Source organism: Meriones unguiculatus, chromosome 10 (genome assembly GCF_030254825.1).
Source record: "Meriones unguiculatus strain TT.TT164.6M chromosome 10, Bangor_MerUng_6.1, whole genome shotgun sequence".
In the NCBI taxonomy this organism is placed as follows: Eukaryota; Metazoa; Chordata; class Mammalia; order Rodentia; family Muridae; genus Meriones; species Meriones unguiculatus.
The window spans coordinates 36,123,625-36,194,845 of record NC_083358.1 but is presented as its reverse complement, the minus strand read 5'-3'; the positions used below and the strand labels follow the sequence as shown (position 1 = coordinate 36,194,845).

Below are 71,221 nucleotides of genomic sequence, written 5' to 3'. Positions count from 1 at the left end.
TTTGGCACTGATCCTCTCAGGTATTTCTAAGTGACAGAAACAGATTACTGCAGCCTCGGAAGCCAACCCTGATGACCCCTTGATCTTGGGCCTGCAGCCTGCAGATTCATGAGAAAATAATTCCCTGCTGTTTGAGGCGCTTGTCCATGACATTTACCGTGGAGGCTGGAGCAATCTCCCACAGAAGGGCAAACGCCAAGTATAGTTAAGCACCATCCTGCTGAGGGAGAGCTTGTAAGCACAGAGCACCAGGAAAGAGAGGAGGGGGAGCAGGCCTGAGCAGGGGGTTGGGGGGGACTCTCACCATCTCCTGCCATTTTTTCTCTCTCAATCCCTTGTGCCTCCGGTGCCCGTTCTCATCAAGAGATGCTGACGAGGAGGCTTGGTCTGAAGAACGTGGGACAGAGCCTGGGAAGCATATTTTGCTTCCTGGATGGTAACAACAGAGACACTTGATTCTACACCACAGTGTATCCCCCACCAGACGTTTTGTTTTGAGGCAGGGTCTCTCTGTGTAGTGCAGGCTGGCTGGGGACTCCTGATCCTCATACTTCTGCTTCCTGGGTACTAGGGTCATAGAGCTGGTTGGAACTTTTGACCCTCTCAACAACATCATCTGTTAAATGTTCTCAGCTATTTCCAGCTTCCATGCTTGGCCTCAGCCCCATACAGACTGGTATTGATTCCAGTTGAGGGAAAATGATGGACAGGAGATATGAGGACCCCTGGATACCTGTTTCAAAAAAAAAAATGAACAAAATTCAAGAAAACACCTTGGGGCCTGATGATCATGATGGGAGGAGTGTTTGGTTGAGGCCGGGAAGGAAGGCTCTAAAAAGCACTAAAAATGACCATTAAAAAAAAAAAAGAATGAAAGAAAAAAGAAAAAAAAATAAGAAGAAAATCCTCTTGGATGTCTGCATCAAATAAATCTAATAAGACAGAGTGAAAAATATTGGATTTATTTTTACAAGTTAGCTGTGACCTTCTCAACCTTCTGATGGATTCACTTCGCACGGTTCCTCTTAAGGGCCTTAGGGTTATGACTAACTCATAAAAATAAATCCAATATTTCCCCCTTAGCCATGTCATAGCCAATGTAGGAATTCAGATGATGGGGCAGAGGGGGAGGGCTTTCATTTTGTTTGACCTCCGTTATGAGAGGCACGGGCCCTCAGCCCTGCCAGGGCCTCCAGCTTCCCAACCCTCCCAAACCTATGTACAAATCAAGAAAAACAATAGACCCATGTTGAGGCCAAGCCCAGGGCATGACATGGAGGAACAGGGTGGCCAGACAAGGTCCCTGGCATGCCGGGAGAGACACCTGGGCTTCCCGGCCTTGTAGGAGCCCAGCAATGGGATGCTCACTCTGTCAATGAAGAAAGAGTCTTCCCAGCTGAGGGAATCAGTCCCCATGGGCTCTTTTGGGTGTGCTTTCATTAGCTAAGACCGCCAGATACTTGGGTCAGAGACTCCATTCTTGTCACTCTCAGGGACACAGGTGTCATTAAACCCAATGTCCTTTGACCATCAGTGGTGTCCCAGGCACAAGAGGGCACTGATCTAACAGGGATATACAAACCAGAAACCATCTCTGTCCCCAGGTGCCTGTGGGCCAGCGTAAGAATCAGATACTGAGCAAATTGGCAGAGTCCCCATGCTAGTCACAGCAAGCTAGGACCCACAGAGAACACCCCAGGTCCTGAGAGAGAGTCCCATGGGACTTCCTGGAAGACGTAATGATGGGGCTGTCAGCAGTTGGAGACCACCTCAAAAGGGACCTCCTCCATTTCTTTCTCTTCGCTGCCTGAGTGTCTGAAAGTCATTTTCCCTTATTCCTCAAGCATGCTCACCAGCCAGGCATTTCTCAGAATGTCTTCACTGGACCCATGGAGACCTCACACCTTCAGGACCAGTAACCACAGAGGCCTCATGCTGAGGCTCCTGACACCCTCCTCTGCTCTTCTCATGGTCTCTTCTTAACAGGATGACAGATCCTGGATCTCAGCTGAGAGCTTCTGGGATGGGAGCTCTGGTTGGATGGGCCTGACATGACCTGCCGTCTCCTGTTTCTTTTTGTCTCTAAGCATGCTGAGAACATGGGCCTACCGCACAGGTCTCCTCTGTTCCTTGTGTCAGCTGAGGGCCCTTTGCACCTACCTTTGCTCTGGGCAGACTTTCTTTCTCACCTTGCCTCTTGGATAATGTTCCTGCCTTCTTCAAGCTTTCCTTCCCATGGTGCGTTGCTGTCCACTCTGAGGCTGACTTAAGTACTCTCATGATGTAGGAGGCTTACCCTCCTCACCATGCTACAGCCTCCATCTTCTCCAAGCCCCTCTGACCCCACTTCTGTTCTTTCTTATGTTCAGAGCACATGCCATCCCCTGCCTTTAGGTTCCATGGGGGCAGGAGTCAGCATCTGCCGATGTGTCCAGAAGCCCAGAACACCCCTTTGCATACAGCAGGTACTCAACAGATGTTTATTGTGAGTAGCCTCTAAGCTCCCCAGAGCCTCTGCCTGTAGGTTTTTGATGCCTTAGAATCATTCCTTTAGGGCCTCTAGGGAATCTTTAAAAAGTTGAAAACAAAATAAGTGTAAGACAAAATTGACCTCTTTTAGCCATTTTTGAGACTGTGTACCAGAACTCTTCATCTAATGGAGGGGTAGAATATGGTAACAGGCAGGATGGCACTTCTGACGTTAGGTCACAGCTTCCTCTGGTTGCTGCTCTTTCCTTGTTTTGAGGGCTTCTACTTACTCATGCCAGCTGCCCCCGTTAGAGGCCCAGAGCTCAGGAACAGCAACTGCCGATGGAGATGGCCTCCCATAGCTACCTGGGAGACTTTGGTAATGGTTCCAATGGGGAGGCTGAACCATAGGACCGACCTGGTTCAACCCAGGACATCAGACAGCAACCAGGGTGGCCTATGGCTTTGTGTCAATTTCAGGGGGACCTGCTGTGATGCTGAGCTGTGGAATAATTTACACCACAGCACATGAGACCAAGGCTGTGTGCCTAAGCATCTGCATCTTCCACTTCAGAGAATCAGAAGGCACAAAGTCTGTGACTCAAGTGCTTAGCACCCCACACAGGGTGGACAAAGCAGAGTGCCACATGATGCTGGCTCTGTCCCTTAAGATCATGCCACCTCCTTCTGGTGCACCTTCATTCATTCTACTGATGGCAACCTAGACTTGGGGGTCAGTGGCAGTTTATTTGCTGCCTTCTAGAAAGGTTCTACCCCCTTGACTAATTCTTTCTCATTACCAAGTCTCTCCTGACCTGAGAGACTTGTGTGCACAGTCGGTCCTGATGTGTCTCTTTAGTAAGCTCCTGTTTTTTTTTTCCTCTCCTTTCTCCTGATGCTGTTGTGATGGTGCGTATGTCACAGTCACTTTCCACACCCGGAAGAGAGACATCAGCCATGCTCACTCAAAATTAATGCATATTCAATGGGTTACTGCACCCATGGGAAGCCTGGGTCCCCTTGGTACAGAGGGGCACCACCTGCCTACCCAGCAGGGAAGCAAGACCCCAGGAAACTCTGGCTCCTTCCCATCCCTAATGCTGTCTTCAAGCCACTTCTGCTCACTTCAGCACAGACACGCTCCTGCACCTTCCCCAGGGGTGGTGTGGCTAAAGACCCCAGCACTATTCTCAGCATTGTTGTTTACTTTCATTTGTCCCCAGTCCATCTCCCTTCAGCTTCTGGGGGGTGAGAATGAGAATGTAGTGAGCTGAGTCACCTATCAACCACCTGCCATGAGTTTTGGGGTGTGATATCATTTTATCTTGTCTGCTCCCCACCCCCACCCTTGACTAGTCCACAGTTGGTTGAGTCTCTTATTCCACCGAAGTCCCAGCCCCAGGTCATCCCATTTGGCTGATTATTTTACTGTTGCCTGCCTGCCTTCCTCCTTGTCTCCCTTCCATCCACCCTTCCTTCCTCCCTCCTTCCCTCCTTCCTCTTCTTTCTTTTCTTCCTTTCTTCCTTTTAGCATCTACTCTTTCTCTAATTATAAAAATGAACACTTGTTTTAGTAGATCTTTAAATAATTCATAATTGTACAAACAACAGAGATGAAAGCTGCAGTGCCCCTTAAGGCAAATGGTGATGGTCATAGGCAGTGCCCACCTGGTGTGGAGACAAGGAATGGGTTCTTGAGGGCCACAGGCAAATGGGGGTGGCACAGGTCTCCTGTCTGTGCTCAAATCCTAGATGGACCATATGCCCATTTGCAAGACCGAGGGAAGTAACTGATCTCCATGAATGCTATTCCACAAATGTGAGGACAAATGAGGCAATGAAGGTGACCTTAGAGTTTCAGACAAGGTGAACAGTCCATAAATATCAACATGCCCCAAACCTAGCTAGCTCATGTCAGCTCACAAAGAGACCCATGTTGAGACTATCCATGGCAGTGAATGGCACCATTCATTCTCCAGAAGCCCAGGGACCATCTCTGATGCCTCTCTGTCTGTTGCTGTCCATTATCTGTGTCATGTTGTTCACATTACTCAACTGCCTTCTGTATATTTTTTCTATTTGCCTCTTAACATTGCTATATAAGATCTGCAAACCTTCAAGGGTTTGGTACCTTTTGTAAGAAGATCAAATGATATGACCCCTGAGGAGAACAACTTGGTAAGTCCTTGAGGAACTACACATGGAATTACCATGAGAACCATCAGTTCCACTCCTGGGTATATGCTCAGAGATATTGAACACAGGCTTCCAAGGAAAACTGTGAGCACTCATTTCAGCCCAGCTCAATTCACAGAGGTCAGCGCCCACCATCAGTAGATAAATGGATAAGTAAAATTTAGTATACAGAGGTGATAGAATACTATCCAGTCATGACAGTAGCATATTTAAACGGATGTCACATTTTTCATCAAGCACACCTGTCCCCAGCCCATCAGGGGTTACAAGGCTGTTTGTTGGGGCTCTGATGTCATCTGACAGCCGTACAGGTAGTGTCCCTGTCTTCTGGAGAGGCCCTGCCTCATGCCCACCACAGGAAAGGCTTTCTTTTCTTTCCTTCTACCCTCAAGTTGCAGACAGGCTGGACAGCAGGGATGGGGACTGCCTAATGTTCTGCTCAGCACCTCACTTGGTCCATTGCCATTTGGTTAGCATTGAGCTTGTGCCCAGTGTCCTGGGCTTTGCCTGTGAGGAGAATGCATAGTTGCCGACAGCCTTGTGCAAGTCTTGTGGACTATTTAAGCAATTCATCTTGTCAGTGGGGTTGAGGAAATGCCGCAGCCCCTCCCCCCATCTTTTTCCAGATGCTCAATCTCAGGCTAGCGTTCCTGGAACTCTGCTGCGGGGCAGCCATCTCTGGCAGTGCTCCTGTAAGTTAGGCTGCTATTTCTTCATCCTAATCTTCAATATAAGCAATATCCTCCCACTGGGGCTCCAATGACAGCAGTTTGCTTCAAGAGCACAAATTAAAGTGATGACACCAAGGGCATTAATGGTGTTAGCAGAGTCAACATGGAAAGCATCGCAGGCTCCCTACTTAATATGAAGAGTGACTAGGCAAGGCGCTGGCCTCGCAGCCAAGCCTTCATACCAGAGAGACTGGTGGGGAGAAAGGAGGAGGGGAAGAGCCTTGACCTGCCATTCAACTGCCACTGCCCAGCTCATCTGGTATCCCTGTGGGGCTGTGGGAGGGAAGGTAAAGGTTAGGGACTCTCAGCAAATATTTGGCAGGCAGTTCCCAGTGCTGATGGCTTTGGACACAAGGTAATTCTGTACTGAAGGGCTCGTGATCCCTGAGCAAATGCCTGGCCTAACTGCTAACTCTACCATCTCCCCTGGGACAGGCAGGAAGGGAGAAGACAGGTCCAGCACAGAGGTGGAGGTTTGGGTGAAAGAGCCCATCTGCTCAGGGGTGCTTTCATGTGTGTGCGTGTGTGTGTGTGTGTGTGTGTGTGTGTGTGTGTGTAACTTGCAACACTGGGGAGCAGAGAGATTGATTATTATTGGATCTTGTGATTGGATGGACGGCTCAGTGAATGAGTGAGCAAATGACCCAATGGGTCCCCTGAGTCCATCCCATGGGACTTGGCATGGCTTCCTGGAGAAAAACTGAAATAGAAGTCAGAGAGCCAAGAGGGAAGGGAAGGGTAGATCCAGTCGGAAGAAACAGCATATGTGAAGACGTAAAGGTAACGAGGTCGAGACACAGCTCAGAAGTGGCAGCACTTCCTGGTGTAGAGGGCTCAGCACCTGACAACTGCCGATAGAGCCAGCAGCTGGACCCAGAGCTGGACAAGACCTTGGATCCTCCCGGAAGCTTCTGAAGGGTCTTTTAAACAGCAAAGCAACAAGACTATGTATTTCAGTCCATCTCAGTGGAAGTGACTTGGTTTATTTTCATTGTTAATGTATTGTAAACACATTAGTGTCTACCCTAACATAGGTCTCGATGGGCACAGTTCCTAACACACATAATGCAGCCACACATAGGTAACTAAACAATTTCATTGTGGCAACATGTTGTTGCGGTGATAAGCTTGATCAAAAACAAAAACCTCAAACAGGCGCAGGTGAGGTTTTCTTGGCTCACAGTTTCAGGTCACAGTCCATCACTTCAGGGAAGTCAAGGCAGGAGTTCAAGCAGCCCGCCTTGAAGATTTCTTCCTCAGTGAGAGATCTTCACTTTTAAACACTTCAGGGCTCAGCCTAGGAAATGGTGCTGCCCATAGCGGGTGTCAACTAACAGTAAGGAGAAGACAGTCTCCATCCACATCAAGCCAGGTATGGCAGCACAGGTCTATAATCCCAATGTTCCTGTGTCAAAGACAGAAGGCAGAGAGAGGGCTATCCTTGGAAGAACAGCCAAACTGGCATACGCAGAGACCTTGTCCATCCCCACTCCACCCTCAGGCTGTCCTCTGACCTCCTCCACATAGCAGTCTTCCCTTCCAAAGCATTTGAAGATAATTTTGATTTTCCTTTTCCATTTAGAGGATTTTTCTAAATAGAACTTCGGTAGCAGAACACGCTTCCAACGTATTTGGGGCATCTGTGGGAGATGCATGCTGTGATTTATGTTTGGCGAGTCTCTGGCTCTCGTGGCTATGAAAGCCAGAGATATTTGTTTGCTCACCGCCCAGTCATTCATCATCAACACCCCCAAGATAGCAGCCACAGCCAAGCAAACTGCCCATCCCAGCTTCCCATGAGTGATGCTCAGAGAAACAGAATGTTGAAGAAGACAATGTCCCATTCTTTGTCTCTTGAGGAAGAAGTTCCCCTGAGATGCCTGCAGATGAAGTCCATTCTTGTCTGACAGATCAAGTTAACCTGGAGTTTCCAAACAGGGATGCAACTATCCTTGGACAAACTAACCTGCTTAGGTTTTGCTTATCTGAACAAAATGGCTCAGAATTTGCATAATTAAAATGTGAATGTCTTTTCAGATCATAACAATGGGTAATTAACATTGTTATTTGTCAGCTGGGAAATATGTAAGGAAGAGGCTATCAGAGCCAGCCGTTTCATTTTGGGCTGCAGCTCTCGTGGACAATCAGGGCTAATTGAATCAACCCCAACTCAGTGGAAATGAATGAAAAGGACTGTCACTGTCGGCAGTACCAGCCAGCTCCCAGGCAAACCAGGAAAGGCTGCTTGCTCCAGCACCCCTGCTCAGGATCAGAACCCCACCCCAGCCTTGAGGACAGCAGCCTGACAGTCTAATTTAGAAGTGTTGCTTAAAATCTTAATCAGCGCGTTGAAATTAACAGAGGCGAGTTTTGACACCATGTTTCTCGTTTATGGTTATCATTTTTAATAAACGTTGAAATGTTTTTTTTCTCAGGTGTGGAAAAGGCACCGTCCCTGAGACAGGCTCTCTTAGCTCTTTCAGGAAAAGAAAAATGTCATTGTGGGGAATGAAGATGTAACGCATTCATCAGAGCCCGCCTTCCTTTTATTTTGTGCTTCCCTGAAAGCTATCTGCTCTCCTAAGTCCATCTTCTCTGCACAAGTGATATCTTGATTGACACGTCTCCAAATAAGCTTGTGAATAGCTTTCCGTATTAACCTCAGAATAATTCAGATGTCAAATTACAGCTCGCAGACTCTCTGACTCCTCGTGAGTCCCAGAATGAATTTTTTAAATATTTGGGAGAAAAAATATTAAATTTTGTTCAGGTTGGGTCAAAGTTCATATCATTTGGTAATAAAGAGCCACAGAGGGTGTTTGCCCAGAGTGGGTTGCACTGATTTTATTTTGTGCAACAGCTGCAGATCTGGGTGACCCCCGGTGGGCTGTTTGGAGGTTGCTTGTGCTTCAGGCAGCTTTCGGCATTTTTGCAGTTTGCTGTGGGTTTCCTTTGGGTAGAAAAGGAAACAAAGAGAGAGAGAGAGAGAGAGAGGCAAGTTTTGTCGCTGCCCAAGTGCAGGACTCTTGGCTGATTTCATCTCCAAATCTCTAAATATGCAGCTTTAATTGCGGCTCTCTGCAGAAGAAGAGCGCTTCCATACTTGTTTTCATTACCATTGCAAGGCAGCACGGGTGCGTCAGCCTGGATTCCTGCCTTGCAGACTCTGCAGAAGCATCCTCGCAGGCAAGAAGGCAAAGCAGAGCTTGCTGGAGTGATAATGACCACTTGGTGGGATATTTGTTGGATGCTCCATAATGCGTGGCTGAGAAAACTCATTATTACTGGCTGTTTGTGTAGCTGTAAATATTTAACCAGGAGTGCTACCTGCTTTGTGGAAGGGCTTGCTAATTATACCTGCTTCTCTCTATAATTACATATTGTTGTAAAATTCTATGATAATGACACAACTGTGTCTTTCTCGTGAGGGGTAAATTTATACCAGCTATGGCCCCTGAATTTCCATAAGCAATTAGCCTGCACGTTTTATATCCCCGTGTTTTCCTGTGATTTTATTGAAAGGAAAGATAATGAATTAAATCCAATTATAGCAAGAAGACATCTAGGATGTTGATGCATGTTTTCGTAAACAAAGCAAGGAGGAAAAGTGGGCTACTGCTCACTACAGTGGAAGTGGCTGGATGAATCAGAGACATCAGTCTGGTGACAGGGACCCTGGAAAGCAGCCCCTGATGGAGACTAGGGTTCTCAGGACAGGGCAGGATGGATCTACGAGGTACATATTTCTAGTGATATCAACGTGAAGAGTTGCCTCTGGCTTGCAGCCTGATGACAGGTAGAACATCTCTATAAGAAAATAACTCTTCACAGAGACCACAGCAAACCCATGGCAACCACTCATTATTCCCAAGATATTTTGAGAAGGTTTGAGGTAGAACCCGGAGCTGTGAGAAGAGGAGACAAACATCCTGGATTTACCGGTATGGAGTACAAGTATTCCTCCTCCTTGGGAATGTGGGTTCTCTAGGGAGTGTAGAATCTGCAGCATTCCTCTAAACTGCATCTGTGTCACTCCATCTGGTTTAATCAGGAGACTGTTTATTCAAAAGACACAGAGCCAAAATGCTTGGGAAACCAAACAAAACAAGCAACCAACAGCACCTTTATTGTCTGCTCCTTTTTGCCTCCTCAAAAATCTTTTCTATCCAGTCCCCTCCCCCTCTGTATAAATGCAAACATCTTGAAATGTCAAGTTCAGGGAGGTGACCCTTCCTTTAGAAGCACAAGGGAAGATCAGGCCCCCATTTCTTGTCATTTCAGACGCACAAGAAACTCCCAGGTTACAGGCTTTTCCGGAACATTTGAACCTGGTGATGTATCTGCTTATGGGTTCCATGATCTCGGCTCTTCCTGCTAACCCTTCAGCAAGCAAAAGGATGGCGACATTACTGCATCAAAGGATAAGATCACTGGCTTGGGCCGGGCTGGCCAGTGAACGCCAAGCTGGTTGAGGACCCCAGACTGATAGGCTGTCCTGCCTGGCCCTGCCAAGGGACTGCATTCACTTCGATTTCCTCTCAAGGGCCAGGCTGGAGTGTGGCTGTCTAACAGTCTGCTGTCGATACAGTAAAAATGCTAACCCTCTCCATCTAATCCATTCCGAGCGAGAGCTCTTTACATAAACACCCTGCTCCATTTCTTCATTTTCAGAAAAGGCAATCAAATAAGATTGAACCGTATGGGCTGCTGTACAGTGCATTTGTGTGTGTTTTAAAAAGCACAGTGATTAATTTTGAGACACAGCATTTTGTGTTGTCTTTGACTATTTTCTTCCTTGCCATTTTTTAAGAGCTCTGAAAATCAATGATATGCTTCACCGCCATCCATCTTTATATAGTAATAAATTAAGTGGGAGGTATTGATATTTTTGACTGAGCTTTTAAAATTTACATACTAATGACAGCTATACTCCTGTGACTCCTGGTTCTTGCTGTGATGTACTGTTCCTGGCGTGGGGAAGAGTCTCTGAGGTTCCCAGGTAGCGCAGACCCTAGGTCAGTGGAAACAGAATCTCAGCCTCATGCCTGAGCCACTAAGCTTTCCACTTGTTAATCTTCCAGAGCTGGAAGACAGGAAAAGGTGTTCTGGGGGAGGGGCCAGAGCACTTCATGGCAGAAGGCTTCGGGTGAAGGCCGTGTTTACTTACCACACAGTATGAAGGTTTAACCTTGGTGTAGACAAGGTTCAAGCACTTTCCCTTGGTCTCCTCTTATACAACTTTTGGGATTTGGGGGAAGTCACAAAAATATCCTGTGCCCTTTCTATTCCTTAAAGGAAAATGAACCAGAATTTTGACTTTGAAAGCCTTGCTGAAGCTGAGCTTCCAGTGTTTCTGAGTTTGGGCAGTTACGACAACCTCTGCCTGCTCTCTTAGATGCCCTAACATTGGGAGTCTTAAGCAAGAGTACAGATGAGGTCAAGGCCACTGGGGGACTGGACTCACTGTGCCTTATCCCTTTAGGCAGTGAGTGCTGCTGTTACCACTGAACCAGGAAAAAAAAAAGGCCACAAAATTGGTACAAAGACCTCAACTTCCTTGACACAATTATTCTGGGGACTTGGAGCAGTCTTGACATGCACAACAGTTTATTTGCAGAGATTAATTTGTCAGTAATATTGATTGTTGGGGGCCTGTTTCATTCTATTTAAGATTCCACAAGGCACGGATTCCACAGCAGCTCATGCGTGCTGTCCCTCTAGAATTTCCAGGATTGTGGCAGAGGCAGTCAGAAGAATCGCAGCTAGAAACTTCTGTCAAACCAGACACAGCCAGGCCAGTCCCAGGGGGAAAGGGGGTGGGGGTGGGGATTTTGTTTACAATTTGCCAAAACAACAATATATTCTTCACATGGGAGTCTCTCTTCTGCCTTGCAGGACCTTTCCAAAGCGGAAAGGTCCCAGTGAGCCGGTACCCAATGACTGCTGAAATGAGTCGAGTATTCTTCGACTCATCCGGTAAGTCATTACTGGGATCATCGCTAAATATTAAGGCTGCTGAAGGCTTGCGCCGAGGGCTGCCTGCTGCTCGGAGCCTGCTCAGTTCCGCTCCACCGTCCAGGAAGTGCCTCAGCAAGAGTGTCTGGAAAGAAAGGAGAGAGCACAGGAGAGGTGTGGCGGAGAGCCACTTTCATCAGCCCGGCTTTCAGGACGGTTGGGAGCCCCGGGAGGGAGCACGATCATGTTACACACCCCTCAAACGCGCCTTGTTCGCCTCTTCCCCCCTCCCCCCTCTTTCTTTTCTTTGAGTGTTTTTGAAATAAAGAGGGTTTTTTCCCCCTCCAAATTGCGCTGCGAGGCAAATTCTTGAACGGTGTAATAGAAAATGTTAGACACTATTCCTTACTGGAGCTATTGACATTTTGGATAGTTCTGACACTTTGATTTTTCTCAAAACATCTGGATCAAGCCTGGTTGCCTTATTGGACAGGAAGTCCTGATGAAAGCTCCTCCCTTATCTTCCTTTGTGTTTCCCCCGCTCTGTTTGCTCATGGCTTTCTCTCTGAATATAATCGTGCTTTTCTTAAGCTGTCCAGGGAGTCGTTATTGCCTTACTAAATATTTCATGGAACAGAGCACACGGTACCTGCCAGCCATCTCGTATTTGTTGTCAAAAATAAAGGGTTCATCCTTGGGAGGGGCAGGGGAAGAAAGGGAAGGTTTATTCTGTTGTTTTTATTTTAAAGTTTCTCACACGCTGCAAATGCACAAAGCCCCTGGAAGCCTAGGAGGGTGCCTTTCATTTGTCGGGGACAAGGATGGCCACTTATTTATTTATTTACTTATTTATTTACAGCTTATTCAGCCTCCGAGTGCTCTTTTCTTAGGTTTTCAGCACTTGCTTCCTTGCGGTTTCCTTTCCTATTTGTTCAGAAGGGAAAAGTTCAAAGCGTCTCTGTCAGCCGAGGGAAAAGCTTGCTGCATACTAACCCTCCAGCGCCAGCCTGCGATGACCTTGAGAGAGAAGCACTAAACGGCCCCCCTTGCAAACCTGCATGTGTGTTTTGTTAGGCCAGGTCGGCAGGGGTCAGGGCTCACCTGAGGCCAGCAGCCGGCCTGCCTGCCTGAGCAGCGGGGTAATGCATTTTTAAAAGGGACATTCTCGCCTTTGAATGGGCTTAATATGGTCTCTGTTTAAAAACCTGTCAGAATCCCAAGCACACACTCCATAAAATATAAATAAGTACTTACTGTTTGCAGATGTTGCTTGTTTTTCATAATGTTTGTGTTTGAAGTCTCGAATCCTCACTTCCTGTCAGACTCCCTCTTGCCATTCTCCTCTTGGTTTCTGAAGGAACAAGGGAACTTCAGATGGCAATTTACCAATGAAGACACTTTCTGTTACATCTGTCAGTGTCCCTGGCTCAATTAGCATTTCCTTTTTCTCCTCTCTCTCTCTCTCTTACATTAACTAGAAGGAATTAAGGAAGAGACTGAGGGGACCCTCTGCCATCTTTGCCCTCTTTCCTGGTATTCCCTTGCTGCCCTCCTTGGCAGCACAGGTGTCTGGTTGATTTCTCCCTGCCTGTGGCTGAAAAGCCTGACTCTGACCCATGATCGCCGCTATATGCTCTTCCTCATGTCTCCCGAGCAGAGCAGGCAGCTCCCACCTGCTCCAAAGACAGGGGATGTGGGCCCAGGAGTTTCTCTCTGTGTCTGGGTTAATGTCCTCTCCAACTCATTGTCCAATATGCCTGCTTACTGCTAAGCACCCTGATGAGGGTAATGGATGGATGGTGCTTTTTCTTTTTTCTTTTTTTTAACCTAACCGGGTCCTTGGGTGATATAGTCCAGAGTCTTCGAGGGGTGGGCATGAAGACAGTTACACAAGTTACTATAGCTTCCACAGGCTTTCCTTTGATTTGCCTGAACATTTTACTCTCTTACTCTCTTGAGCAACCACCTGAGTCCTTAGAGCAATTCATGAACTCTTCCTCGCACCCCGTCGTGTCCCCGCTAAAGCCCCGTGAGTGTGTGTCAACTTAATATGCTTCTTTTTACTGTTGTTGCTTGGGTGTAGAAGGTCAACACCACCCGTTTCCCAGCCCTTTCCATACTCTGCTTAGCAGGTGTCTGTTCTACAGAATGCAAGGTCATGGCACTTTGGAGGCCTAGGCAGGACTGTGATCTCAAGAGCAGCCTGGGAAGTATGGTGAGAACAGGTCTCAAACAGTAAGCAAAGTAAAACACAGAAGCGTTTGTCCAGAAGTGCCCAAGTGAAGCGTGCATACCTGGTTTCCGTGTTCTCCAGGCCTGAGGTCACCAATACACTCAAGAGCTTAGAGCCTGCTGACCTGATCCCCTAAGTGGGGACATACCCACTTTAGAAGAAGTATTACTTGCTTTTGATTTGCTTTATTATCCATCATTTAGAGGGAAGGAGAAAAAAAAAATGAAAGACCCACCCAAGCCCTGCCTCATTCCTAGGCAGTTCAGGGGTGGGGGTGGGGATGAGGGTGGGAGTGGGATCTGATCTAGACGCATGCTCAGGACAGCATATCCTGATCCTTGAATCAGATCGGGGGAGTCTGCTTTATCTTTAAAGCCTAGAAACCAGAAATCAAGATGAAAATCCCTCAGCCCGAAAGCCTTACCAATTGATACAATTTGAAAATGGGCAGCTGAAGAGGCTGAGGAGAAAGCTGACATGATGGCTTCTATAATAGCAGAACATTTAAGGTTATAGAAATAAAGGGAAGAGGGTGAAATCAGGCCCGTTGATCTCTGCCTGCAGGCTCTCTCTGCTCACTGGAAGCTCCAGCAATTATTTCTGCTCTGGCTTTCCCCTCCTTTCTGTAGCAGTCTGTTTGAAATGAAGCAGAACCAGGCACGGCAGGCTTATCAGTGCTGTTAGCTGACAGGGCGCCCAGCACACCTGCTTTTACTTGCTGCTGTTTCAGGCCCTAATGCCACAGAGAATGTTGCTTGGGCCCTTATAATGTGTAAAGATTCATTTATTTCACCTTTTGAACCTGCCTGACCCCCTGGGCCTGTGCTGGGGAGGGGGCAGGGCTGGTGAAGGATTTTTTTTTTCCCTGGCACTTAGAAGAAGCTGGTAATTAGGGGTCTGGCCCTGGGGCGGTTGCCATGATAGAGGCTTAAAAGAGGGGTGGGGGCTCAGCCAGGGAGGCGCTGGGAAGAAGGTACTGTGGGGGGGGGGGATGGTGCCCTGTGACTGTGGCCTTCCTGGCTCCAACATGTCCCACGGGCAGGGAGACCCAGGTACCAATCACTAGCTCTCGAAACATCTCCGTTCAACATCACATCATACACTTCTTATTTTCAATACGATGGTTGGGAAGGTTTTAAGGAATCCTTTTGCCTTTGATCTGGCTATGGGTGCATCCACATGCAATGCTAAAGATTTCCCTGTGACCATTGCGTAAACTTCAGAAGCCTGCAAAGGGAACAGTATTTACCGTTACAATTACTTTCCAACGTAATGGGATCTAGGAGGAATAGCAAACATAGCCATCAATGAGCTTGATAAAATATGAAGATCTGCAGGCATTCTGACATTTAATTAAACACTATTAGCTTCTGTGTTGTGCTTTCCCCGTAGTTCAGAGCCAATAAATATGTCTTGTTTTAGGTCTCAAACATTTCAATAAGCATTTAAGAAGGAAGGGCTAGCTCTCCAATACCCGATCCCTCAGGTGCCCAGAGCCTCCATTTCTTCCTCTTGTTTGCTTTTCCTATGGATTTCAGTTGGACATTTTCCTTTCTGAAAGTCTTAAGATTTTAGTTTCCTAGGAGTAAACAAACAAACAAATAAACAACAAAACAAAAATAACAGAAAAATATTCAAATAATCTTAAACTCCTTGCGAGCTTTGATTCTGGATCCCTCCATTTCATTTCTCCAGGCGAGCATTGCAGGGAGGGGGGTGACCCCTGTCTCTGCCCAGACATCTGGGGTTCCCTTTATTCTTGATTTTCCTCCTTTCAAAGAGGTAGATGCGTGCAGCACCTGCTGTTTGTGCCTGCTTAGCGTTTCTCTCCTGCTGCAAAGAGAATCCCGGTCTCCCTTGGAGAACCTCCTTACTGATGTAGTCCACCTGTCTCCAAGAACGGGCTGTCATCCCATCACTCTGACCACAACCATTGTTTCTGGGACTGTTTGGGGAAAGACACTTTCTTTTTAGGTAGACACTCCAAACTTTTAGAGCATCCAGGAACATCACTGGGGAAAATTTAAATTGGTGCAGAGAAAATAGAGTTAAGGGGTCGAGAAGAATCGGGGCTAAGAGTCACTGTCGTTAGAGTCCCCGATCCAACCCTGAAACCATAAAGGGATATACCTCTAATATCTTCAATTACGTGAGCTGGCTTATTTCTTATGTCAACTTGAGGTGCTTTCGCATGCAACCAAAAGAACCCTGATAAGTTAACAATCTGACTTCTCCAAGAATCGAGTCCTCTTTGAGAGAGTCCATTTCAGTCACTCATTTAGAAATGATTTATATTAGAAAGTTGGGGTGGTGAGTGTAGGCGTGGTGGGAAGTAAAGTGACCTAAGTAAGGAGACTAATGTCACAGAGTGCTTTCCAGGCATGCCTCTTGACACCGCAGCTTCACTGTCCTGTTTTACAGACAAGGAAGCAAAGGCTCAAAGCTACCCCATTAACGAGCTCACAGCTTGGTTCCAGACCAGTCCCACTATCAAGCCTGTGCAGCCAACACCTAGAACAAAGGTTTGGAGAGCATGTCCCCCAGGAGGCCACGAGGGCTCGGAAACTCTGCTCTCAGCAGGGGTGCCTGCCGTGTCGCACCGCACCTTCTGGAATGTTCTTACGTCGTTACCCACTTCCTTTTCTGCAACCCGTATAGAGTTCCAAGTATTTGCGTCCTGAGAAAGCTTTTATGGTAGTTAGAATCTTACCAAAATGCAAATTTCTGTTAATATTTAAGTAATGCGACTGTCTGGAATGTGTGTTTGAGAGGAGTTTGGACAGGGTGGGGGATGGAGGTAGATATCACAGAAAAGAAGAGCTTGCCTTATGCCCCACCATTGCTCTGAGATTATTCTTTATTTCTCTGGTTTTACCTTTGTGTGTGCTATTTTCTGCCCCTATGCCCACGTCTTTTCTTCACCCCCAGTCCCTTTGTGCTGCTGGGTTGGCTATAGGCCTACATCTTGGCTTTTGCTTCCTGTAGGATAAGTTATTTCCTCAGGGCCAGGGCAAATCCTTTCCCTGCTGTGCTGGGCTTGGTTCTTTACTATGGGAAGCTACTGGGGCCTCTTGAAAATTTAGAGTCTATGGTAGAAAAGGACTTGAACTCCATTTATGTTACCTGACCCCTGTGCCTTGCCCAAGTTAACTGTTTCCTTGATTTAGTATCTTTTGCGTATGTGTGGCTTTCCAATGGACTTGTATTTTGATCCTTGATGACAAAGCATTCTGGGATTTGTGATAAGATATACCTATGATTTTTCATGGCACTGGGGATTAAATCCTGGGCCTCATATGTACTAGGCAAACACTATTACTGAGCTGTATCTACTGCCCAAGACTTGTTCTGTTTTTAACAGCAGGAAGTGCCCAATGGTCCACATTGGCATCTATCTGAAACCCTTCTTTGGCAAAAATTTTATCCTTGCACATTTGCCGAGGTCAAAGACCATAGGCTGGGCTTCTGCAGATTCTCTCAGGTAGAAACAGCTTAGCCTGCAGCCCTGAGATGTGAACTTAGCTTTATAGAATCAGTATCTGGCTGCATCAAGAAGACTGTATGTCAGAACCTTGACCTTGTGAAACAGCCAGGGCGAGGTATGGAGCACCTTTCATTTTATCTTATGGCTTTTACATTTTAATTTCATCTTGGATTTTGCAAAACTGAGGGGCATGACTTACATTTCCTGCTTGTATTTAAGCTCCAAAAGCTCTTTGGGGGAAATGTTGCAAGATAAAATTTCATAAATTAAGGAATCACCAAGACACCTTGAAAAACTCAGAAGAAAGCCAAGCTTTCTTGATTTGATTGATTGTGTGTGGTGTGTGTGTGTGTGTGTGTGTGTGTGTGTGTGTACCACAGTGCACATGTGGAGGTCACAGCATAACTTGAGGAGGTGCTCTTCTTCCATGTAGGTCCCCGGGATTGAACTCCGGACATCAGATTCGGGAGCAGATGCCCTTACACACTGAGGCATTTCATCAGCCCAGAAAGTTGAGTTTTCTGTAGACCTTTGGTCATCCTGATACTTGGCTCTGTGCTGTGAGCAGTGAAGGAAATGCTGACTGAGCAAGGAGTGTCTTCATTTGCAGGTGAGATTGTGGTGGTGGTTTAATGTCGAAGCAGAAACACTCAGTGTGGCTTGGCAGAAAGTGTGACTAGGGAGCCAACGGAATGATGAAATTTCACCTCAGCCTAGAAATTATCCCCAGATCTGTTAACAAACCTGAAATAACAACACCCTGAAACTGAAACAAGGTCTGTGGCGGACGAGAGACCAAGGCCCCCTGCGTGAAGAGACACTGAGAGCCAGTGAAAGCTGGCAGGAGACAGAACTGTTTAATGGACCTCAGTGTCAGTTCAAGCCTTGCCTCTGATGCTTACTTGGAGTGTGGCTGTTTTCCAAATGTATTTTAATATCTTATTACAGAAGTTAGGCTTTTACCCAGGAGCAAAAAGAATGGAGAAAATTCTTAACCTCATTTATTAAGAAGTTAATTCTTTATTTGCTCATGCCCTGCATCCCAAGTTTGTTTCCACCTGTTTACGCACACTTACCTCTGTCATGAGGACATGGCCGCATGTGGTGTCTGTGGCCTTCCTTTCATGTTATGCTCCAAACACTGCTGATGTCCTTAAACAGGCTGCATGGTGTTCTGTCTTACAGGAACACTTCAGCTGAGCAGATTCTCTGCTATCGGACACAACCCTTCCTCGTTCCAAGATAAATACTTGTAGCTAATTGCTTAGCCAAGTTCAAGACGTCTCTAGATCCAAGTATGTCCTTAGAGGGAAAGAAAAGTCCTCCTGAGTCTTATTTTTGGATGAATGTGCAACCTGTTTGGATATCTGTTAAGATTTTGGATGTTTAGATTCATATTTTCCTCAAATTTGGGGTAACTTGACCACTATTTTTTTTGTCATATCTCTACTCATTTCTCTCTCTCCTCTTTCTCTTCCTAGAACTCCCATGATGCATAGTTTATTCAACAGTAGCTGTTAGTACGCTGTACCTTGATTTTTTTTTTTCATTTCCCCCCTCAGATCTGGTGATTTAAAATGCTTTCTCTTCACTTTTGTTGTTTCTCCTGCCTTCCTGAGTCAGCTGTTGAATTATTCCAGTGACTGTTCCAATTGGTTTACTTTTTTTGACTGCAAGCTTTGTTCATTTGAAAAAGAAACTGTGGGTGGGAGAGATGGCTCAGTGCTTAAGAGCAGTGGCTGCTCTTCTGGAAGACCCAGGTTTGATTCCCAGCGCCCATGTGGTGGCTTACAGTCATCTGTAACACCAGTGCCATGGAATCCAATGCCCTCTTCTGGCTCTCATGGGCACCAAACAGACAAGAGGTGCACAGACATGTAGTAAAACACCCCCATACACAAAATGATAGTAAAATAATTTTAAATCATTGTCACACTGTCACGGTGTTTAAAAAACTTGCACCTCTTTGTTAACATTAAAATGTATGTGCGTCTTATTTTCCTAATTTTGTCTACCTCTTGTCTGAATTTTCCACTGGTGTTCTGAGCATTTTTAAGAGGTGCTTTAAAGTCTTCATTTAGTAAGTCTGGTGTGTTTCTTCAGAGCCAGAATCTGAAGATTAATTTTGTTCCAGTGGACGGGGCCATGTTTTCCTGTTCGCTGTGTGCCTTCTGAAAACTGGGCATTGGAAATCTCCCAGCTTCGCAGATTGTCAGAAAAGACATTAAGTAATTCTGGGTAGGTGTCTGGGTTTTTACTAGTCCCCATACATTTAGCTGCTTTTAAATGTTTTAGTTTCCTAGCAGTATCATCTCTGTTTCTTCTTGGGATCTTAGTTGTTCTAGAATGCTCCAGTCAACTAGTAATTTCTGTCTCTGAGGTCTTCTTTCAATTTCTGTGACCATATCCACTGCCATATCACTGGGCTTCAGTGAGACCAAGTGTCACTCTTTTGGCTCCGTAAGCTCCAGGTTACGTGAAGACTGGGCTCTCAGGAAGTGTCTGGACACGGTTACCTATTGCATATGAGGTCCACTTTATCTTCTTTGGCTAGCGAAAGGGGATTTGAGGTTGTGATGCCTCTTCCCTCACAACGAGCCCTATCACATCAAGGAGGAGATCAGTAAGGCCAAGCAAGAACAGCCTGGCATTCCCTTCCAGTGAGTGCAGATTGTGTTTATTTGGGCATTTGCCTGGTTGCTCTAGGCTTTGACAAATCTCCAGAGCACATACAAAGTTATTTCACCCAGTTCCTAGCTGTGTGTTTAATGTTTCCATGGGGGTAATGAGAGTCTTCCATCTCACTGAAGCCACTCACTCCTGGCCTTTTCTTTTTTAAAGTTATTGGTAAAGTAAGCTGTTTCGAGAACTGTGTACCATGAAACAGCACTGAATTTCTCAAGATGCTCTAGAAAAAGAAGGCCAGTATTTAAGACTTAAGGGACCATAGGATTAATATATCTTACACACAGATACAAACACAAACACAGATACACACATACACACACAAATACAGACACACACACAAACACACACACACACACACACACACACACACACACACACGCTGGGAAGACGCTCAGTGGTTAAAGCACTTGCCCCTGAACATGAAATCTCCAGAAACTGATAGAAATGCCAGTTAGGCATGGTGGTCTTCTCGTGATTCCAGCCTGGAGAACAGGAGACAGTGTAGTCCTTAGAGCAAGCTGGCTAGCAAGACTGGCTGTATGATACACTCCACTCTGCATTTGACTAAGAGACCCTGCCTCAGTGAATAATCGAAAGAATGGTAGAGAATGATTCTAGACATCAACCTCAGGCCTCCATATGCATGGGGACATGTGTGCGCATATGCGTGTTTACACACACACACACATATGCACACACGTGTGAAAACATGCATAGGCATACACGTATGCCTGCCACACACATATGCACAGAAATTGCAAAAGATAATAATTAAAAAATGAATCATGGGGCCTGGAGAGATGTTCAGAGGTTAAGAGCACTGGCTGCTCTTCCAGAGGTCCTGAGTTCAATTCCCAGCAACCACATGGTGGCTCACAACCATCTATAATGAGATCTGGTGCCCTCTTCTGGCATGGAGGTGTGCATGCAGTCAGAACATTGTATACATAAGAAATGCATAAATAAGTCTTTAAAAAAATCTCAAAAGTTCACATTCCTGAACAAACGTGGGAACTGCCGCTTTGAGCCTTCTGAGGGTTCACCAGGGCTCCTGGTTTACATTTAACCAAATGAGACTTCTGAACTAGTCGAGGAATCCTAGCAAAAGCCCATTGAGACCCAGGTCTAAACCTCAAAGACAGGTTACAGACCTATTTTGTGACATGCCTGCTCCTAGAGGCTTCAAGCGCTCAGTCTCTGAGAAAGGAAGACCAGGAAATGTTAGACAAAACTACATTTGTACCACTGGCCTCTTGTGGAAAACAAAAGCGTTCTTCCAAAGACCAGATCTGTGGGGTGTTGTCTTCTTTGAAAATATGCGCTACTTTTCTCACGGACTTGTTGCGGTTAATTTAAAAACATGGTCTAATAATGTTTATTATTAACCCTATAATTATTATGGAGGTATTATCTAACCTGTTACCACAATCAAGAAAAGACACAGATGCCTGACCGATTCTTGGAATAGCCTTATTTCACGTGGGACATGGCAGATATTACCACCTGAGCCAAGCCCCCATCCCATGCCAGCTGCTCTAGTAATTTCCATCTGATCTGCCTCCCATCCATAATTCCATAAATACTTGCTTCGTCTCTCATTGGGACCATTTTCTTCCATCCATGCCATCCGGCCATGTGCTCCTCTCCATGCTAACCCATCCCGGCCCTCTCCTTCATTCTTCCAGTACCTGTCTCCTTGCCAGTGATCCTTCTGTCCCCACAAACTTTCACCATGCCTACCTTCCTTTGGCCCTGCCCAGGTATAGGCTTTTTGTTGGTCAAACAGGAATAAGCTCTCAGGCAAGGTTTACACAACAAGGACAGGTGTGCCAGAGAATGTGCTTGTCTGGGCAGCAAGCAGATCTTGCAAGCCAGTAATTAGCATCAGAATACACAGCACCAGACCAACCCCCAACATTGACTTTTGTGTTTTGACACCAGAAAAAGTGTTTTCAAGTTTTTGGAAGTACTGGATTGTTTCATGGCCTTTACAAACTAGATTGCATGTGTCATTTCAAGTCCCCCGAGCAGACCCAGCACCTCTAACACCACCACCAAGGACTAACAATCTTTTTCACTGTAGGTTCTTGTGGGGCCTGGCCTATTAAATTAACTTCACTTTCTTTAAAATTTTAAAAATGTACTGTGTGTGTGTTCCGCAGCATGCATGTGCATGGTGTGGCTTGGGTTGGGGAGATGGCTCAGTGGTTAAGGGCACTTGTTGCTCTTGCAGAGGATTCAGATTAAATCCCCAGCACCCACACAGCAGTTAAAAACATCTGTAACTCTGTAACTTCTGGCCTCTGTGGGCACCAGGCATGTATACAGTGCACATACATACATGCACACAAAATACTCATATACATGAATTAATTAAATGAATCTTAAGGGAAAAAAAACCTCATGGGGGAGGAAGCAGGTACTTGATCATTCTCAGTTGATAGCAGAGGAATGGTAATCTCAGAGAGGTTCAGGAAACCCTCAAAAGGCCCTCAGCTAGTTTAAAAAACGGGCAGCCCAGAAGGTCATGCTGCAGCTGGAGATTTTTATGTCCCTGGGTTTAGGAGCAACACAGTGGTAGAGAGTCAGGCACAATACAGCAGAGGACATGGTCCAGTTGCCTTAAGCCTTCAGTGCAGGAGAATAGGCTATGTGCTGCTCCAGTAACTGAGCACAGCTATGAATACAGTCAAAAGGAGCCTTGGAGATGCTGGAAGGTGGGAAATCTGTAGCACAGGTGAAGAGAGAGAGGACGCAGAGAGCTGGGGTAGAGTCACAGAAAGTGCATGATGCCTTTCATTTACAATATTAGTTACTGAGGTAGCAACCTTTGGTTGACCTCCAATGACCCCTACCTCCTCATAGGCATATCCTTGAAGGGCCTCTCTCACATCAAACAGAGCTGACCAACTGGGTCTGGAGACATAGCTCAGCACTTACCTAACACTCACGAGGGCTGGGCTATTTGAGTTCCGGCCCCAGAAAAGGAAAAATAAAGGACATTGATGGAATGATTCTGTGGGATTTCTGAGGCTCTGTGGCTTCCAGCTTATTTCTTGTTGGGTCACTTGGTCTGGAGAAGCCAGCCACCATGCCGTGAGAACACTCAAGTACCCTCTGGGGAAGTCCCTGTGGCAAGGAGCTGAGGTCTCTTTCCAATAGTGATAGAAACAAGCCACCCTGGCAATGAATCCTCTGACTTCAGCCCAGCGGTCACATGACAGGCTGACATGGGTCTGTTACCTCAAGAGAATCCCCGGACCAATACCACACTATTTTTGTGCAACCAAATTCCTGACCTAAAGAGTTTGTGAAATTATAAATATTGATTCTTGGACTTAAAAATTGCACCAAAGGTAATTTTATGCATATGCCATAGGTAACTAATGCAACAGCCGAAATAACAGTTTTTCAGAATGGAGAAAGGGCACGCACGATGGTAGCTGAGCTTTGACTTTAAGGTGCGTTTCATCACGAGAAAAAAAAAAAGATGGCTGCTGATGTGCGCTTTGCCTGAAGGCTGTCCGGGGACATTCATCTCTTGGGGCCAGCAGTTCCTCAGGCGTGTGGCTGTGCTGTGTGGGAAGGGGACTTTCAGGAGCTGTATTCAGTGGGAAAAGAATGCTGCAGCACGCCGATGGACACGCAGCAGTGTGCTGGTTTGAAAAGCAATGGCCCTCATAGGCTCCTAGATTTCAATGCTTGGTCACCAGGGAGTGGCTCTATTAGGAGGTGTGGCCTGTTGGAGTAGGTGTGGCCTTGTTGGAAGAAGTGCTGGATGGTGGTCTTTGAGGTTGCAGATGCCCAGTCTACGGCTCAGCGCCTCCCTCTCTTTCTGCTGCCTGCCCATTCAGAGGTAGAACTCTTGCCTACTTCTCCAGCACCATGTCTGCCTGCACATGGCCATGCTTCCCGCCAAGATGATAACGGGCTAAACCTCTGAAAGAATAAGCCACCCCCAAGAAAATGTTTTCCATCGAAAGAGTTGCCGTGGCCATGGTGTCTCTAAAGCAATAGAACACTGATGAGAGCGGGCAGCCAGGAAGTCCTTCTAAAACTACAAGCTCATCCTCCTTATCTCCCGGGCACTCTCTGCCTGGCTGTCGTCTCTCACTGGACTTCACGCTCCTTGTCAAGGGGTCTCAACCTCACTGTCTCCAGGGTCCACATCTCTGATGCACGGTCATGGACTCAGGCACACCCTGATGGTGGATGATGTGCTTGTTTCCATGTATGTTTCTGTTATAATCGGTACATTTCACAGACTGTTGTCTGCTATCTCTTTGGGGTAGGCGCCTGACAATGGCTTCTTAACCTTCTGAATCTGGAGATCCCTCTTATGGCGAGGGACACCAGGGTTGTAAAAGGAGCAGGAGCTAGTAATAAATACCTCGTGCCTTAAGGGTCAGCCATGCCCTGAGGAAGTGGGGTTAGAAGAATGGAGGGAGGGATTTCTGCAATCCCTTTCCTATTTCTCCTGGCAAAGTGGGTCATGTGTTTAAAAAAAAAAAAAGTATCTTATTTATTTTTTTATGTATATGAATGGTCTATCTTCATTTACACCCACATACCAGTAGAGGGTATTAAAGGGTTGTGAGCCACCAAGCGGTTGCTAGGAATTGAACTCAGGAAGAGCAGACAGTGCTCTTAACCACTAAGCCATCTCTCCAGCCCTAGTGGGTCATATTTTAAGTGAACAAAGACTGGACAGAGGCTTAGCCATGCTAGCTTGTCAAGCTTGTGTGTGTGTGTGTGTGTGTGTGTGTGTACGCATGTGCCCACATGTGTGTATTTGAACATGTTTATGTACACACGTGTGTATTATGGATGCTTTTTGAGTTTTCCTTTTTGCATATTTTCAGGTGTCTGCATTTCCATGAGCTGCCTTACAGTGTCAGCAAAGCGCACCTCTTTTGGAAGAAAGGAGGGAGGAAGGAAGGAAGAGAAGGCAAGGGAATGAATGGGAAGGAGGGAGAGAAGGGAGAAATGGAGGAAAGAAGGAAAGGAGGAGGAAGGAAAGGAGGGGAGTAGGGAAGGAGGAAGAAAGTGGAAAGGAGGGAGAGAGGGTGAGGGAGGGAAAAAGGAAGGATGGGAGAGGAGAAAGGAGGAAGGCATGAAGAGGCCTTGGTTTTCACAGGCACCTGTGGGTCTTTTGGGGGAACAGCGATAGAAGGCCTGGATGGACAGAGCTTCCTCATCACCCAGAAAGAAATGGCAGGATTCATCATGGCTTGAGTGTTCTGAACCCCAGGACGCAGGGAAGGTGCTGGCTCTGGCTTAGGACATGTTACATCTCCTGCTGAGCAGTTTGTTGAATCCATTTGCTGGCAGCAGTGAGTAACATTGCTGCGTCAGGCGACTCGTGAAGGCTGTACCTGAGACCCTGTGGCTGAACACGGACATACTGAAGTGCTGAGATGTCTCTCTCCATCTTACTGTCTGTTTATGTTCCTTCTTCTTCACCCTAAGGCATCTGGGCTCTGGAGGGCCTCATTGTGGCTGCCATTCTCAGAGAAACAGCCACAGAACTACCATGCCCTATGCAGCCTGTGAGAATGAGAGTCTGTAATTCGTACAGCTTGCCACCAAGTCCTGCAAACATACCCAGAGAGGCGTGATTATGGACAGTCACCATGTCCACAGGGCCAGGTTCTCCCAGTGAGACTACTGCCCCTCCCTAACCAGCAATGAAGGTAGTGCAGGCTGCTGCTGTGAGAGAGTCAGAGCCAGCAAATGCACGTGCAGGCAGCGGTCTGAAGATAGTTTGCGGGAGTCACTTGTCTCCTTCCACCAAATGGATGCCGGGGATTGAACTCAGGTCATTGAACTCAGGTCAGGCTTGGCAGCGAGTCCCAAGACCACATTCTTTTGTGCATGTGCAGATCTTTGTGCATGTATGGAGGTATTTTTAGAAGACAACCTCAGGTGTCATTCCTTAGGCACTGTCTACCTTGTTATTATTGTTTTTATTTATCTTTTCAAGACAGGGTTTCTCTGTGTAGCCCTGGCTGTCTTGCTCTGTAGACCAGGCTGGCATAGAACTCACAGAGACCCGTCTGCCTCTGCCTCCTGAGTGCTGAGATTAAAGGTGTGCACCACCACTGCTTGTCTATTTTTATTTCCTTTAAGGAAGAGTCTCTCAGTGGCCTCGAACTTGCCAAGTAGGCTGGGCTGGCAGGCCAGCAAGCTGCAGGGATCTGCTCTTTTTGCTTTCTCAGCACTGGATCTACAAGCATGCGCTATCATACCCACTTTTTTTTTTTTTTTTTAACCTGGGATCCAGGGCTCAAGCATGGGTTCTCTTGCTCCAAAGGCAAACATTTTGACTGAACTGTCTTCCCAGCAAGAGACCACATTCTTTAAGAGTCAAGCTTGTTCCCAGGCAGGGTGGCCCACATCCTCCTGGTGGAGAGGAGACCTGAGCTCTCTGACAGACCTGGAGATAAACTCATGCATGACCACAGCCCTGGGCAAGAAGGGCCTTCAGGGCGCTGGGTGAGCTGAATCCAAGCAGAGCCCCAGTCCGAGCTCAGCACTGTCATTGGCCTCCTTCCCATGCCTTTTGTGTCTTCCTCTTGGGAAACAGGATCCCTGGAGAACTGCGAGTATGTTTTCAGACTTAGTGACAAGGAGAGGGAAAAGGAGTAGGAGGGGAGGGTGAGGAGGTGGGAAAGAAGACCAAAAGGAGAGAAGCTTGGGCAATGAGAGTTAACATTAGGAGTTAACACCGAGAGTTAACATGAGAAGTTAGCAGAGAAAGTGAGGCGCCTGGCACAGTGACCTACAAAAACTTACAGTCACCCTCTATTGCAAAGTACAGTGCAGGACTTCTGGGAACAGACCACAGGGCTGTGATGGGGAGAAGGAGCCACTGCTGGGACAGGCCAAAGGAAGCTTTGCCTTTGGTCCCCAATCTGTGCCTGGCAATGCTCCACAGAGGGAAAATGGCCAAAAGATGTTCCATTTGACTCCAGAGCGCTGTGAATTTGCAGCGCTTTGAATGTGCAGTCCACGATCAAAGTGATTCTGACAAGGTCCAACTCCCATCCAGGTGCCCTGTCTAAGTCAGTGTCCTCACCACACAGGCCCTCTAGGGACCTGACAACACAGTGGCAGCATGAGAGGCTCTGAGTGCTCTTTGAATGGGAAGGCCTCTTGTGATGCCTAGAGAAAGAAATTTGTCCCTTTAATCGATAATGAAAATCAGAAAGGTCATGTTTACATTATGAGCTGGCTAGAAAGAAATCGTGTGTGTTAAATGGTGAAGGAAATCACAAGAATAATGGCATCTGGCTAGCTCTCTGTGTTTGTGTCAGAGAAGGTGATGGGAGAAATGAGAAATGGCAGATATGAAGAAAAAGAGGTGTTGGGGGAGAGGAAGAGGAGGAGGTAAGGAAGATAGATGAGACTGCAGAGTAGGAGGCACGGAGAGGAAGGGGAGGATGAGAAGAGGGGCAGATGGAGAGCAGAGAGCAGCCTGCGGCCAGTAGGAGGTGCCAGGCACAGGCACTGCGCTGGTTGTCAGGCAAGAAAGTGGGTCATCCGGGGGGTCCTTTCTCAATACCCACAAGTGGCCAAAGTGATATGCAAATAGGATTGGGTTGTTCTCTTGCTTGGAGCTGGCAGGGGCTGGCCACTGGCCCCAATCTATGGCCATGGAGACCCCCGTCTCCTCCACATGGTTCATGGACTCAGAGGTGAGTACCTCTGTCTTTGCCCTCCCTGTGTGTCCTGAACCAAGTGTTGATCCTCCGGCCAGCATTTCCCTAGTGCTGGCTTTACCACTGTTCAGACCAAGCCTAGTTTATGTGGTGCAGGGGATTGAACCCACAGCCTCACGCATACACGGCTAGCCCTCTACAGACTACAGGCCCCGCCCCCTGTGGTGTATGACTTGCCTGTGGTTGTCTGTTCCTTACAGGGGACTTCCATGTTCTCTGGGGTTAGGGGCTTGTCTCAGTCACCATGGCGCGCATATACACAATCACTTCTGTGTGTTTATTTGTTGAATTTCGTGAACCACCTTATTTCTTCCGGCAGTGTCCCAAAGAAGGGGACTTTCAGTTTTCCTACTCAAGGGTGTTGGGCTCTTTCTCTGACTGGAAGGATCTAATATTAATAATGCGATTAATAATATTATTAATAATAGCCTTATTTAATAATAACAGTCTGCTCAAGTCATTTGATTCAATTCTCATAATAGCCTTCATGAGACTATCGAGTATCCCCATTTTACATACAAGGAAGTTGAGGCGCTTTTAAATTAATCGGCTGGGAGTGGGGTAAAGAGTGCAGCCAGACTTTGAATCTGCAGCCTCAATGCAGCCATTGTGTTTATTTTGTATGATGCTGTGTGTATAATGTGTTAGGAGACACGCAGAGCACAGCGCTGAGTGATTTCCCACCTATGGCATGGCGTTCCTGGTGCTGCCCCTCTGGAATGCTGGGACCTGAGGAGAACCAAGCCCATGCCAGGGAAGCCTGAGTCCACCAGAGGTGCTCTGCAATTAGTCAGCGCCCTGCTTTTTTGATTTAATTCTTCCCCTAATGTGTGTCTGTCATGTAGCTCTGGAAAGATTGGTATTCAGGGAAGGAGCATCAAAGACGGTAATTAAAGTGTCTCTGCTGACAGGCTGTGGCTGCAAACAGACCTGTTTGATTCCGCAAAGGAAATCATTGGTGTTCTAACGGGAGGCAGGAAACTTTTGATTAGCGGGTGATAGATAAACAGATCAATGCCTTTTCTGGCAACATTTCAGCTTCATTATTGTCACTGGGAAAGAGACAGGCACGGCGTGCAGAGGAGAGGAGGTCCTGCTGGGTCCTTCGGGGCTTGAAAGCAGGCAGGGGCTGGGGAAGGTCAAAGCCAGGCTGGGCAACAGGGCTGTGGCTGGCTGGCTCTGTGTCTTAGGGAAATGAGGCTGCGTCTTCAGTGACATCTCCATGAGACCTCAGACAGGGGCTGATGGGAATCTCCTGGTCGCCAAGCCTTCTGGTGATCAGCTAAGTCTGTGTTCCCAGCCTCTGCAGCCCCTCTGCGTTATTGCTGCTCTCTCAAGGTCAGGGGGAGTTAAAACCAGAGATTATACTGTGTCAGTGGGGCCTTTTTGAAATATGACTCTGTAATCTCTTTCCACACCAGAGGAGGGATGCCAAAATCGCACTTCAATCTCCAGCTCGCAATGGGCTTATTGGGATTTTAGCAGAGCTCTTCCTGGATAAGACTGTTTCTTCTCCCGGGGTAACCTTTTACAAACTTTGGTTAAGTAAGGCCGCAACTTAGCGAGGGTGGCTTTGCGGGTGTCAGGGACCGTGATCCCAGCAGCCAGGACAGGGAACAGGCCACCCAGCACCGTCTGTCCTGATGTAAGTGCCCAATGGGAAGATGAGCACGCATGTGTGTAGGCGTGTGTGTGTGTGTGTTGTGTGTAGGCATGCATGTGCATATGTGTAGATGTGTGTGTGTGCATGTGCATGTGTGTTGGGGGTCAGAGGCTGATGAGGAGTGGCTTCATCTATCACTCTATTTTAATTTTTGAGACACTGTCTCTCACTGAACCTAGAGCTAGAACCTTCTAGCTGAACCTTCAACTAGACTGGCTGGCCAGCAAATCTCCCCTCCTCCCATTTACCTGTTTCCCCTCTGTCCCCAGACTGGAGTTACACTCATATGCCCTGTACCTGTCTCTTACCAGGGTTCCAGACATCTGATTTAAGGTCCTCATGTTTTTTTTCAGTAAGTGCTTTGCGGACAAAGCTACTTCCCCAACCCATCGTTTGAGTTTTAAGAGATCTAGTGGAAAGTCAAGGCGGCCAGACAACTCTATTATATTCTGACTTATCAGAGACTTAGGTAGCTCTGGGCCTACCAGCCCCTTTCTGTTCTAAGCACACTGGCGGTGGCCACATGGGATATAGGCATACGATGACAAGGATCTCTGTGGCTTGGCCCCTGCATGATACTGCATCTGCCATCCTGTGGTAAAAGGAAATAGACTGAGAAGAGTCCAACAGTGAGGAGGGAAAGGGTATTAGCAGAAAGCACAGGCCTGTGGCTCAGGCCATGCTCCATGTTACATTTCCTGTTTCCCCATGAGTCCCCTTGTGCTCTCCCTCCAGCTCCCTTCCTGATTTTCTTCCTCTTCAAGTTTCTTACCCCTCACCACTGTGACAAAATACTCCAGCGAGTCAACACGGTTCCCTTTGGCTCATAGTTTCAGAACTCTCAGCCTGTGTCTGACTTAGGCTTCTATGGCTGTGATAAAAACTGTGACCGAAAGCAACCTGGGGAAGAAAGAGTTTATTTCCTACTAACAAGCCTCAGGACACACTCCATCGCTGAAGGAAGTCAGAAAAGGAACTCAAGGCAGGAATTAAAATAGGGCTCACAGAGGCCAGCTTCCATTGCTTTTGGGCCTCTTCCTCATGGCTAGCTCATCCTGCTTTAGCTAGCTCCACTGAGAAGTGTCTGTGATGAGGCATAGACTATGGTGGCAAGAACACGTGGCAGAGAAGAGAGCTCACTTCCTGGTGGCTGGCAAGCAGAGACAGAGAAAGGAGGAGCCTGGAGCTCGTTCTGAAAGAAGCTCCTTTCAGAGGCATGCCTCTGTGGATGACTCTTTCTACTAGGTCCTGCCTCCATGTTCCCACAATTTCTCCACCATGACATGTTGAATCCACCCACGAATTAATGCACTATCTGAGCCCTCGTGAACCAGTCTCTGCCCCAAAGTCCCACTTTGGAGCACGATTCTGGGGACCAGCACATCCAACCCACAGTTCTCCTGCTCCTCCTCCTCCTCGTCATCTTCCTGACTTCTTCCTCCCTCTGTCTCCAGACACTCCTTGAGGCATAGTGATTTACTGGAGTAAATATATGGTTCTGGGAGTAATACATAAATTTGCAAATCCTGGCTCCAGGCAAGCCCCGCTGACCATAGGTTGCCTCACCTATAAGGTCCCTCCCTTGTGTGGTTGTTACAAGTCTGGTTTTTGCTCATGGGCCCAACATGACTAGCTTACCGCCCAGGCAAGGATTTCACGAACATGGCCTAGAGCCGTGCTTTGACCTGGTTCTTCGTGCTTGAGTCAAGACTCAGTGGAGCGCTTGGTAGTGACTTGGCTGGTTGGAAGTAGATACTGCAAAAGTCAGGATTTTTGGTAAAGCTGTGTTTCTCATAGTGGGTTACTGTGTGCGGGCCTTCCCTCTATCCCTGGTGTTCCATGAGTCTTCCTTTCATTGAATAAACCATCCACCCCCATTCCTAGGTAGGGCAGTCAATGGGATGCTGTCCCACCTGAGAGTGATTTGATCTTAGAACCAGGATGTTTCTCCTGTTGTTTGAGCCTCTGTCCAGTGGATAGGCATGTGAGCAGAGCCAGCTGCAGCTTTTCCAATCTGAGGAGCCTTTGCTCCCACATAGGTGCACCTTGTGGCTTCTTAGGTTCTGAGAGCTGCTATGACTTTCCTCAGTTTCCTTTGAACCTTTACCAGCCAGGCTTGGTTTCTATGACTTGTCTTCAGAAAAACAAAACAAAAATCAAACCAAACCAAACCAACCAACCAACAAACAAACAAAAAACCTTTGAGAGTCAGTCTGTTTTTTTCAGGGGTTGAACAGCTCCACTCAGGGCAGACAGTTCACATCTCGCCATCATCTGTCTCTCCTCAGTGACCTTATTCTACCCTAGAGGGATATACTGACATGAATGCCATCATGAGGAGACTGTGAAGGAACTGTACGAGCACCATCAGCCTCCCTGACTCTCGAGGAGCTCTTCTGAGAAGCGTACTTAGTGTGGGCCTGGTAAACAATCCCCAACCACCCCTGACTCAGGACTGAACCCTACCTCCACTATCCTCCTGCCTCTCTTGTGTTTGTTGCCGCGGTCTAAGCTCCGCCATCTACTCCCAAGGTTTATCTGATCCATCTCTGGGAGGGAGGGGCCTCCTGTGGAGGCAGCCCCTGATTTCCAGTAAGGGAAGAGGACCCACCACAGTGTATGTGTGTGTGGGGTGGGGGTGGGGGTGGGTGCTGTGCTTTCTTCTTCTCTGAAGTCCTGGGGTACAGGAGGAGTATGCCGTGGGGAGGCATCCCCCCAGTTCCTCAGGCCACACTGCCTATCAGCTTTGGATTCTTTTTTCTCATGTGTGTGAAGGCATCTAGAGCCTCCACGGCAACCGGGCAGACTGTGGACAGCTGTTCTGAGGCACCCCATCTCGGTTCTGATTTCCAAAGGACCCCTGGTTCGTAGGCTGGTTAAGACCAAATGTCTCCAACCAGTCAGCTTTGGCTGACACGCAGTAGTGACGTCAGTCAAGCCTGCTTGACATATCTGTGGCTGGCTCGCCCAAATCAATGCCATGGTCCTTTTAAGCGGAGGCTTTCTGGGAGGCACGTAGACTCCTGGGTCATGGAGAAGCCAGCATCTCCATGCTGCAGTTCAACTTTCCCTTGTTCTTTGGGGCCCAAATGTCACATCTGTCCCCACCTGTTGGGCGAATGCTCTGTTGTTTCTGGAAGACAGCTCAGGCTAACTCTTGAGTGGTTCATATATATAGTGGGAAGGCTGTGGCTTTTGTGTACAGCACATGGGACAGGCCGGGGTCCTATGCTCCTCTATTCCCTCTTCAACCTCTTCTTTCCTTCAAACCACTTTCCAAGTCAGCAAGCCCAAGTCACGCTAGCAAGGAACATCAGACTTGTACTGAGAAAACAAAACTGTGTTGAAATTCTGGCTTCAGGCAGAGCTGCAACCAGAAACTAATAAATGCAGCTTCTCCTCAGCTTCCGGGACTCCATTCTCATGGTATCAGAATAAGCAGCCGGTTGCTTCAGGCTCATCCCCTGATCCCGAATGAATTTCAGCTTCACTGAAGAGAATGCCTCTTTTCTGCTCATGCTAACAACAGTGTTAGAGTTGAGTCTTTTTTTGTTCTGTTTTGCCCATATTGGGATAAGTACCCTTCTTGAGTCAATAGATGTGATACCCTGACTGGTCAGAGCAAGGTCACATGGCTGCTTAGGGTAAGTTCAGTCAAGCCACCTGGACACACTGGTTGCTATTTCTAGAAGAACTAAGAATGGGACAGGGGATTGGCAGGGTGTTGCCTTCCTTATCATCAAAGCCGAGATGTGAGTGGCAGAGAAGATACATGGCCATTTCTATCCATCTGGGACAGGAAGAGCCTGGACCTGTGCAGATGGAGGCTGCTAATGAGGGGCAGGGGCTGCACCACAGACACGCTGGCCGTGTGCTTGTCCTCTCTCCCCACCTGACCCTCTAAGCCTGGTCTTCCTTGCCAGCAGCTAACACAGGCCTTTGGACAGGGGCTCAGGGTGTGACACAAAATGGAGGAAGACCTGTGCCATCTCCCTGTACAAAAACTTTCATGCCAGGCACCCAGACCGTGCCCACTGCCTGACCTGTCCCGCAGGCCAGGGGTTTCAACAGGTTCTCTGGTGTCCATATGTGTGTGGTTACTGGCCAAAAGAGCACTTAAGAAGGCCTGACAAGGGACAGGAAGTACCTCAGGTTTGGTAGGGAGAGTTTAACTTTCAGCTTCAGTTTAAAACCAAGTTGGTTCATGGCAGGGCTGCCATGGATCTGTGCCCCAGAACTTCCACCCAGAAGGAGACCATGATGGAGATGATGGTAGTGGGTGACAGAAAGAGCTGTGTGATCCAAGAAAGGGTAATCAGTTTCCCCAAAGTCACATAGTAAGTGACAGAGTTGAGATTTTGTTTTTTTAACCTAGACACTAGCTCTAAAACCCAAGGCTTAGCCATGAAAGTATGCCCACTATACAGACTTGGTATGCAGAATAAGTGAGATCCTGTTGGGAATTGTTATGAGAACCTGCTGTATGGCAAGTGCCCAGAGGATGTCTGAAATATCCATCTCCCTGCTGTCTCCAGGCAAGGCTCGCATCCTGCTCACGCCTTCGGAAGTAAATGGCCTGAGTTTCAGGGCGTCCATGGGAGGCTGTGCTGAGCTGCCCGCAGCTCCTCAATAGTGCATATCAGGGCTTACTGCTTCAGAGTCTGTTTGGCTGTCACCCAATATTCAGCAACATAGGAGCAGAGGGAGGGTGTGCTGGCTAACAGAAAGGCAGAACGGCCTAGGAAGCCAGAGCCCTTTGGAGAGGTGTTTGCTAATAGGACTGCACTGTATGCCTTCTGGGCGTTGGGCAGGGTGGAAGTGGGTAGCTATAGAGTTAGGTGTTGGGGCCTTAGAGGCAGTTTTGGGGAGTCAGAGATGCTGGTTGCCCACTGGCTTATGGCAGCTTCAGCCCAAGTGTGATGCTATTCTTCTGGCAATTTTGTGGCTGGTGATGAGGAAGCAGGGGATGAGACTGAAGACACTGAACAAAAGCAAAGCATGGAGGCCACTTCTGGCCACTCAGTGTGACAGGATGGGAGCCCTCCACTCCCTAGGAGTCCACAGAGCTGCTCTTTGAGGATGAATGCCTGTTACTCAGCACTGTGTAGCCTGGAACAGGAGGATCATGAGTTCAAGGCCAGCCTGGACTGCAATAATGAGAGCCTCTCAAAAATTAAAACCTAAAGCTCAACAGTGACAGCCCTTTGTCTGAAGCTGTGTCTAGCCTTGGGGTGGGGAGGCTCCCACAGAGACCCTTCAAAGCTTCCACCTTCTTCCCCAAGGTGACCCTGGTCTGGAGTGGACACGCTGTCTCGGTCTCTCTGTGATGGAGGGTAGTTATTAATAAAAGTGGGACTTTCTGGTGATTCCTTCCCCACCCCATTAATTTTCATTTTCTCTGAACCCTCTGTGGCAGGCAGCAGACCAAGGCTGTGAGGAACTGAATTCTGTATGCCACACTGAGGTGCCCCAGGCAACTCGCTTCTGATTTCGGATTGATGTCAGCCCTGGAACAGGTGTTTCTCTGTTTGGTGCTCTGGACACATGTCCTTGCCCGTTCGCAGCCCATAATATTAGCTACTGTTCCTCTTCCTCCAGAGAGCCCCAGGCATATGGCCCCAGTCCCTCTGCCAGGAGCAGGTTGGTTCGGGGCCCGGTTGCACTCTTGATCCAGTCACAGCACAGCTCTGGATTTCTCTGCAGACCTTTGCTGGGTAGCTGTGACCAGCATTGATGATGTCTCCTGGAACAGCACCAAAGCAGGTGAAATGGGTTTTCTTTGCAAGAATTCTTGGCTGTGATATTGCTTGGGAAGCCCCAGGGAGCAGGTGATCACTGCAGGTGACTTCATTTCCACTCGTCTAAAGGGTGGCAACTGGACTGTTTAAAATGTGTCTCAGATGACCTGGTACTCTGCTGGGCTGGGAGCATTGTTCTGTGGCCTCCAGTCTTCCAGTGACTGAATACGGGTCATAGCAAACTCCCTCAAGAGAGCTGTTTTTAAATACTGCACTTGGAAACTGAAGGTGTAAATTCCTAATGGTGAAACAAGCAAGTTGAAGTGTTTGTGGCATAGTGGTGTCAGTACATTTTTACCCCCAAGTGCTCTAGCCTGCCCTGCACCTGCCCAGATAATCCACATTGAGCAATTCCTGTTGCTGTCTTTCTTTAGAAAGGGACCCTGCTAGGGACTGAAATGTCTCCTCCTCCTCTTCCTCTTCTTTCTTCTCCTCCTCCTTCTTCTTTTCCTTCTCCCCCTCCTTCTTTCCCTCTGCCTCCTTCTCCTCTTTCTCTCCCTCCTTCCCCTCCTCCTCCTTCTACTCCTTCTTTTAGACAGACTCCTGAACAAGAGCCCAGTGTGCATTATGATGCCCTCTCAGCACCTCCCACTTGATTTGCCTGTCTGAAACTCTTTCCCCTCTTTTGGCTTGGCTTAGCTGCTACCCTTCATAGGTCCATCTTTGGTGGCTCACCTCAGTGTGCCCCCTCCTGCCTGTGCCCCACTTTCTTCTCTCTTTACTCTGCGTGTTTCCTTCATGACACGTGTCCTGTTTATGTACACATGCGCCTGTCTGTCTCCCTCTCTAGTGGCATGCTCCAGGCACTTGGTTTGATCCCCAGCTCCATAAAGGAAAAAAAGAAAAAATAAAAAAGAAAACAACAATAACCCCCCCAAAAAAAACCCCACACAAACAAACAAACAAAATAACCAAACCAATTTCTCTGAGGAAGGAAGCAGTCCCAGCTAGCACTGGGTGGTCACTGTGGAGAAGGCGGCAGCCCTGGGTTTAAAAATGGCAGAAAAGGAACTTCCCCTGTATGCTCTATATTTCACCATTTAAGATTCATTCCTTTGTTTTCCAGATGCATTTCACACAGGACTGTCATCACCACAGGGTCAGAGAGCACACTAGTTTCCACATTTCTCAGCACAAGGGGCCCATGTGTAACCAGCTCCTCGGATGGGAAGTCCTGAATGCATGAATAAGTAGTTGAAATCGCTCAAGAAAAGTTAAAATGCTATAATATAAAAAATTACAAATCTAGAGTTAAACACAGGACACTGACTTTGACAACTGTGAGTGGGAGAAAATAAGAGAAACCTATTGTGTGCCTGTGTTTTCACCCGACACTGTAGGAAAGTTAACCTCTTTCAAATATTGTTATCATTGTTTTGGAAATGAGGAAACAGAGGCCCAAACTGGTCAAACAGCTTGGCAGGGGCCACAGAGCCACTGAAGAAAGCAACTGTTTGAATTCTGCTGCCTCCAGGCCTCTGGGCCTGCCCTCTTAACTGGATCATGATTTAGCAGCTAAACCCAGAGCAGTGACCCCAGAGAAGTGAGTGGCTCTCCATGCTAAGTGCTGCTCTTCTGTTGCACTGCTGAGTAGGGAGCTAGAGGTGCTGACTGTGTGGGACTGTCCCCCTAGAGAGACCCTAAAGGACTCCATAAAAGCTGCCAAGCCCAGGCTGGGTAAAGGGACAGAAAGAGAAAGAAGGAGCCAGAAGAGGACAGGGAGAACACAGAGGACTGTGGCAGAGCTCTGGAGCTCCAGAGCCAGAGCTCCTTAAAGGACCAGGCCCTAAGGGTGAAAGGGACATAGTAAGCCTTGCTCTATCTGCACCATGCTTGGGGTTGGAGTCCTCAGAATAGAGCTGCAAGGAGGCAGGGCAGGAGAGCAGAAACAGAAACTCGGATGTGGGGTGGTCACCACAGCCACTGTGGTCATCATTAGCTTTCTCATCCCTGTGACCAAATGGCCCAAGAGAACAACTTACAGGAAGAAAGATCGGTCCATGGTTGCTTGGCTCCATCCTCACGGGCAAACCTTCCTGGTGTCAGGAGTGTGTGCGGTGGAGAACTCCATATGTCCATGAAGCTGAAGCAAGAAGTGAGCTGCTTCCCTCTTTCCTTCTTTTATTTCATCCTGCCTGGAGCCCATGACGTGGCATGGCCCAGATTCAGGGCGTACCTTCCCCCCCACCTCAAGGAATGCATTTGCAGACACCCAGCGAGATGCGCCTCACTAACCGCATGGGGACTCTAAATTCAGCCAAGCTGACAGTAAAGGCCGTGCTGTTGGTCGTGGTAGGAGGCGAGCACACACTCTCCTCCTACCACGACCAACAGCACGGCCTTTACTGTCAGAAGCCACAGCGGTGGGTAGCATGGGTAGAAGAGAGGCTGTGTGTGACATTGAGCAGGCTGGCAGGAAGGGCGTCTCTGAAAAGGCAGCTTTTGAGCTAAGCCAGGTGTAAGATGTCTGTATTCAGAGAGGTAAGTATATATGTTATAGTTAATATGTCATGTTATATGTTATATATTAATATATAGCATTAACATATCACAAATATATTATATTATGTTTTATAAAGTTATGTTATATTGTGTTACATAATATATTTATTATGGAAAGTTTCATGGACCTTATATATATTTCATCTACATTATATGGTATAACACTGTATAATATGCAACATAACATTAATTTTACTAATTGAGTTGGTATATTAATATACGATTATATCATACTACAATATCGTAAAGATGCAGCCATGTGAGACAGGGTAGAAGGCCAGGTGAGGTGGTCCATGCTTTTAAGCCAAGCAAGCGCTCAGGAGGCAGAGGTAGATCTCTGTGAGCTTGAGCTTGCTGGTTTGCATAGTGGATTCCAGGATAACTAGGGCTATGGAGGGAGAGAGAGAGAGAGGGAGAGAGAGAGAGGTTAACCTGAGGAAATAGTCTTGATAAAAGTCCTGAGTTCAGAGTGTGCTGTCTGAGTGTGAGAACGGCACCCACTGCAGGGCCCTGTGGCTCCGCATGGGGAGGCAGGCTTGAACAGGTGCATGAGGACTCTACTGATCATTTTGAGAAGGTTGCTTGGCTGTCCAGTTGAGCCTGGATCGGGATGTGAAGGAGTGACCCACAGTGTCTGGGCCAAATGACTGGACTGATCACACCTGCTTGGTTCCGAGAGATCCCCAGAGTAGTAGGGGCAGCTGGATGCGCTAGAACCCTTCACTGGACTAGTAGCGAGAATGTCTCTGAGCCACAGGGACATTTCTCTGAGATCCTAAAAGAAGACAGTGCCTCTGCCTGCTGACATCCTGCAGGCCCATTACCAGGAACCAGCATCTAGCCTCGCTCGTCAAGCCGCTCAGGTGTCTATCATTAAATTGATTTGCTTGTAATTGATGTTGCTTCTCAAGAGCCTGCGGACTGGACCCTGGTATCCACAGCTGTCAGAGTTCACGCCAGCCCAAGGTCTGCCCTCCCCGATCCAAAGAGTTAAAACCACCACCGCCACTGCCCAGTGACAATGGCATCTTGGCTCCTATAGTGTTTATGATGCCTAAACCTAAAGAGTGTCAGCCAGGGTTTTCGGGACAACACATGTCCACACCACACAGCCCTGGCTTGGAGCCAGCACAGGCATCTTCTCTTCACATCACAAACAAATAAATCATTGGCCCTTGCTATCTCCAGTTAGTCGTATTGGAAATTAGGGGAGCTGGAGCATTTACAGCCAGGCTCCGCCGGATCGGAACTGCTTATGGTAATCAAGGGGCTGCTTCCACGTGAGGCCGCAGAGTGTGTAAATAAGCAATTATGGTTTTAAAAAGAAAAGCTTGTTTGGTTCTGGGAGCTGGGTTCTCCCTGGTGGAACTCACTTTTGCCTCTGCATGATATGGATGTAATTTAAAGTATCCCTGGGTGTTCTCCTCGCACTGTTTACTTAAGGTGTTTATACAAGAACAAGCTGTGGAGAGGAGCAGGTGGAGAAGGCCTACGGAAGCCAGAGTGTTATTGATCATGCTCACCCAGGACTGCCGCGTCAGGTCACCTTCTCTCCATCGATTGTTGATTGCTCCATAGCACCCTTCCCCTCCTCCAGTCACAGACGCGTTAACGGTAGAGACGAACGTAATTGTCGCTCACTTGCAGGACTGTTGAGATTCCAAGCAAGGAAACTTCGAAGAAGCTGGCTGCAGACACAGACACATATCCGCCCTCTTCTGAGACGTGCTGCAAGTACTGTTAATTCTCTCTGATGAAGCTACCACACTGCCTGGGTGTTGAGCGGGGCAGCCGGATGCAGGATTGATTTACTTGATAGGAACATTCTCATGTGCTTGTCAAAACTGGCCGCCTTCAATCCTCTGGGCTGGAGGGGCAGAAAATCCAACAGTCTTGCAGAACCAATGACACCTGGGGCCAGGCCAGCTACCATGGCTGTGATAGGTGTTTGTTTTATCTCTCTAACCTGGTGGGGGTTCGGGGCAGGAATAGATTTCATCCGTGAGCTGCAAACACTTTAACCATTAGATATCCCAGCAAATTCCTGTTTGCAAAGTCACAACTAAGCGCCCATGTGTTTAGGTTTTCTTCCTTTAGTGGAAATAACAGGAGCATCATGCTGTATGCAAGCCTTTTCATTCTGTGTTTTGGTTCAAGGTAGTTCAATTACAGGATAAGGTCCTGGCCATGGTGAATTTACAGTATGTAAGGAACAGTGGTTTTCAAGGCATGAATTTCAGAATTATTTCAAAATAACCTACACGTTTTGTAAAAAGATCAATTTCTGGGCTCAGCTCTGAAGTTTTAGATCCCACAGGTCTACGAAAGTTTGCATTTCTTCTTTTCCTCCTCTTTCTTCATCTTCTTCTCCTTCTTTTTTAAACTTTTTTTTTTTTTTCTAAATTTGGGGTATGCACATGCCAGGGCGCACATGAGAATGTCAGAGGACAATTTGCATGAGTCAGTTCCTCCTTCTGCCACACGGAGTCTGGAGGAGATCAAAGCCAGGTCTTCAGACTTGGCAGTAAGTGTCCTTACCTGCTGAACTAGCTTGCTGGCCCAGGAGTTTGCATTTCTAGTAAGCCTTGGATGTTGATGATATTGCTGGCCCAAAGAACCCACATTTAAGAACTGGTTTTGAGGTCTGAAGGGTCTTGCTGCGTGTTAGAATCACCTTTGAATCAATTAAATGCCTGGGGACGTTAATTGGTGAGATCTGTCTAGGTACTGAGGTTTCTTTTTTCAAAAGAGGCCCCCAAGGTAATTCTCCCGGGCAGCTGGATTCCAGAACACTTTTCATAGTCGATACAGTGAGAATGGAAGGTGGAAGCATTTAGCTGCGAATATGAGAGCCTGATGGCTGTCAGCTAGAGCTGTGTTCGGACTCAAGCCCCAGCACTTTCCTTAATCTTCGCGCGCCTCCATGGCCTTGTCTCCAGCACAGAGAATGTCTGATCCTGAGCTTCAAGCGCGGCACTCGTACACGCCCGGCAAACAGCAAGTCTGAGACACACGCTTCCGGTACTGTTCCTGGGGCGCAGAGCATGAGGGCTCGGCTCATTTTAATTTAATTGGTTGGTATGCTTCCAGCCTAATTCTTTGCCTAGGATACCAGCAGAAGTTTGCCCCGTTGGGTTTTTCTGAGCACTGCCAGTGGCCTCAAGGCTGCCTTGAGGAATTCCTGCCTCCTTCCTTCTCTTTTCCATTCAAACACTGGCAGTGGGGTCTGCAGCTTTCTCCAGCAGCCCCAACTCCTGAGCAAGAATGCCCTGTTTGCAGCTGTGGAAACATTCGTCATCCAGTGTAACTAAGCAAAATCCCCCACCCTGGGACGTGTCTACTACACATGCTGGTGGTATGGTGCCAGAAAGCAAACGGTCCCCAAGAATAATTCCCAAGACAAGCTGCAGGCACGTAGAAAAAGCTGGCAGAGGCCAGAGGACTCATTTGTAAAAATGTGATTGGCAGTCCAGTTTGTTCTTTTCATAACATTCTCATGTGCTGCGGTTTGTGCTGTGTGTATCTAAAAAAAAACAGTTTGGGGCCATGGAGATGACTCAGCCAGTAGAGGTACCACCGCCAAGACTGAAGACATGAGTTTGAGTCTCCGGACACACTTGGTGGAAAGAGGAGAGAGCTAACTCTCAGAATCTTCTGACCTCACACATGCATACAGAAAATAAATTAATATTAGTATCTTTTTTTTTTTTTTTTTTTTTTAAGAAAAAGCACTCTCCACTTTCAGGTGGGACGGGGAGGAGGGTAAATGAAAAGGCAGGAAGTTGGAAGCCACTCACCTTCTGTGGTTTGTGGAGTTCTTTTGCATGCCTGACTGTGCTCAGGAACTTGGGGTCACAGAGCAGAACAGGACAGGCAAAGCGTCTGCCTTCAGAGAGCCTTTAGCCTAGTACTGATAGACTTAATAAAGGACATGAACAGCGGAAAAAGAGGATGCCCCATATTCTGCTTATCGTCAGAATGGGACCTGTGCTAGATGGGAGCCCACATTTCCCCAGGGCACTATCACGAGGGAGCATGGAACGTGAGCTCTTCAGAATGCATCTACGTGCATATCTGGACCAACACAAGGTCCAGATGAGGAGCAAACACTTTCAAAAGCTCAGTGTGTCTGAGGTGTGGTGCCTGGGAAGGGCAGAAAGTAGCCAAGTGGGAACCTGGCGCTGTCCAGCCTAATGGGTTCTGAGAAGGACTGGAAGGATCATCCAAGCTAAGTGGGAAACCATGATAAGGGTTCAGCAGGTATGAACATGACTTGAATTTTTATTTTGAGATGATTCCTGAAGCTGCTGTGGAAGAATTAAGGAATGTGAATAGGAGTATGGGAAGACATCAAAGATGCTTCCGCCCTCAACAGATGGTACATGCTAGCAGCTCAGACTGCCCTTGTTTACCTCCTTGTCCAGTGTCCCTCGCTGGGGGCAAGAAGCAGAGAGCACAGCTGCTGACCCCAGGCCCCTAGCATCCTCCTGCCACAGTGATGAGTTGAGATGTAGCAGTTGGGAAGACCCTGCCTGCTCACAGGGACTCAAAATCCCCATCTCCCTCCTGCCCCGCTTTCTCATGATGAAGTGGGGTGCTTACCACCAGCTCCTCAGCTAGCGAGTCAGCCGCTCCCTGGATGGACAGCCTTCCTGGAGATGGTATGTGACACTGTATGGGGGACTTCTGGGCCACTTCCGTTCTTGGAGGCAAACACATCACCAACATATGTAGCAAACATGTGCTGTGCCTGGTGCCCAGATGCCTGGCCAAGCTTGGGAAGCTGCTTGGAATATTATCCCCATCTTGCTGGGGCCATCTGCTTTGGATACCAAAGGAGTCTGGGCCAGGGCATGTGACAGGATCTCTCCCCAGCCTTCGGGCCCTTTCAGGGGCTCAGATCCATATGAAGACCATGGGCTTCTGCAGTAGAAAGGAATTAGGGAGGCATGAGGAAGAGGAAGCTCTTATGACCCTTTATGACCCAGCTGGGTGTCACAGAAGCCCCTGACAGGCCGGCAGGACTGGATCGGTCACATGAGGCTTTAGGGAGCACCATTCCAGACACAGCCAGAGAGGTAGGCCGTCCCAATACATGTCCTCCTCCACGGCCTCCTCTCCAAGCCCCCCGACTTGAAGACAGCGCTCCCTAGTCTGTGCTTCGTCCGGCCCATCCTTGTATTCCTTCGATTTTTATAGCCGACCATTTTGTCTGAGAACTCAGTACTAAACAGGCATTATCACCGCTGTGTGCGCTGTGCACCACAGAGGTATAAATCCCACATTAACCCAGTCCTAAAGAGCGGCTGAATGCATTTTAATAAATGTCCCCAAAGGTTTCGGTGTCTAGTAGCCAAACAGAATAAAAAATGCACGCACATTACAGGGCGTTATGAACCTTTCTATCAAAAGTAATAATAAACAGACAGCTTGCTGGGCTGAGCAACTGGGTTACATTTTTAAACAGTGTATTGAGAGACAAATCAAAGCTGAGATGATTATGGGATATGATCCAGTGTGGCCCAGTGATTTTGGGGGCGGGGGGTAGGGGAGCTTCAAGCAGGTAGACCTCCCTCTTGTTTCTCGGCACATTTCCATTTAAAGCTCTCATGCTACATGGTACCAGGAGAAAAAAGCAAATTAAGAAATCTTTGCAGTGCTCAGATATTTAATATAAGCAGCCAGATAAAGGCTAGACGCACATCATTTGTCAGCTGAATAAAAATTCAGATGAGGTATTTTCCTGATGCTGTGCCAGGCACCATTAGGAGAGCATTTTATTTTTATGTGTCAGTGACGGCATGCTGTTGGGGCCAAACTTCACAGACTACAAGGTGTTACGTGATGTCAGGCACAGCGTGGCCTTCTATCTCTGGTATCCCGCCTAGGATGTGATGACTTTGCCACCAATTTGCTTTTTTGTTCCCTATATGGCATTTCCACTCTGAAAGTCTCCAAAGTTAATTAGCCATTTTGGTTATCAACCCAAGGCAGATAAAATATCCTGCCGGTGGCCATTTTGGTTGTGCAGATGTTTTGGTTTGGGCACATCTGCAGGCAATCACTCAGCGTTCTGGGCAGGAACGGTGTTTTATTATAGGATTAGATGTGTAATCTTGGATAAATAGTAGAAATCGGAGTACTTCAGTTGGAAGACTTGCTTTCTCTCCTGGAGAGCAGTGTAAATAGCAAAGCAGAGACCATTCGCTCATCACTGGGGCAATAATCTAATGTGCCAGTCTTCCCCCTTATGGCTGGACCTCAGAGGCCCATGTAAACCCCCTGGCAAGCGGGATGCTGTGGGTGTCAAGCCAGGCATGGAGCCCAACAGCTGGGCCTCTGCTGAGTTCTAGCAGCATCAACTCACATGCCTTCCTCATCCCCTCACTCTTGCTGTGTTGGAAGAAGTGGCTGCTATTTGGTTTCAGAGCACTAGGGAGTCCGGATTGTGCCTCGGCGTCTCCTCGGGAGGGTGGTTCTCACCAACCCTAGCCAAGAGGCTTTCTCACAAAGTCTGAGGAATTTGCAAGGTGGAGGCAGCGCGGTAGCCCCAGCCCATGCCTCGCCTTTTCTCCAGTTCTCTAATGCACAGAGCTATGGTGTTCCGTTTTGTTTTACATCTCCAAAACAGATGTACTGAACCCCTGAAAACTGATCTATGGTAATGCACTTAATTTTAATCCGAGACGTTAAAAGTAAAAACTGATCACTTGAAACAGAAACATGTGTCCTTTCAAAAGAAGTTGGCAGGGGCAGCAGTGTGCCCCATGCCAATGAACTGCTCCAGCTCTGCCACTGGCCTCCTCTGACACTGCGATCCTTCCCTGTGCCCCTCCCTCTCTGCTCTGGGAGCTCCTCCTTGGGAGCCCTCAGCAGCCTCATGTTCCCATCTTGGCTATTCCCAAGATGGTGTAGTGCTCTGTACTGCTCTGCGAAGCTCATACCCAACGAGGCCTGGGAAGTTGGAAGCACATATATTTCAGGCTACGGAGGTAGCTCAGTTGGTTAAATGTTTGCCTAGTAAGTACCAGGCCCTGGGTTCAACTCCCTGCATGCTATAAAAACCCAACCAAACAGCTGTGATTATAGGACTTGATAGGTGGAGGCAGGAGGACCGGAAGTTCAAGATTATCCTTTGCTACATAGTAAGTTCCAGGGCACCTAACGCTTCATGAGATGTTGAAAAAGGTGTAGCTCTGTGAGAACCACTGTGAAGTGTGAGCATGAGTGCTCCCTAACCAAGACCTGACATATCAGACCAGGCTCGGTCAACTCTGAATGCATGGGGAAGGACTTGGGTAAACTTCTGAATTTTTGACTGTGGCAGAGCTAGGGAACCCAGGGTTTCTCACATGCTAGCTAGTCACATGCTCTACCATGGAGCGACATCTCATGCCTCATGTGAATTTTCATATTAAAAGATGGGTACAGCCTCTTGTAGAGAAGAGAGGTATACGCAGAGCCCAGCACGGCTGTGGCAATCAGGAAGACAGACTTGATGAAGCAATGGCAAAGCCAAGGCATCTCATCCAGGCTGAGCCTCATGTTCTATTCACTGCTTGTTCCTTTCTATCTGCAGTTGACCTGGCTTCTGTATTTTTCTTGGATCCCACAGGCCTCATCTTCGTCCTCACTGGAGAGAGTGCTTTTCTTTTCCATGTGAAACCCATCTATGGAGGCTTCTACAGGCCACTCTGAGCAAAACAAAACAAAACAAAACAAAACCCTGTCCTGGATGTCAGATCCAGTAGAGGGAAATCATCCCAAGAGTGGATTTCGAACAGGCTCTCAGGGATGTTCGTACTGGTTGTCCAGGGATCACAAAGTCAGGAACAGTGGCAAGAGTTTAGGTGTCTCTCATCCACTTTGGCTTGGATGGCAAAATGGAGCTGTGTTCCCAAGGGGACTTTAGAAATGAGGACAGAAAAGGGATCCTACAGGCTGCTCTGGGGACACACTGGTCTTGGGCAGGCCTGCCTCTCCTTGTTGCATGGCCTTGAGCAAGTCATGTGAGCCTTTGAGCCCTGGTTTCCTCACCTGGAAAATGCAGCTATCCTGAGAAGCTTCCATCAAGAAGTGCGAGCCAGGACATCAGGCAGACGTGTGGCTAGCCCACCTGCTCACCTCACGGTGTCATTTTTTTCTTATTATTGATTTAAAAAAAATTACAGGATCTTATAAGGTGGTCTAGGTTGTCCTTGAACTGATGGTCCTCCTAAGACTGCCTCTTTAGTGCTGGAATTACAAGTATGTGATCTCCATGCACAGTGTGCTATTTTTAATGTCTATGTGCCCAGGACACAGAAATCCAGATTGTCTTAAGAACCATCTATTTCTCTTAAAAAACAAAACCAGTCAGTGGACTATACTAGTAGCCCCCAGCTGGGGGTGATACTGTCCTTTGAGGTGACTGAGAAGGTCTAATGTTATCCCGGGCAACCTGCTAGCATCTAGAATGTCAAAAGATTATAGGTTAGAGGCAGGACCCTAAGAACCTGGGCCTTGGGTCCTGCACTCTGTCTCAAATTCTGCCTGTATCTCAGGGGTCTTCTGGCCTGATCTGTGGTCTAAGCATCAGGCACACACCGGGAGCAGGCCCCAAGAAGTCTCTGTTTATGCCTGGTAGAATATAGTGGCCAGGAGGCAACTGGGGTCTGCAAGATGATATAAGAAATGGAAATATCCTAGAAAACAGGCCCATGGTTACCAGGAAACAGGATGCAGCAGACTCAGACTGCATGGCCTCCTGTGCCTCAGTTTCCTTGTTTCACTGACACAAGGGCCAAAATGAATGTGCTGATCATGAGCTTAGACGGCCTGGACCAGGCAGGTTACTCCATCACTGCATCCTAGCTTCACTGCACGCCATGAGATCCTACTATCGCCTGCGGCTACTGAGGACAAGGAGAGGGAAATCCCTTGCCTCCCCAGTTACAAACTTAAAGGGGCATTAAAACAAACAAACAAACAAACAAACAAAGCAGTAATTGAAATGTCACTGGAATTTTTAAAAATCAAAGTTAATATGAAAACTTCATAGTCAACAAATTAGCAAAACTTTAAAGACACTGTCCTTTCATGTACTTACAGGACTGAACACCATTCATATAGTCCTAACCCTGGTCCAGTATCTCTCCCATTTCACAGAGAAACTGAGGATCTAGAGGCAACTGTTCCTCTGGCCTGTGCTCCTGGACCTTGTGATGGGGCAAGGAGGGAGGCTGCTGTCTTCTGATAAGAGGGCTCTTCTGTGGACCTCTGGGTATCCCTCTCCCAGCAGGTGGGACAGTCACCAGCAAAGAGGCAAGTCAGGCGGCTGTCTCCATGTCTTCATTACTATTTAACATGCATTCAGAACCCGCAGTGCACTTTGAAATTGAACCGTACCAGGAAGTGTCCTGGTGAACTTAGCTCTGTGGTCCATGGGGCACCTGGCTGTGCTTCACAGAGAACCCAAGGAAAGCAAAGACAAGAGCATTGTCGGTGGCCCCAGCTGGGAGAAGAGGGGAGAATCAGACACTGACAAAGAGCATGAGGGGACTTGAACAAGATTGCCAAGGCAGAAGGAGAAAGCAGTTCCAAGGAATGTTCTTGCTCTTTGTAAATGATTTCACAAACAACAGACCTCCGTCATTTTTTCACAGACAGATGCCATGATCTCCATTCTGTTATTGACACAACTTAACCACAGAAAAGGTCGAGGGTGTGCTTATGGCCACATGGGCAGTGCTTTTGTGGGTGTTAGAGAATAGGACCCAGATTCTGTTTCTCTTTCTGCTTCTTTCTAATACCTCCATTTCATCTGCTCTGTAGGCTGTTCACCTCAGCACACAATATCTCGGTCAAACTCCAAGCTCATTACATCTCTGAATTGGATGGAAGCCATAGGCTCTCACTCCAAATCCATGGACCATGAATGTTCTCAGGGTCCCCTTCTTCTTCGGTGCCCTCCAAAACAGCCTTTTGGACTCTGCACTTACAAGTCACAGTTGGTTGGCTCTCAGGCTCTTTCTGGGTATCAGTGTTCCAGAGGTAGAAATGGCCTCCGATCAGGACTCTTTGTATCCTTGCCTCTCAAAATGGGACACCACTGTTCCTCCCATCAGTTGGCAAAATCTCCATGCTGCCTTCCTGATTTTGAGCTGGCTTTGGTGCTGTGTTGACCCATAGAACATGGTAGAGACTGGATTCAGTAACTCAAGTGTTTGCTCATCCGAAGAACAACAAAAGCAACGACGAAAATTGTGATATATCCACAGGGCGGGGAATTATCTTAAAAAAAAAAAAAAAAAGCCATCCACTACAGCAAGATGAGTCTGGACAGCACTGTTAAGGGAAATGAGTCCATCGTACAGAGACGCTGATGATGGCAGCTTCCTGAGCTGCTTCCCTAGAAACCCACAAAGAAACGAGAAGAGCGATTACCGAGGGCTGAAGGTGGGAAAGAGTTGGCCTTCTATGGGGACGGAGGTTCAATTTGGAAAGCTCGACAAGTTCTGGATGGTGGTCATATACTTAACACACTCAATTATGCACTTCAGATGGTCCAAACAGCCAGTTCATACCATGAGATGTTATCAGATTGTTTATGTCATGTTCTTATGTATTTTACCACAAGTTTTTTTTTAAATGAATGTGAATGACCTTGCAAGGGAGACCTTAAGAGAACTGAAGCCCTTTAGGACCACTTCCCCAAGACCAGCAGGCCAGAAGAGACTTTCAGAGGGTGAGCAGCTGCAAAGAGGGGCCAAGGGACCCAGTCAGCAGGAGACTTTCTGACACCTACTGTCCTATAGGCCTTTTGTTGTCACTTCAGATGCATGGCCAAGTCCAAAGAGATCCAGGGCAGGCTGGAGAGATGGCTCAGTGGTTAAGAGCACTGTCTGCTCTTCCAAAGATCATGAGTTCAATTCCCAGCAACCACATGGTGGCTCACAACCATCTATAATGTGAACTGATTCCCTCTTCTGGCAGGTGTAAATGCAGATAGAACACTCATATACATAAAATAAAATAAAATCTTAAAAAAAAAAAAAAGAGATCCAGGGCAGAACCACCAAGCAGTCCACAGGACTGTGAGGAAGGACAGAGCATTGCTGTTTTTTATGCCAGGCCACATGGCTTTTCTTGTAGTTTCCCAAACACCTTCTCTACCTCCCTGCCCTGCTGCTTTGCCAGGATGAATGTGCGTCACACTATGGCATTGCTCCTTGTATTCAGTTCTTTCTATAATCTTCCTCAGATGGGAACATGAGCACGACACCAAGAGTTCAAACACATGGGTTTATGGGGACATTGCATACCACTGCACAGTTTTCTATTGGGTATGACTTTTATCTTTGTAAATGGCGTGAGTGTGTGTGTGTGTGTTTGAATGTTTGTGAATATGTATGTGTGTGCATACAGAGGCCAGAAATCAACCTCAAGCATTCACCTTGTATTTTTGAGACAGAGTCTCTTAGTGACTGGAGCTCACCAGTGAGACTAGGTTGGCTGGCCAAGGAGCCCCAGAGATCCACCCTTCTAAGCTACCTTTATCTCTAGCTAGAAGTCTCTTTCCTACCAAACTACCTTGATTCTTTGAGGATCAGACCATAAATCCAGAGATAGCCAAGGCCTGACATTATCCTAAAGGCTTCTACCAGCACCACCAGGCTCTTCCCCATTCTCCCAACTCTATTAACTAGAAAGTGGTTTCTGGTTAAGGTGGGGACTGGCCTTCTAGAAAACTCCCTCTCTGTCTTTTTCCAAGTTCATAAACTGTCACAAAACTGGCTAGTTTTATGTCGACTTGACATAAGCTAGAGTCATTTGGGGAGAAGGAACCTTGATTGAGAAAATAGCCCTACCAGATTGGCCTGTGGCAAGCCTTTGACGCTTTTTCTTGATTGATGATTGATGTTGGAAGGTCTAGCTCACTGTGGGTGGTGCTATGCCTGGGCAAGTAGTCCTGATGTAAGAAAGCAGGCTGATCAAGCCACTGGGAGCTACTTAATAAGTAGCCCTCCTCTACGGCCTCTCTGTCAGTCCCTGCCTCTCAGTTTCTGCCCTGACCTTCCTGAGTAATGGACTGTGACCTGGAAATTGTAATCTGAAATAAATGAACCCCAACCCTCTTTAAGTTGCTTTTGCTTTTGATTGTGGCACAGCAGTAGAAACCCAAACTAAGATGGTAACTGTATTAGAAGCTTTCTTAGCTAGTTAAATTATTGGTTCGGGTATCTGGGAGCGGTGGTGCATACCTGTAATCCCAGCACTCAGGAAGGAAGAGGCATGTGGATCTCTGTGAGTTCGAGGCCAGCCTGGTTTACAAGTGAGTCCAGGACAGCCAGGGCTACACAGAGAAACCGTGTCTTGAAAGACCAAAATAAATAAATACAAATAAAGAAAGAAAGAAAAGAAATTGGTTTGGTTCAGATCAACAAAGCACAGGCTCTCATGAACTGATGATGGGGAAAATAAGGGCACACTCTTCTGAAGATGATTTGACAATCTTAGCCAAAAATAATAAAAATACATGTACCTTGTGGCCCTGCATTTCACCCTTAAGAGGTTGTCATAAGGAAGAACTGCGGGTATGAGCTGAGCAGATGCAAATCTGTGAATAATGCAGATCCCCCAAAGAGGAGATTAGTTGATTGAGATGCAGCCCTAAAGAGGAGTGCTACACAGTCATTAAAGATACGTTGGAAAAGATTATTCAGTGCTGGAAAGAGATGGTCCACATGACTCATCTACATCGCCAGACGGCTCAGTGTGCTTTCATTCTTCTGGAAGAACTATTCTTACACAAAAAAGTCATACATCTGGTAGATTATACAGCCAACGTGCAGATGGTCGCATACCAGATGTTAAGAATGGTTATCTCTTGGAATGGAGTTAAGGCTGATTTTTCTTTTCTTTTTGAAGTTTTTTCAGCTGGACCATCATGCTCAAGTACTCTACGTTTTATACTTATCATTTTGGGGTTAGATGGAAACAATAGGAAAAGTAGTGATGGTTCGACTAAAACCTGTTTAATGAAATGTTTTTAATCATAGAGAAGTTGGGCAGATACGGTCGCTAATATTTTGCCTGTGTGTGTGTTGCAGGGAATGGAGTTTAAGGTTTCATGGATGGTTCTACCACTCAGCCATCAAATTTTTAAATACGTAATTTGAAGGCAGCAGTGGAGCTGGGCATTCAAGTACTCTCTGCTGGCAGATATATTTCAGGCCAGCGCCAAGCAGGCGTCACTCAGAGACATCTGTCCCCAGCTTCCTGCAGATCTTTGTTTAGGAAGTCTCACTGAAGAAGCTAAAAGAATGTTGCCCTTGGATACCTGAGCAGCTGCTCGGCACCATGGCTGCCTAGGAGCTGGTTTCACCGTTACCACCCACAGGCTTTGAGCATCCCAGCTTTTGTTTCCAGACAGTCAGTCACTTTACTAGGACTGGCTCAATCCACCCTCTAGAGCATCCTGGGACCTGCGAGCCCCATGACTGATGCTTGGCTAGGAGTAATTTAAAATACTCAGGATCCAGGCTTGCTTTCTAGATCAGCTAGTAGTGAAGCCCTTCCTGTCCTCACTGGGACCACCCTACCGGAACCTCACCAGGAGAAGGAAGTATCCTGAGGACACTCTCATGTAGCCTTATTCTGTGTCTGGGTCTCTATCAGAGGCTGACATCTCAGAGAGCTTCTAAGGACCATTGGTGCAGAAGACAGCCTGTCTGAGCACCACCTGGAGAGGCCAGAGCAAAGGCAAATGCCCGGAGCTCCGACCATCCGGCCTCCTGTTCTTGCCATTTCCCTAACATATGCTAACATATGCTCTCCTGAAGAACTTCAAACACATGCTTTTTTTTTTCCAGCAATGAAAATAGGTCCATGCATCCAATTCAACTCTCCGCTTCAGACTCTTTTTCTAATGCCATTACCTCATGTACAGAGGGAAATGTAAATCTAAAATATGCTGGTGATTATAACCTTTCTTCCTGACAGACATTGTAATATAAATGCACATAAATTGAATTTCTTCTTTAAAGAAATTTGAATACCTTTGGAGCATTTTAGCAAATCATCCCCAGTCCTTGTGGCAGCACATCAGTGATCTGTGGAAAGCGATCTGTCTGGAGCATGACTTCTGCGATAGGAGGATGGAGTGCTGCTGGGACATGCCAAGAAAAATAGAACGTACTTTATTGATATTCAAAATTTATTTTATTAAACTTTCACAAAAGACAGAAGCCCAGGGAGCTGCCGGCTACCAGGGATGCAGCTTCAGATATTAACTCTCTATGTCCTGCCATGGCATCCGCCTGCCAGCGTGGGGAGAAAGAAGAAAGGCCACAGGCTGCAGGTGGGACCTGCTCTGGCTGCTTCGGCTCCATGGCTGTGCTGCCGGCCTGGGCAATTACTGCAAGCAGGATTATTGTGTACGGTGCTGGGAGAGACCATATCCGCTGAAGAGCTGGCTCTGGGTGGCAGGGATGGAATCTTTTGGAGCTTCCTAGCCTGCACGTGTGGGGTTTATGGGCATGAGTTAGCTATGCATCATGGTTCTCAGGAGAAAGAAGCCAATAGAGAATCCAGTCATTGCCCGGAGTTGCCCGACAGTAGAACACATGAATGCTAGGAACTCTATCATCTTATAATGGGGCCGGGTAGGCTGACACCTGCTGATCACCCTGGCCATGGGGAGGCGAAGGCAAGAAGATGGAACGGTGGCAATCCTGGAAATCCAAATCCTGCCCCCTAAACACAACCCTTCCCTCTGAAAAAGAAAGCAATTAAAATAAATAAATGATGGTTTCTGCTGGTCATACCTTTTCTATGTTCAGATCTGTTCCAATACACAAATGCTTATCATTGGGTTTCTGTTGTTCATGGGATTCAGCACAGTAACAGGCTGGACAAAGTTGAGTCTTAGAACAGCAGGCTTTCCCATGTGTCTGTATGTGACCATCTACATTTGTGTAAGTGCATGCTGTGATGTTTGCGTAATGACGAAATTGTCCAACAATGCATTTCTCAGAGCACTGAGGCCTGCATGGTTGCACATATGCCCATTCACTCCTTATAGTTTCTCCACTCCCTCTCCAATATAAAGAAACTATCATAGGTTGTTGGTTCACGTCATTGTAAAGGCTAAGTCCCACCATCAACTGGTGCAGGATGGAAACTCAGGAGGTCTGGTGGTGTGGCTCAAAGGTCTAGGAACAGGCATGCTAAATAAAGGTCAGAAGAGCCTCAAGTTCCTGCCGAGGCAATCAGGCAGAGGATGAACTCAGCCTCCTCTCCTCGTCCCACGTGCCCACCCACACTGAGCATACCATCTGCTTTAGGTGGTCCTCAAAGGACAATGCTACCTCTCTCTGGACATACCTTCACAGAGCGTGTCTTATCAGCCATCTTGGCATTGTCACCTCTGGAGTGTTTCTCCCTTAGGGCCACTTAGGTCTTCCATAGCAAGAGTCTTTGCAGCTTTTCCTAGATCTACTTCTAAAGCAAAACCCACCAGGGTTGGGTAAGGGTGGACTGCTACAGCAGGTCTTTGGAGGAGTGGTGATGGCTAATGCAGAGTGGGGTCTCCTAGCACAGTGCCCTGTGAGAATCCTGGCTCTGTCACCTGCAGCTTTGGGGGAAAAGGAGCTCACCCGCCTGTGCCTCCTTGCTCAGCAGTCAGAGAGGATGCTACAAAGGCTGAGCCATTGGTGTAGATGGCGGTCAGCCAGTGAGGTGCTGCTTCACACATCTCGTGCTCGTGGGGTCATGGGAGAGACTAGCGTGTAGAACATGTTACAATGTTGGGCGTGATGGCTGTCTGCCATGTGTTCTCACTTGCCACTCTTTGGCCAGATGAAGAGTCAGCCCCTTGGAGGGCGAGTCTCCTGGGGGCTATCTAGATTCACAGGGGAGGGGAGAGGGCAAAGATGACCTGCCTGTGCCCATTCAATGCCCGTGTCCTTGCCTGCACTTGACTTTGGTCCTACCACAGAAGCTATCTGTGCCAGCCCACACTGTGAGCTTCTTGAGTGAAATGCATTCATTCAGGCATCCATTTGTCCAAGGCCAAAACCAAGTGCGCCAGAGCCTCCGTTATCAGGTTAAACAATGTTTACAAAAATGAGAACTAGTGCCTGTGATGGCTAGTGCCAACTGTCTAGAACCACCTTGGAGATGGGCTTCTGGGCATGCCTGGGGTGGGGTATCTTGATTATATTAACTGATGTAGGAAAACCCATTCTATATGTTGGTGGGACCATTTCCTGGTCAGGGCATTCTGGACAGTATAAACTGAAAGAAGCGAGCTGGGCACTAGTTTGCATTCATTGTTCCTTTTCTGAGTATGAATGCGACGTGGCCATCTGCTCCAAGCTTCTGCCGCCTTGGTGGACTGTACCTTTAACTGTGCACCAGAATAATCCCTTACTCCCTTAAGTTGCTTTTATCAGGGTATTTGATAATAGCAACAGGAAAAAGAACTACAAGAATGCCCAGATCCCTGATGACCAGAACAATGGCAGCACCCAACAGGGTGCAGACAAAGGAGGCAAAGAGAAGCAGTGCAGGGTGAAAACCTGCTGGCTAGGGTGGGGACAGCTGGCAGGGAGAAGCATGCCTCAGCTCCTCTTTTCCTCTATGTCACCCCTTTGCCATCTGTCCTTACAGCTGGGACTTGGTCTTATTTTTCACAAATTTCGATGGTTTATTTTTGTTTGAAAAACTATGAACCATCTGATGTGCTGGGAAACAGAGCAGCTACAGGCCGTGGCCTACTCCTCTGAAGGCACTTGTTGCAATCACATAATTACCTGTTCTACTGAACTGAACTGATGGCTGCAGAGCACACTGACTGGTGTTCTCTGTCCTGAAGGCTCCGATGCCAGGAGCTTGTGAGAGGCCCGTGGGCTCCCCAGAGAAAACCCTCAGAGAAGCCAAAACACAGCAATCTCTTCCTTCACCCCCATTCCTTTAAGTACTAAAAAGTGAGTGAGTAGGCGGTGCTTCTCAGAACACAGCTAGCCCCTCTCCAGGCCACTTGGGTCCATTTCTTATGCAACCCAGGAAAGGATATCTGTAGATCCTGGGGAGCACCCACGCTCATCCAGGGGAGCACACACCGTCACCCAGTTAGCACTCACAGTCACTTGGGCGGCAGGAACATTCCAGAAGGATCGCTTAGTGCAGGAGGCCTCAGAAGGCAGAGCAACCTGCAGAAGCAAGTGTGGACTTGAAAGTAAAGTCAGAGGACTACAGGAAGAATGCGGTTTCCAGAAGGTTCCAGGCACACAGCTCTGCATAAGGCAAATAACTGGCTTTAAGCCTCAGTTTCCTCCTCTGTCAGAAGTGCTTCTGGGACAGAGCTGATCTGCGAACAGGAGACTCAGCGTTGCCTGGGGTAGTTTAAGTGCTTCCTAAATCCAGCTGCTGCCAAGAAGCCACAGAGCAATGGGAGGACCACACTCTTCAGCTGCAAACAAGGTCAAGAACGAAAAGTCTATCCGAGGAAGCTGGCATCTAGCCCCAGCTCTGTGACCTTCTCCTCTCTGGAACTCAGATTTCTTGTTTGTGAGATGTAGGCACGGCCTGAAAGCAGCATGGTTTGTACTCAACCGACTGGGGAAGGGGAGAAGAGTCTGGGCCCATGGGTATTTGAGGAAGGTTGACAGAAACGGTCACGTCAGTTTCTTGGGCAGTACTTTGAGAAGTTCTATGCAATCCTTGCTTCTAGGTATCTGACCTTGAAACCACCCTGAGAGGAGCTAGGCTCTCTTCTGTGTGCTCCAGGGCATTTCTGGTCCCATGAGGTGCTCTTGGGGTGGAAAAGTGCTTCACTGGGCCTTTGCTGGACCAGGAGACCTCTCTGAGGTGGCAGGATGGTAGCCTTTAAGGGAAGGGAGACCTGGGACATGTCTAGAGCCCTCAGCTCAAGGTCAGGGTTGGAGAGAGATTATTAATGAGGACGAGAGAATGGCCTGGAAGTGCTCAGGAGCGTGGGGTGGACAGAACCAAGGAGGGTCCTTCTGCTAGCAGGAGGTCCTTCTGATAGTCTCATGGCCCCTCTTTCCTTCTGTTTTGCAACGGTGCTGTGAAATGCAGGGATCATGTGGGTATCTGAGAGGTAGTGGGTGCTAAGGTCCTGGGGTACCTTGCAAACGTAGGAAATGGAGGAGGCCGTATGGATGAGTCACTATGGGGGGAAGAGAAAGGGGAGAACAAACTTTTAGGTGGGTTTGTGGGTAGCATGCAGGGCCTTGTACTAAACACATACATACACACACTCACGAGAGAGAGAGAGAGAGAGAGAGAGAGAGAGAGAGAGAGAGAGAGAGAGAGATTTCTTTTTTCAAGAGTTCAATCCAGTGGTTTTACTGAAAGTATGTTTACTGAATTGTGCAATGGTCACTCTGAATCCATCTTTAATTTATTTTAGAGGAATTTATTTTGTGAGTGTTTTATGTGAGTGTACTGCCTGCTTATATGTCTGTGTACCAAGTGTGTGCCTGGTACCCGCAGAGGTCAGAAGGGGTCATCAGATCTCTTAGATTTATGGGTGTCTGTGAGCTGCCACGTGGGTGCTGTGACCTGAAGATGGATCCTTTGGAAGAGCAGCCATTGCTCTTAGCCGTTGAACCATCTCTCCAGCCCCATCCTAAATTCTCCTTAGATCATTGCCATCACCCCGATGGCATCCCTCGGGCACCTTTGCTGTTGCCTCCCCACCAGCTACCACACCACTGCCTGCTCCCCCATGGCCTCCCTTCTTTGGGATATTTCAGCATACTGTCTCTCTGGCCTGGCTTCTGAGGCGGAGGTGGGGAAGCCTAGCATTTTGAGACCTGTCTGTGCTGAAGCACACACTGGGAGTTCATTTCTCTTCACAGCTGAACACCGCCCCAATTGGGATCCGCTCTTGATGGCATTCAGGAAAGGGTCTATGCCTGTGAGAGGTGCACCCCAACAGGCCCTGAACCTTTCAGCTTCTCAAGGACTTCCATGGCCCCGTATGTGTGGGTCCAGGCTCCACTATGAGTTTGCAGGCACCATGGGTCTTCTTTCCTTCCTGAGCTTTAGCTCACTTCTTTTCTTTTTTTCTTAATTAATTTCTTAATTTAGTAAATTTACTTGATAAAATCAGTCCCATCAGCCCTTGCTCCCCATGCCTTGAGCCACAGTAAGTGTGTTTGCATTGCTGTCCAACTGTCACCATGCTCTTCCTGAATATCCTTCTCCCTCAGAACAGAGACTATAAATTGGACACAGACTCCCCACGCTCTTCTCCCAGCCTCTGACGAGCACTGAGCTACTGCTTCTAAGAGCCTCGCTGCTCTAGTGGCCTCATGCACAGAGATCCGACCAGTGCTTGTCTTTCTGTGTCTGTCTCTCCAACATACTGTCTGCAAGGCTCATCTGTGGCATGCCACGCATCAGCCTTCCCTTTCTTTTTCAGGGCAGAATACTCTTCCACTGTAAGGGAATACCACACGCTGATTACCTGTTTTCCACTGATGGACATTTGAGTTGATTCCACCTTTTGACTATGGTAAAAATACAAAGTGCTGAGTCAAAGACTGAGGATATTAGTGTCAACAGGGTTGTTACTACTGAGCATGCTCTGTAGCCAAGAGAAGCTTCATAAGACTGTGAGTTCAAAGAGAGGGCAAACGTCCCTCCCTCCCTCCCTCTCTCCCTTCTCTTTTAGCATAAACCCACTTTCAGTTTTATTTTAAAGCATTTTTCTTTGTAATTTTAAGAGACAAGGCTTAAATACATTGTCCAGGTTGGCCTTGAACTTGCAATCCTCTTGCCTAGATCTAGACCTGCTGGGACAACGGCATTCCATACTCTCTGGAATTCGTGTGTGTGTGTGTGTGTGTGTGTGTGTGTGTGTGTGTGTGTGTGTGTGTTTTGCTAGTGATCAAACCCAGGGCCTCACACATGCTAGACAATTGCTTTACTACCGCCTAGCACCTCCAGCCCCACCTCTATTTTTTTTTTTTTAATGTAGAAAACAGTGAAGAAAAGACACCATCCATCCCCAGCCACTTAAATGAGTTTCAATTTCCTTCCCTTCAGAGGATTAAACAACCTTTCAGATGGGAAGAACCGGGGTCCAGGGCTGGCAGGTGTCGAAAGAGCTTTCTGGAAGCCTCTTTCCTTAGGTATTCTGAAGGAAAACCCTGGGAGACTGGCTCCGCCAAGGAAGGGTGAATATTTGGCTGAGGCGCAGGGAGAGAGGAGTGACAGAAAGGAAATATCGTTTCCTTAACTAGTAGGTATTGCTATCCTGTTTGATTTAATTTTGGCTTTCTGCGCTGGTGAGTGCTTTCCCTCCTACATACAGTGTCAGCTTGGCAGGGGGCTTCTGACAGTATCAAAAGAGGATTTAGCTCTGAACCCTTGCCATGAAAGTGTCTCTGTCTGCACACAGAAGAGAGCATTGTGTCCTGCGAAGACGGTAATTGAGTGAACGAGGCCTGGCACCTGGGCCTGCCGTGGAGCACTGATAAGGACATAAAGACAGGCATAAAGGGTCTGCTTGCCAGAGGCAGAACCACTGGGGGAGGCAGCCCAGTCATCCCTGTGGAGGCCTTGAGCAGAGAGCTGGGCCCGGCCCCTGCAGTGATGCAGAAGGAGGACCCTGGACCGATGGAGCCTGAGCATTCTGCATTTCCACAGTGGACAGGCACTTTGGGGAGATAAGAAGGTGGCGGTGGGTGGGTGGTTCTGGCCCTGGCTGGCTGCTGAGTGAGCCCTCCTTTCTTGATGAGCACATGGTGTTGTGTGGCTGGTTTTGCAGCATGCGGCCTGTGTTCTCTGGACTCGCATATATTCAGCCTTGCCATTGGAAGTGAAAGCCATGAGTCCTGTGGTGAATTTCTCTAGTGGTTCTGTGTGCATCTGACTGCCCTTGCGCAGGTCTTACAGCACAGACAGGTTTTCTTGGTCCTCTGAGAACACTGGGCTCACATAGGGAGAGCTCATCACTTCTTACGTTTCAGGAGAATAAACCCTTTACCATACCACATCTGTAAAAATTAGAAGACCAATGACAACAAGGTCAACACCCACCAGTCCCAACCATCCATCTGCCCAACTGCTCATCCATCCATCTATCCTTCCTCCCTTCCTTTCTCCCATCTACTTACTTACTAATTTATCTGCTCATCCATGCCTTCTTCATCAGATCTATCCCCTCAGTCATAAATCTATTCCCATCCATCCACTCAGCCACCTATCTATTTCTATTGACCCATCTACACATCTACTCACTCCGACCCCTCCATCCACCCATCCCATTTTAGGGAGTCTGTTACAAAAACAGATCCTAATGGTAAAGACTGTGGATAAGCAGCTGAGGCCTAACCCTGTTGCTGCACCATCCTGCCCCGGTCAGCGTCGCAAGGTCTGAACAGGTAGAGTCCGCACTGGACTCCCAGCATCCAGACTCCAGTGGCGAAACAGAATACACATTTAATCCTTAGTAGTTATCCTAAGTTGTGTTCCTAACTGATAGGCAGCTTTCCTTCACACAGGGACTCAGGGACGTGAATTAGTTCTGCCCAGGCACCCGGCCTCCTCCGATCTGAAAGTCCTTGCTTACATACAGGAAGGGAGAAATCAGAATTAGGTGTGTCAGGCCTGGAAGTGGTGTTCATCACATCTGCTCTCTTCCCACCACTGGGTCTCAGGCAGCTGACCTAACTTCATGGTGGCCTGATGCCTAGAAAGGAGAAGAATGCTATGGACACAAGGGGGTGATGGTGCCAGTCGTTTCTGCTGCTGGGCATGCAGGTGGGTTTTTTGTTACAAAGAAATGGTAAAATGTTAGGAAAAAAAGTTGTAAGCTTCCTAATATGCTTTATTCCCAGTTAAAAAGTTAGGTGTGACCTACATTACCTGACTCACCAAAAGGGTCCTTCAGGTGTGCAAATATCCAGGGCACCAGAGTGGGTATAGTGGGGAGAAGATAAATAGGACCTGAATACTGTCCCATAGTGGAGGTAGGGTGTCCTGACATCTTTGAAATATGTGGTCTTGGGATGAAATGAGGAGGGAATAGTCCCAGCGTCTCAAATATCATCTTCCTTTATGTGGACTTGCGATGGGCAAGTTTCCAGTGAGGCTCTTCTAGGAACACATACACTCCAGAGATCTCCCCACCATCATTGTCATCATGGCTGCCAGTGTGCACAGAATGCCCACAGCAGCCATGCACCATGGTGACTTCCATGTGATTACCTTATTCGCCCCTTCCAGCAGCCTGGTAAGGCTAGTCCAGTGGGTACCCAGGTCCTAGTGTCAGTGGCCCTCACATCCAGGGCAGAAGATTGCCCTGAGGGTGCTTTTTATGTCTACAGTAAGTCTGTTTTGTCATCATAAAATGGAGAGGCTGGCTAACCTGCCTCTTTTGCAGCCTTCTGGAGGGAAATACCTTTGAATGGGTTTGGAACATCAGTCTGGATAGATGATGTCACAGCTGTGCAGAATCACTGCTTTTAAGTGCTAGCATTTGTTAGCCCTTTGATGTCCTGCTCTTTTTTTTTTTAAAGGGAGGTCAAGTGACTTATTCAGTAAATTGAGATCTTATGACAGAATGTGGCATTTTTTTTTTTGAAATAAAAAAATTTTGGTCCCTTTGCAATAGGGACCACAGGAGGCAGGAAGGAGCTGGGAAGGGCAGCACCTTCCCTTGGCATTTGCATCCTGCCCATCTGTATGTGGCTTTTCCAGCCCCTTCTCTCCAGATGTTTCCAGGCCTGTAAAGCTGTCACCATGTATAGGAAGCCATCAGACCCCAGCTCCAGGGGTTGCATCTTTCTGTGAGTTTCCTTAACCTTCTTCAGCTTCAATGCAGGGAATGCCACAGAGTCAAATGCATAGACACCATGCTCTGCCTTGCACTGGGGGGGGGGGGGGTGACTGCAGCTTAGCATGCATGAGCAGCTGGGCAGGGACAGCCAGCCCGGGGAGAGCTCCATTCCTCTACTGACAATTCACCTGCTTAGGTGGGACAGACACATCCTCGTGGAAGGAGGCAGCTCAAGGAGGAAGCTCACATGGAGTGGTGGGTAATTGGGTGGTGGGAACGTTTGCTTTCTAGAGATTCTGGGACTGTTTTTCTTGAAGTCTATCTGGTTCTTTCTGAGTCCTCTGGAAGTCGTTAGAAGAAACAGCTGGATGTTTGAGGGGAAACGTCTAGTGTGTTTAACGTCTTTGTAAAGTTAGCACATGCTTAGAGAAATGAGTGATTAGAACTGATTCTCCCCACACTGGCTTGATTTCCCCCATGCAGCAGGCTTTCCTGAAGCTCCCAAATGTTTATAGGGTCAGTTAACAAGCCAGAGGTCAACAAGAGCAGCTGCTATTGAAATAGAAGCATCCGGAACTTCAGAATCTGATTACCGAAGATGCAGAGAGCCACTTGCAAAGCGTACAGACAGCCCATGCCTTACTCTGATGCAGCCCGTCTTGCAAAGGTTTCTAATATTAGGTCACAGCCTGGCCAAAATCAAAGGAGTCTGGAAAAGTCCTATGAGGCTTTTTACATCGCCCCTTGACCTTTGTTTCAAATCAACTAGACCAAGCAGCTGATGCAAGCTTTGCATCGAATTACATATTTCAATAAGTCATGGTTTGAAACTATAGTTGTTTGGAGGTATTTAGACTTGTGACTTCAGGCTCTTTGGAAAGTCTCTCAAGGAGCAAGATTGGGGAAGTAACTGGCTGTCATTGCTCTTCAAAGACAGGATTCACCGGTCCCTAGCTGAAGGTATCATGCAAGGCTACACACAAGCACAAAGCAATCTTCCTGAGTGGCCTCCTAAGACCAACAGATATTTAATAAACCAAGATGCAAATGCCTCCCCAAAATGGCACATGGACGACACATGTCTCAGTTAGGGTTACTGTTGCTGTGATAAAACACCATGACCAGAAGCAAGTTGTGGGTGGAAAGGATTTATTTGAGTTACACATCCACATCACAGTACATCATTGAAAGATGATGGAGACAGGAACAAAAACAAGAACCTGGAGGCAGGAGCTGATGTAGAGGCCACGGACAGCTGCTGCCTACTAGCTTGCTTCTCATGGCTTGCTCATGCTGCTTTCTCATAGAACCTAGGGCCACCAGCCCAGGGATAGCACCACCCACCGTGGGCTGGGCCCTCTCCCATCAATCATTAATTAATAAAATGTCCTATATCTGAATATTATGGAAGCGTTTTCTCAGTTGAGGTTTCCTTCTTTTCAGATGATTCTAGCTGTGTCAAGTTGACACAAAGCTACCCAGGACAACATGTGTCTACATTACAAACCTCAGAGGATTTGAGGCTCCTGTTCATACTGTCACCCCGATACTGTGGAGACATCATGCTGAAGGCCTTCATCCCCACCTGGCCCCAATATTGAGAACTAGACAATGTGTACCAAAAGGAAATGCTGAAGGACCACCACCATCATGGGATTCTCTCCCAGTGCTAACTCCCTGAGAAAGAGGGTTTGTCCTCGAGAGTGGGGTGTTGGAAATGAACTTGGCTGTGAAGGTAAACTCGTAAGGGCCTAGCTGATGCCTGGTGATTCTGTTAGCTTGTGAAGTCTCAGCCTTTTACTTGGTCATATTTTCAGAAGAGAAGACAGCTAGTGGGAGTAAGTTCTTTACATTAAAAATATACTCACAGTTAACAGCAGTAAAGCACTTACGTTGGCAGCAGACCAATTATTAATTAAATGAATGGCCTTTTATAAATCCCTCTGCAGCCCCAGGACAGCTGATGGCTTTATGGTCCGTGCATTAGGGAGTTTGGGTACTCTGTGGTCATAGCTATCCACAGTTGCTGCAACTGTGGGCTTGTTGCAGCCCAAACTGCTGTGGAGTGGACAAGCCGTTCTGTGCTTTCATGGAGGTGGAGGAGGGTTGACTCTAGTGCCCCTCCTGGCTCTTGGGTCTTTGAAAAGTACCTTGAGTACCCTGTGTTCTGTGTGTGGAACTGACTCTAGATTATCTGCCCAGATCTCTTCCCTGTGGACGGCAGTACCTTGGGCTCTCCTTCCCAACATTTAGCCCATTTGGTTTGAGGAAGGGCTCTAGTCTTAGCCCTAGGAATAGACCTGTGACATGTACCTGACCTGTGACAAAACATTGCTTCTCTCTCTGGTTTGAGAGATCAGCTCAGTTCTAGCCCCAGATCAGCTCAGATCAGTTCTGGTGCCACCGAAACTATGGCTGTCGGTGGTGAGCAGAGCTAACCTGATTTTGTGCTGCCAGCTTTGCCCATGTCTGAGAAGGTTTGTAAGTCAGAAGCTTTGGAAGTTAAATTTTCATGATTACCATAAAAAAATTGTTTTGGAAGACAAAAGAAAGGAAGGAAGGAAGGAAGGAAGGAAGGAAGGAAGGAAGGAAGGAAGGAAGGAGGGAGGGAGAGAGGGAGGGAGGGAGGGAGGGAGGAAGAAAGAAATGTTTGCATTCGTATGACAAGGTTCAGAAAGCAGAGCTCTGACTCTTGGTGAGTAAGGCTGAGAAACAAGAATTCCAGAAACACCTTCTCAGACCTGTGTTAGTCAATGAACATGTTTATTCTCTCTTTCTCTCTCTCTCTCTCTCTCTCTCTCTCTCTCTCTCTCTCTCTCTCTCATACACAGAGGAGGGGGAAGGGAGAAGGACAGGGAGAGAGAGGGGGATGAAGAGAGAATGCATTTAGTTTTCAGTCCTATTACTGCCTCTTACCAGTGGGTAGAAGGGACTCAGTGTCCAGGCTCCTTCCACCCTGTGGCTCTACCTGTATCTACTGCATTCCTGTGGGGTCTCCTCATCCTGACAGTAGGAGGCAGTGAAGCATAGAGTGTGGTGCTGAGGTCTGAGGGAAGGCTAGTAAAGGTGCATACTAACTCTTCCAGAACTTAGTAGCTTGCCTGTGCCAGTGCAAGGGAGGCTGGGAAATGTAGTCCAGCTGTGTGTCTAAGAGGAAAAGGGGAAAGTGTGGGTGGGCAGCAATTGGCTCACGCTGCCATGCCCCAGAGATGCATTTATAAGTTGGTGGCATGATGAGAGCATGTTTTTATTCTGTGGGTATGGGTAGCTAGGTGTGCTTTTACGGGTGAACCAAGGAACAAAAGAAAATAAGAAAAGCTTGACATCACCATTTCTCAGTCTTTCTGGCTCCACAGAATTGAGCATATTTAGATGCAACCAGCTTTTAAAAAACATTTAGCTATTGAAGTGTGTATATGTGCCTCACTGAACACATGTGAAGGTCAGGGGACAGCTCGCAGCAATTGCTTCTTTTCTACTGTGTGGGTCCTGGCGATCGGACTCTGGTCATTCAGGCTTGGTGGCAAGCATGTATCTGCATGCAGAGCCATCTCAGTGGCCCAGGGCTGCCCTGTGGCTTACCCTTGAATATCACCTCTATCTTAGGTGAGTTACTCAGTGTTGGGTAGCAGAGTCAAAGGGGCCGTGCTGGTGTAGTTAGAGCTATGCTGTCCTGGGACACAAGTAGTCTCTTGTTTATGGCTGTCTCACAACACAGTCCCCGGGAGAGCCGGAGATCCACATCCATCAAGTCATTGTAAAGCTCCACTCCAGTTCTATGGGTGACATTCTGTGTGTTCATGAGAAAATCATTTCAAGGGCTACAAATGAGTCCTTTAGTAATCCCCAGGAGTCATAATGTCTGTGACATAATGAACCTTCCTAAATTACAACCTACACTAATTACATCACTTACTGCTGCATTCCAGACCCTGAAACAATTTGCTTAAAGTGATAGTTACCTCTAATGAAAAGATACATAACGGAAAATGTCAGCAACCTTTTAAGTCCTCGGTGACTTATCATGAGGACTGTCTAGTGTAAAGTGCCTGCAGAGCGGCATCTGTGGGGACCATTTCCTCCTAAATCAGGTGGGGATTTTATGATCTCAGGGACAGAGGGAGGATTTCTCAGGACTGGAAGAAGATTAGGTAAGGGCTGGCTGTACCTTGGCCCCAGACTCTCGGAGCATCTTGACCAGGAAGCTGCATGGCTGCAGCCGCTCATCACGCAGACTGGCATGAATACCTGGGGCCTCTCATCATCTGCAGGAAGGTTTTTTTTCCCCCCCTCCATGAACAGATTTCACAGTCTTTTCACTAAAGAGGTTGTAAGGGATGCTCTGGCCGTGGGGCTGAGAAAGACCCAGGACAGTTGGTCAAATGATGCTGCCTATATATGTGGAGGATCTTGGGAGTGACAGTGAGCTCCATTGCCACCTCAGCCCAAAGATCCAAGGGTTAGGAGAGGCCAACTGGGGAGCAGAGCTTGACCTTGGAGCTGTAACACTGAGCTCACAGCCCCTCCTTAGAATCCCATGGGGAGGGAACAAGAGAACAAATACCTCCCTTCCTCTCCTCTTCCTTCTCCTCTCCCCCCTTCTCTCTGTCTGTTTGCTCCCCCGTGATTCCCTTGTCTTCTTGTGGCCCAGCTTTCCTCTTAACCTTATGTCGGGGTAGGGTGTGTGTGAAGGGGAAGTCAAGAGGTCATGGGGGCTGATTCTGACCTTAAGATCAACTTCCCAGGCCCCAGAGAAGAGATGGGGGTGGGGAGCAGATGGGAATGAGTACACAGATGACCCCCCCATACCATCTTACAGCTAGAGTCCTTTAATTTTGGGGAGCTATCTTCCCCACCTGCACCACTCTGTATCCCCCCTCCCCCCAGGCCTTGGTGCCTGAGCAGTCAGTCATGCTCTTTGTCCCCTGGATAGGTCAGGAGCAGCCCTCTGTGGGCTCCGGTAAAGCCAGTTCTCACTAGTTTAAGGTCCTGCCGCCTGGACACACGTTGTCTCCCTTGACTTTGGCTCTTCTATGGTGGAGAGTGACCAGTTGAGACACCTGATGACTTCATGTCTGTGGTACCCTTCTCAGAGGCAGCATACACTCAAGGCTTTTAAACAGTCTAAAGGGATGTTCTCATGTGAGAAAGGTCCACCAGGAAAAGATGAAAAGCACAGCCTTTTGGAAAAGGAGCCTGTCACACTCCCGATTCTTGCTGGGGAAATGGAACTGAGAGGGGAATATTTATTTCTTGAACAATGAAGCTTTTGTAGGGAAGCTTTTGTAGGGAACACTTTCATGGAAGTACCCAGGGTACTGCCTGTCAAACAGCAGGTGTTGAGAAGCTGTTGGGAGGGGGTCTAAATTACAGGGCCTAAAACTAGTTCATTGGGGTATGGGGCTCTTGGTAAAATCTATGCTGCTACCAGTTACTCCATGGGAAAGATCAGGAGGCAGTTTAAATCTAAAACTATTTATATGTCTTCAGGCTTGAGTAGCAGGATAATTGTGCTAACAGCAATCTCCTCTTTGCGTACATTAGGTGGCTTTTTAAAATATTTGTTTACATTGGCTGGCCATGGTGGCATATACTTTTAACCCTAGCACCCAGAAGGCAGAGAGGCAGGAAAATCTATAATGAAAGTTTTCATTTCTTTAAAAACTCAGTTATGTTATGTAAACATGTTTTTGTTTTAATCCCAAGTGTGGGATTTTAGTTTGTCCTTTACTTTGTCCACAGCTGGTAACTGCCTCATGTAGGGGTGTGGTCTTTGCCAGCTGGAGTTAGCTGGATTCTGAGGACTCTAAGGGGTATAAATATGAAAGCCTGGAGAAAGAAGGCACTGCAGCTTGGAGGAGATGGATGGCTTGCTGCATTTGCTGGTTTGCTGCTTAGCTGGACTGCTGGATATCCTGAAAACTGAGATTGATATTGGCTTTCTCCCCCCAAAATAAAACCCAGCTAGAAGAAGTAAAGAGCTCTACGTCACCTTTCCCTTCTAAGCTTCTTTCTCTCCTACCTAGGGTGAGGCTGTCGTAAGGAATTGGGGTGGAGAAGGGAGGCAGAGGCATTAAGGAACGCCCAAATAAAGTAGAGTTTAAAAACTAGCACCTACACAGATCTCTGTAAGTTCAGAGGCCAGTTTGATCTACACAGTTAGCCCCAGGATACTAGTTGGAACTGCACAGTGAGACAAACTAACAAAGAAAGAAAGAGATTTCTTTGTTTTATTTGTGTGTGAATGTGTGTGTATGATGTGTGTGTGCATAAGTGTGTATGTGTATTGCATGAGCGTATATGTTTGTGTGAATATGTGTGTGCCTGGATGTGTTTGTATGAATATGCCTGTGCATGAGTGTGTATGCTCATGCTTTCTTACTCTGAGTCCCCCAAGAAACGTTTGAAGGATGATTGGTTGAGGTGGGGTTATACCTAACCGGGCAGGGGAAGTTGGGGCCTCTTGACTGATAACCTGGTCAAGACAGTGGGAGAGGAGTAACACGTCCATAAGAATACAGCAGCTGTCACAAACAGAAAACAGACCTCATTAAGGTCAACAAATGTCCACTGTGCAGTCGCCTCCTTGTTCAGACCTTCACAGTCCATCCTCTCTGTCCCCGCGTGGTGAGTAGAGGTGGGCATTTCCCAAGGGGAGGGAGAGTGCAAGCTCAGAGGGGGAAGCAGTGTGTCTGGGCAACACACAACGTCTGACTTCCTCTCATGCCACTGCCTGCCACCCTCACTGGACTTCACACAACTGTGTCTGCTTAGGTCACCCAGTTCCTGCCTGGCAAGAGAGGGACAGGGCATAGCTCTTGTCCAGAGTGGGCCAGGGCTGCGTGCAGGAGAAAAGAGCAATGACCCAGCAGGGCCGGATGAGGACTCCCTGAGAACGCAGGCCTCCATCTCAACCACAGAGTTGGAGGGGACTCTTGTGGGCTGGAGGAACGTTCTGGATGGAGAAGACCGGATCTGACTGTGGGAAGAAGGGCTGTGGGTGACAGTGCAGGCTGGGAGGGTTCGAAAACACTGGAGAAAGGCAAAGCTGATCATTGCTTACTGCAAAACTGTATGCAGCCCTGAAACGCTGGCCTTCTGCTCCTGCGGGTGGGGCCCTTTCAAGCCCTGCCAACCTCAAACAGCCCTGGTAGAAACTTCTCCTTCCCCTAGCTCTTGAGGTGGGGCAGGGACCAAGCCAAGAGACCTGAGTTTTAACCCGGCTTCTGCCATTTATCAGCTGTCATCTCACGCAAAACCTTCTATATCTCATTTGTGCAGTTGGAAGTTTGTATTAGAAAGCATAATTAAAATGATGCTAAAAATCAATGGACTCTGTAGAAAGTGCCTTTTCTGCTCACCAAACATTTGAACTTTTCCCACCAGCCAGAAACTCAGCCACTGACCACATTTCCCAGAATGCATTGGAAAGCAATGGGTTGGCATCCCAGTAAAACTTTGTCTGCAGAACAGGCAGGATATAGGGTTTGGCCCCTGGACTGTGGCTAGAATCTGCTGTAGAAGATGTTTGCCCATCTTTTCTCTAGCTTGTATCAACTTGCCTTGTGGCATTTGCTAATCTGTATTTGCTATGAAGAGAAAGTGGTGGAGTTCTGGGTTTTCCGACTAAATTCTCCCAGCCAGGGTGTACGGAGTCAGTCTGTCCATGTGCCAAGATCTTCCAGATTGAGACTGTGAACACAGAGATGGGCGTCTGGATGACTGGTTTGACGGTGGAAGGAGAGGAGCTAAGGAAGCATGTTGGAAGGACCTTAACTCGGAGGCCAGGCTATGAAGGGTGTACCACCCACAGACTGCTGAAATTTTAGTGTCTCTGCATCCCAAAGATTCTCCCTCGGCCCTGCGCCACCCTTCAGTTCTCCTTGGGACAGACAACTCCAAAGCCTAAGAGATAACAGAGGAGGCCGGGACGCTCCAAATCATCACAGATTCCCCATGTGTAAAAATGCCTACCTTGAGCCTCCTTGGGCTGTTCTATGATCCTGCAAGGTGGTACAGTGAGCCACTTGTGAGTGTATTTGATGCAGTGTCTAGCATCACTCAAGAGAGGTACTTAGCGGCTATCATCTCAGTTAAACTCCTATGAAATGGAGACTTGACTCACCCCCTCCAAGACACAGGTTAAATAGCCTGAACTCTAGCCCAAAGATGTCTGTTTGCTAAGCCCCACTTTTGGCAATGTCTCTGTTGGTAAGGGTGTCACTAGCTCAGATTCTGATCCATATAGGAGACAGCCTCCATTCAGTCTTTACGACACAGCCCAGGAAGGAAGGGACAGTCCTGACCTGGCACTTGTACTAATGGGACCAGGCAGGATTTCCCCATGGCAGGGCCCTAAGGGCCAGAGCCTAGGCAGACGGGCAGCTTCCTGACTTGCTGAGAACCAGCTTTTCCAGAAGTTAGGACTAGACAAGATTCTCATGCCCCACACCCCAAATCCTCCCCAGACTGTGGTGAGATTGGAGGGATGGTCCAGCCAAGGGCTCCCAAAGTGCTTTCCTTCCTGCTCCCTGGAACATGTTTTGCTTTGCAGCCCGTGGTCAGTGTGTCCAAGGCTGTCAGTCTGTAGCTGGTTGCTTGCTTTTAAGTGTCAGGAGATGTAAATAGTTTTAGCCTTCAGTGGCTTCTGATTGAATATCCTTTTGAAGTAGTGATAGCTATAATTTAAAGCAACAGTTACCATATTTTCCTTGCTGGCTGGCTCTCTTTGAAGCACTAAGTATAAATCTGCTTAAAGTCCTAAAATAGCTGTATTTCTGACTCAATATTCTACCAGGAGCCGAGACGATGCTGCCTCTAATCGCCATCATCTGTAACTAATACGAGGGGCACAATGGCTGGCAAGGAGGTGGCTGGAGATCTGCTCGACCACGGGCAGGAAGGTGGAGGCTGAGACACGGTCTTCTCTGGGGACTTTGGCTTTGCTTGAGGTTCCAAACAGATCTGTTCTGAAATTAGGACCAAATGGGCACTGGGCTGCAGGGGATTTTGAAGGCTCCTCCGGACTCTTTCTAGAAGTCTGAGATGGAAGATGGAGCCTCCTTACAAAACAAACTCAGAAGGCTCCAGAGTGGGTAGGATCTTAGCCCCAGCCCATGGCGTTCTAGATACTGTACCCACTCTGGGGTGGGCTTTTAGGAGATGACCAGGGCTGCAGAAGTGTGTCAGTGTGGGTGACTGCTAACAGGGACTAATATGGGTAGCCATAGCTGCGGCAGACCAGCAGCACCTGTAAAATTTGCTGTGAAGCAGGGTGTGGTCAGTGCTCTTGTTATCCCAGCATGTGGGAGGCTGAGGCCCGAGAAAAACTGCAAGTTTGAGGCTAGCCCAGAACTAGGCTAGCCAAAGCTGCAATACAACGACCTAAACCGAAACAAACAGAACAAAATACAATTCACAGTGGACATTAAATTGAGGGTTTTCATTCATTCACAAGTATCCGTTCACTCAGCAGTTCCTACTCTGTGTCCTGCACTCCTACTGTGCGCTAGGCCACGAATAAAGCATTATTTACTGGGCTAATCTAGTACAAAGGATATAAGGGAGATGAAGGGACATGACAGAGAGAGAGAAATAAACCAGAGAAGGAAGCAGGGAGTGGTAGGGTGTGCCTTTAAGTAAGATTGCTACTGAGAAGAAGGCGTTAGAACATTTCACTAAATGATCCTTCTGCAATCCCACTGAGAGAGAGAGACAGAGAGACAGAGAGAGACAGAGGGCTGGTTATGTGTGTGCACATGAAGGCCACAGGTTGATGACAAATGGTTGTTTTTTAGTCACTCTCCACCTTATTCTTTATTTATTTAATGGTTTTTATTTTGTGTGGGTGGTGTGTGTGTCTGTGCGCCGGCATGTGCAACATATCTGTGCAGGTGCCCATGGGGCCAGGAGAGGGGGTCAGATCCCCTGGAACTGGAGTTAAGAGCACGGATTGCTGGCACCTGCTGAGCCACCTCTCCAGCCCACACCTTATTTTTGTGATGAGTCTTTTCTCACTTAACCTGGAGCTCACAGCTTAGACAGCTTTCTGCATGGGAGCCAAGCTTAGGTTTTCACGTATGTGCAACAAGCCATCTCAGAGGCTGCAGCACCATTTTTGTGTAAGCTTTTGGAAACAGTCTTAATAGGTGCATATTTAGACATTCTAAACAAAAATCCTGGTGTGAAACATTCAGATTCATGGTATTTACCTTTGAGTGACTAAGCTTCTCTCTTGTGCATTTCAGTTCCTTCCGTGACAAAGGCCTACATGTGGGGGGAAAATGTCAGCTGGATTTGATAGTTTCTCAATAAAACATAGAATTATTGTATGACTCATCAGTTCCACTCCTGGACAAATGCCGAAAAGAATGGAAAATAATGTGCAAAGCAGAACTTGAACGTTTACGGGCATATGACATGCACTTGCGATCAGACTGCGCTCGGAAGAGGCAGGAGGGTAGCCGTCACTGGCTAGAGTGAGTTGCTTGTCAACCGAGCTACACAGAAGAGACCTGTTACCCCCCACCCCGAATCGAGTGGTAGACTGCTCCCCTGGCATGTGTGAAGCGCTGGGTTTAATCATAAGGACTGTGACAAACAAAACACACAGATGTGCATAGCAGCACTATTTACAACATCCAGGGTGTAGAAACAACCCAAATGCTCTTCACTGGAGGAAGGACATGTGGTATATCCATACAACGAAATACTACTTGGCTGTGTAAAATGCTGATACGTGCAACAGGGAAACGGACTTTAAAATAGGCTGAGGGAAGGAAGTCAGGTCAGATAATCACACCATTTATGATTTCATTGATATAAAAGCCAGGAAAGGCAAATTTGTACAAGCCACTCTCATAAAAACAAAAAGCCTCATAAAGCCCCAGTCTTAGGCTAAGACGAGGAGGGAGGGGAGCTGTTTTAATGGGAATAGTGTTTCCTTTTGGGAAAATATTTTAGGCTGTGGGTAGATGCAGGCAG

At 47.6% G+C, this 71,221-nt stretch overlaps 2 long non-coding RNA genes across 5 annotated transcripts; both read right to left on the bottom strand.

Moving 5' to 3' along the window:
- Positions 1-10,939: 10,939 nt before the first annotated feature.
- LOC132656840 (uncharacterized) lies at positions 10,940-37,168 on the bottom strand. 2 transcript variants are annotated; one of them, XR_009594601.1, is made up of 3 exons: positions 36,921-37,168; positions 12,606-12,702; positions 10,940-11,496 (listed from the first exon to the last, which is right to left on the bottom strand). It is a non-coding gene; the product is annotated as an uncharacterized LOC132656840 (long non-coding RNA). The 2 variants fall into 2 exon arrangements; XR_009594602.1 differs by lacking the exon at positions 36,921-37,168 and adding an exon at positions 18,145-18,364.
- Positions 37,169-37,313: 145 nt separating this feature from the next.
- On the bottom strand, positions 37,314-46,792 carry LOC132656839 (uncharacterized). 3 transcript variants are annotated; one of them, XR_009594599.1, is made up of 4 exons: positions 46,529-46,792; positions 41,238-42,363; positions 38,964-41,094; positions 37,314-37,828 (listed from the first exon to the last, which is right to left on the bottom strand). It is a non-coding gene; the product is annotated as an uncharacterized LOC132656839 (long non-coding RNA). The 3 variants fall into 3 exon arrangements; XR_009594600.1 differs by having other exon boundaries at positions 38,964-41,350; positions 42,043-42,363; XR_009594598.1 differs by having other exon boundaries at positions 38,964-42,363.
- Positions 46,793-71,221: the final 24,429 nt, after the last annotated feature.